This window comes from Haemaphysalis longicornis, unplaced genomic scaffold (genome assembly GCF_048455015.1).
Source record: "Haemaphysalis longicornis isolate Haplotype H1 unplaced genomic scaffold, Haemaphysalis longicornis Haplotype H1 scaffold_7, whole genome shotgun sequence".
Taxonomy (NCBI): domain Eukaryota; kingdom Metazoa; phylum Arthropoda; class Arachnida; order Ixodida; family Ixodidae; genus Haemaphysalis; species Haemaphysalis longicornis.
The window spans coordinates 194,859,356-194,923,903 of NW_027526422.1; the positions used below are offsets into that span (position 1 = coordinate 194,859,356).

At 47.7% G+C, this 64,548-nt stretch overlaps 1 protein-coding gene and 1 long non-coding RNA gene across 2 annotated transcripts; both read right to left on the reverse strand.

Annotated features, from left to right (window-relative positions):
* Positions 1–24,403: 24,403 nt before the first annotated feature.
* Positions 24,404–59,563, reverse strand: LOC144145675 (tetraspanin-33-like; the record flags this gene model as incomplete). The annotated part of the gene is given in 4 exon segments (XM_077677338.1): positions 24,404–25,160; positions 52,025–52,168; positions 56,311–56,593; positions 59,341–59,563. Coding segments are annotated over 4 exon segments (944 nt in total), but the record flags the coding sequence as incomplete, so codon positions are not given.
* On the reverse strand, positions 37,778–43,733 carry LOC144145674 (uncharacterized). Its single transcript, XR_013317568.1, has 3 exons — positions 43,496–43,733; positions 42,804–42,890; positions 37,778–38,621 (listed from the first exon to the last, which is right to left on the reverse strand). It is a non-coding gene; the product is annotated as an uncharacterized LOC144145674 (long non-coding RNA).
* Positions 59,564–64,548: the final 4,985 nt, after the last annotated feature.

Below are 64,548 nucleotides of genomic sequence, written 5' to 3' on the forward strand. Positions count from 1 at the left end.
GAGAGAGAGAGACAGACAGACAGACAGACAGAGAGAGAGAGAGAGAGAGAAACTTTAATTTAGCTATTTTATCTGTAAGAGAGGCTTGTCAGTACAGAAGTCGAAGCGTCGTCTTTCCACGTTCTTCCCTCTGCGTCAGTATGTCCATATCGCCGAGGTGTGCGCTGGACATGGTTGTCTTCCACTGATAGAGCTTGGAACTACAGAAATGAGGTTGAACGTCGGGGTTGGGAGTAAGTTTTCATGCTGTGTGTTACAGTGAGCGTGACTGTCCACAGAACATGCATTGCGGTGAATGCTGGTTAGGGTGGTACATATGAAGTCTGACCGGCAGATGTAACGTGTTGGTTCGTAATAATCGAAGTGTAGATCCTTGGTCTTTACTTAATTTGGGGTGTTGTGGTGAATAGACTCTTGGTTATAGCCAGTAATTCTCAGTGATGTCCCGGTAGGACAAAACAAGTGTGGGGCCAGGCCTGATTGGCGAGTGCGTAGACCGTCGCATGGGCGAAATCGTTGCTCGAGAGGTAGGAGCCTGTCGGGGCCCAAACTGTCATGCCCTTCCGGATTTGGGAGATGAGAACTCAGGACGCGGTACGCTGCTGGAGTCCACACTCCCGCAATGAATCTTCTGGAGGCCTGCTGCGAGTTGGAGATGATCATTGTTGCCGTGGTTTGAGTAATAGCCAGCGCTACGGCCCCTTCTTCCGCTTCTTGTGTCGTAGTGGAACCCTATTCTCGGGTCCCATATGCGTCTACCAGCTCCTGGCCCCTGGCTGCCAGCGCGAGCTGGATTGTCAGATCGGGGCTAGACAACAAGGTCTCCCATCGCTCTCGGGGATAGGGTGTGGGAATAGGGGTGTGGGGCGGGCGGATCTCAAGAGACGCGCACTCGGCTAGGACGTGTGCTAGAGTGCCTTGTCTCTCCTTGCTGAATGGGCAAGTACTCTCGTACCTGTCCGGGTACATCTTGTTTTGAAGTGTGGGATGCGCTAGCGACCCCGCCTGTATTCTTCGGATCACGGTCTGCTGTTTTCGGCTCAATTGCGGGTGAGGCCTGGGAAATCTGCGTCTACGCTCTCTGTAAATTTCAGTAATTTCTCTATAGCTCGTGACTGGGCGCAGCTGCGGCGGCTCGTCCTCGGCCCGGACGGATAACTCTCGGGCGTGGTGGTCGGCGAGTTCGTTTCTTTTCACCTTCGAGTGAGCCGGCATCCACACGAGCTCTAAGGCTCGCCTCGGGGGCCTTCGCTGGGACAATATCGCATGTGCCGCGGGGGACACCCTCCCTTATCGGAAGCTGGCGTACGCCTTCTTGGAGTCCGTTATTATAGTGCCGGCCGGTGCCTGCGTGCGCTAGCCAATACCTCATTGGGCTCAATAAAAGTTGATTCTCTCTCTCTCTCTCTTGAATCGTAGTGTTGGGAATGGTTGCGATGGTTAGGCACTTGTCTGTTGTCGTCACCACCACCACCGCAGATTGCTGCGTCTGTATACACCGTTCTCTCGTTGCCGTACGTCTTATCCAGGGCTTTGTACCTGGCCTGTCGTCCTCCTACGGGATATTCATTATGCATGTTCCGAGGGATTGACCTAATATTTATGCACTGCCTGTAATTCTACGTAAGAGCTCGGGGTTGTAGAAGACACTGGGGGCCAACTGAAGTTCCCCCATGAGCATTCTGCCATGGGTGTCATTTCAAGCCTTAATTTGTGGCTTGAAATGTGAAATTCGATTAGATCGGATGGAGTGTTGCGAAGGCCTAACTTTAGAAATTCCGAAGGCCTGTTTTCAGGCTTTATGTGTGATGACCTCGAGTTGCTCATCCTCTCTATTGGTCCGAACTACGTATGGGGGTGTAGGTAATGCGCGAGAAGAGGATGGTTGCCTGAACCAATCCAGTCGTGTCCGGCTTTGTCCGACTTTTTCACTCCTGTCCGTCTGTTGGCCACCTGCGGAGCATCTGAATGACTTGTTTTGTGGTGTTTGGTTTTTATAACAGACCGGTGTTCATTGTGTACGCTTGAATGTCTTATCTAAATATTTGCGTTGTCTTTATAAGCTGAATGGGATGGCCTTTAAGCAAAATTTTGCAATCATCCTTTTCCTTCTTTCCGCCTCACCTGCGTGCGACCAGAAGTTCCGATTTTCGAGGCTCACATGTTAGTGCGCACTCCTTAGCGTACTCTTTGGTACAACCGGTTTCTTGCTGGAGCGCGTCTTAGAGTCCGCCAATCGATAATCTGCTCGTCAGGGTAGTAATATCGTCGGCATTGATGCCGTGTCTTATGTTGGGAATCTGGTCTATTCCATTCAGCTGCTCAAGAAGGGCTGTGTTGAAGAGAATGAGAGATAGGACAAACTCCAGCGCGGTGCCCTTGTCTCCGAGGGTAATTGTGGTGCGAGGAGACATGCCTTATCTTTATGATGGCTTCGCTGTAGGAGCAAGTCATCAATGTAACTCTAAATTCTTTCCCCGACGCCTGTTTTTGCCTTGTTATATAGTAGGCCCTTGTGTTACACGTTATTAAACGCCCTTTTTTAGGTAAAGAGCAGTATGTCCCGGACGAGTGTCTGGTGGCAGGGGAGACCATGTCCTCGTTGATTTGAACGATGATATCCTGGGTGCACAGGTGCCTTCTGAACCCAAAATAGAGTCGCGCATTTGCTGTGTGCCATCTAGATGTTGCTGAAGCGGCAGAAAAATAATCTCCTCCGTTATTTTCCCAGTCAGGAGGTTAACGATGCAGGCCGGAGATTCTCTATCTGGACCGAGTTTCCTGGTTTCGGGATAATCTGCACACCACAAGATGGCAAGTTTGCCTGTGCACCAAAAGACCTTAAAATGCTCCATAAGATTATCCAGAGCCTTGTCGTTCCCCTTTTTCAGCGTCAAGTGAGGCTGCGCCCGGCATTCCAGATGTGCAGGAGTTCTGAATCAACGTTGGGTGCTTGTTATGTCATGGCAATCGTTTTCGTTTTGGATTTTCGGATTAATGAACTTTCCGTCCACCGGTCATAGGATTACTCTTGCGAAGGGTCCCGATCACTCCTTTTTTTCTGAACTTGTTCAAATAACTATATTTGTGCGTACACCCTTGATAAGGACCTGTACAATATCGAGATCAGATCGTGTTGGTCCACGTGATATATTGTTGGCCTCGGTGGGGCCTCACAAGTCTAGTGACGCTATTTCCTGTGCGCTCTGGAAACTGCCGGCCATGAAGGAGTGTGAGGCTGTCGTTCTATAACGTAGATCAGATCTTTGCCTCTCTTGCTGTGTTACGTCTAGCCCTGAAGTTGGTGAGCTACATTTAAGTCTCCCAGTACGAAGAGAGGGGAGCTGCCGGCGATTTGGAGGGCTTGCCGTACAGTTTCTTCCATGCCTGGTCGCTTTTCAGATGACTTAAAATAAACCTAACAATAAAGGTTTGATTTTTGCAGTTCGATATGCGTGTGATGAGTTCTACCATTGTGTGCTGGCAACTCCTTTGTGGGCTGAGATGCTGCAGGGCTGCTCTTCTGCTCTCAACCAAGGATTCAGGGATCCGTATAAGTATCATGGGGGCTTGGTTGGTCTATTCGTCTTTTGAACTGCAATGAGGTACTGTTGTCGCGCTGATAGTTTCTTTTTTTCCACGGCAATTATACCACATCAGCGCAGTGATGTCTTGCTTATATCGTTGTGTGGTGATTAGGAAAGGAGACGGGATCCTTTCTTTTACCCGTTGATGGGCGGGAGTATCTTGCTTGCTTTCTTGACTACGTTCTGTAAATTATCTGTTCATACCAGCCGTGGTGGCTCATTGACTAAGGCGTTACTCTGCTGCGCACGAGGTCGCGGGTTCGATTCCCGGTGGTGACGGCCGCTTTTCTGATGGAGGATAAAAGCAAAAACGCCCTTGCGTACGATATTTCGGTGCACGTCGAAGATGCCCAGGCTTTATTGAGATATTTTCGTTGCAATATTGGGCCACAATTGCTTTTTATTTTTAACCACGGCTCTAAATTTACACTAATGCAACGTTTGCAAGAATTGGCTTCACTAATTTTGGTTTTTTACTCAGAGGCGAGGTGCAACACGGTGGAAGCTCCTGGTTATGTTTTGTTTGGTTGCTTTTTTGTTCCTCGAGTGCTGCGGCTTAGCGATAGACCTTTGGGATTTTGTTAGGTCAGTTTCTTTTTGTTTTTATTATCTTTGCCCACCAAATTTACATCTGCAGTATGATAATAATTAACCTTTCGGACCTGGCGGTGTCAATTGACGAGAAAATATAAAAGTTCCTATGGCGCACTGAGTACAAAACCGAAAATGCTCGTTTTCTAGAGGATTGTTCTTCACGGATGCCTATAGCAATAGACATCACCGTTGTGTCGTTTAGCGCGATCTGGATTGATTGATTGATTGTAGGGTTTAACGCGCCGACGCAACGCAGGCGATGAGGCGCGCCGTAGTGGAGGGCTCCGGATTAATTTTGACCACCTGGGGATCTTTAACGTGCGCCGAAATCTCGTACACACGGGCGTTTTTGCTTTTCGCCTCCATTAGAAAAGCGGCCGCAGCGGCCGGGAATCGAACCCACGACCTCGTGCTCAGCAACTCAACGCCTTAGCCACTGAGCCACCGCTGCGGGTACGCGATCTGGATACGTAATCAATAAGCGTAAGACAGCTGACATGCGGAAGTATAATATGTAGAGGATCGAATACGCTGGAAAGAACGGAGGTAGCCTGAAAGCAGTGAAGAGGCGTCTTGGCGTGGAGAGAAATCAGATGTATGCACGAGAAGACAAGCAAGGCAATGTCATAACAAATAGGGATAAAATATTCACAGTAGCCGAGGAATTCTATAGGGATCTGTACTGCAGCCGGGACATCCAGGATAATGCCGAACGAGAAAGTAGTTCAGAGGAGATAGACATCCCACCAGTAATGACTGAAGAAGTAAGGAAGGATTTGAAAGAAATGAAAGGGGGCAAAGCTCGTGGTGAGGATCAGATAACAGCAGACATCTTGAAGCATGTCCGAGAAATTGTACTTGAAAAACTCGCAAACTTTTATACGCAATGCCTAATGACAACAAGTGTAAAGGAATCTTGGAAGAACGCGAACATCATCCTAATCCATAAGACAGGGGATATGAGGACTGAAATATTACAGGCCGATCAGCTTACCATCAGTCGTCTAGAAGATACTTACCAAGGTAATCGCTAACAGAATTTCTGCAACCTTAGATCTTAGTCAACCTAAACAACAAGCAGGGTTCCGTAACGGCTATTCAACAATGTACCATATTCACACGATCAATCAGGTGAGAGAGAAGTGTGCTGAGTATACTGAAATACTAGATGATATTTAAACTGGGTCCTCAGCTACCATCATCCCACATATGGAGAGCAGTAAAATACCTATAAGGAGTGGTCCGTCAGGCAAGGAGGCACAATCTCTCCAAAGTTATTCAGAGCATGTTTACAAGAAGTATTCAGAACATTAGATTCGGAACAGGTGGGTGTAAGGGTTAATGGCGAATACCTCAGTAACTTCACATTGGCTGATGATGTTGCTGTGCTAAGTAACTCGGGGGACGAATAGCATGCTTTCCGCACTGCACCGACACAGTAGAACCATAGGCCTGAAAATTAATATTCAGAAAACCAAAGTAATGATCAATAACTTCGGGACAGCACAGCGGTTTCATATAGGTGACGAGGCACTGGAAGTGGTAAGCGAATATATCTACTTAGGCAAAGTAGTTACCCCGGATCCCAGCCTTGAAACAGAGATAATTAGAAGGATAAGAATGGGGTAGAGTGCATACGGCAGACATTCTCAGATAATGAATGGCAGCCTACCATTGTCACTGAAGAAGAAAGTGTATGACAGCTCAGTATTACTGGTACTCACTTACGGGGCACAAGCTTGAAGGCTCACTAAGAGGGTATAACTTAAATTTAAAACGACTCAGCGGGCAATGGAGCGGAAGATGATAGGTGTAACATTAAGGGACAAGAAGAGAGCGGAGTGGGTCAGGGAACAAACGCGTGTTAAGGACATATTAGTAGAAATTAAGAAGAAATGGACGTGGGCAGAGCATGCAATGCGAAGGCAAGAGAGCCGTTGGTCATTGAGGGTAACAGATTGGATCCCTAGAGAAGGCAAGTGTTGCAGGGGGCGCCAGAAAGTTAGATGGCCAGATGACATCAAGAAGTTTGTGGGATCAATTGGTCGCATTTAGCACAGGGCCGGTGTAATTAGAGTTAATGGGAGAGGCCTTTTCCCTGCAGCGGGCGTAGATAGGCTCGTGATGATGATGATGATGCTTCGAAAAAGAAGGAGATCGGGCGAAGGCAAAATTGCGACATTGAGGCGAAAAAGTCGTATGTCCTTGAAGTTGGATATATCCAGAATCGCATGTGTACGCATGCGTACTAAAGGACCAACTCTGCAGTAGGCCTTCCATTTTCCGGGGAAAAAAATAAGTAGCATGTAAACGCACTTCATCGCTATAAGGGTTGATATTTATATCATTGCCGGAAAGAAACAAAAATCTTTAAAAATGAAATAATCCAATGTCTTTCGCTACTCAGACATATGTGGCTGCAAAAATCTCACTCTAGACAAGTGGATTATTCTCTGAATTTTTTGCTGATTTTTGTTTTGTACGTCCTATCTCTTGTAACGTAATACCGACATGTAAACCTTTCGCCTTCAGACTCTCAAGGCTCTGTTCGATGGATTTCAGAAGCGGATCATGTGGAAAGGCATAATAGAAATTTTTAGTGTCTACTGATTAAGAAAATAGCTGTTTTGTCAGGAAACACTGAACCTTTGAACCGTTCATGGTTAGGAATTCATAACAAGTATTCGATTTTTAAAAGCGTAGGGCCTTTCAGCTTTCTACTCCACAGGCACCCGCCCAGGTAGCTGTGGGGTTTTTGCGCTGCTGCGACCAAAGACGCGGGTTTCATCCCAACGGTGCTGACTGGTTTTTTAATAAAGCGAAAACAGGAAACGCCTGCGTGTCGAGATTTCGACGAATGTTAAATTTCTCTCCCTCCACGCCATTGGTACGATTAATGGGTCAGTACCGGCAGTTATGCAGTATAGAGGAAACTCATGGCGTTACATTGTTGGCTCATTTTTGCTTTTTTCATTAGTATTGTAAACCTTCTTTTCTGGGTATATCTTATTCTTCATTTTTGGAAAATATGTAAAGGATTCACCTTTTTATATTTTTTCAGTTTATTTTTGGAAATTTTCATTTCCTACTTTTCGTTGTTTATTCTATTTTCTAGCATTCCGTTCGACCAATTAACTCCACTTCTGCTATTACAACGCTTGAATATTTTACTTTCACCGGTTATTCATTTTTGCGCCAAAGAAGGGCATTACACAATCCTGGCTAGGGGGGAGCGTACTCGGCAAGGAATGCTACGCACTAAAGCACGCAAACGTACTCGCCGCGCGAAATTCGAAGGAGCAAGCAGCGCCGTTGCACAATCAAGCTTTCCTACTGCCAAATCACGAAAAGTGCTGAGGCACGCTGGGAATTTTGGTCGTCTATGAGTGGCTTCTCCTCTGTACAAGTCTGAAGCTGCCCTGTGTTTTTTGTTCTTTTTGTTAATGGGTAGAGGGGGCAACGGCTGAAGGAAAGGGCCAACGCTGAAGAAAAAACTATACGGAATAAACGTTTCCTGGAATTATCTGACATAAATGGGCTTTTCTTTCTTTGTCCAGAGAGGCCGCAGTAGTTCGGTTCACTATGGTATCGAAAACTTCTGGAAAATTAAAAAAAAGCAAGTGTTATCCCGTATTTGTACATACGCCAATTGTTTTCAGACACGCTACGTTCTTCTTGCAGGTAAACTGTACCAAGTCTACTGTTACAAGCGCACTGTGACAAAGCGTGACTCATCAGAAAAAATTTATCACAGATATCTTGTTTCATGCACGACGATTTTCAGTATAGGGATTTTATGTTAAATAAAGGCAATGGATCTCTTATTTCTTTTATATTCAGACGATCTCACTTTTTAGACCCGAGGAGGTTCAATTGGTGACCAGCAAGATGGCCTCTAAAAAGCCATTGACACCGCGCACAGCTGCTTCAAGCCCGTGCTTTTAGTTGTGCACCAGAGAAATCTGACTTTCTTGTTCTAAAAAAAAAAAAAAAACGCGCGCGAGGCCGTAAATGGCAATTCCTCCCAGATCCAAACTGAAGCCTACTTGACACTCGCATCCTCACCACCCTTAAAACGCGCTTTTGTCGGCACACTATACAATCGGAGAGAGAGAGAGAGAGAGCTCTTTATTAGATGAAAGCAGAGAGGTTTGCCGGCATGTTCCCGCCTGCATGCTACTTTGCGGGGATGGGGTGAAGGGAGTAAAGGCCCTAAAAGAAGTAGGGCAGAAGAAAGATTGGCAAAGAAGAGATTAAAAGAAAAAGTGAACACGAAGCTTTGCGGGTGACTTAAAAGTCCACACGATCTCACACGTAAAGTTCTAAATTGTCTCTGCGAGGCCGATTCCGTGTAAATAGTCAAATAAAGCAACCAACACTTTTCTCTGGGACGATGGAGAGGGCCAGGGTCCAAGGAGACCTTTCAAAGATATAGATGCGTTGCTGAGGCACTCAATCTTTTCTGCAAGGTCAGTTCTTTCTTGGATGTATGCCGGACACTCTAGAAGGACGTGCTCTACTGTTTCGGGCAATCCACAATTATCGCAATAGGGGTTTGCAGTTAGACCGAGGCGATGGCGGTAAGAGTTCGTGAGCGCTCAGGCATTTCTACCACCCATCACGTACAAGGTACGCTTTCACAAATCAATCAACTCATCAGACGCATTGCTAATCGTTGACAAGGACCGAAAAAAAACGGCCACGTGCGTATCATTCAAGTCCTGCTAACTTGCCGCACCATTTCGGAACCCCATACTTGGCTGTCAAATCTAGCGAAATAAAAAAACGACGTAATCATCCGCCAAGCCTATACATTTGCACTAGGGCGCAACTGGACAATCTTAAGTACCACATTGGTTCAGATTTGAATTCAGAACACCTGTGATGAACTTAGTGGGGCTAATAATGTTATTGAAGGTCATGTTGAATCATGTCAATTTAATCATGTTACTTGAACTAGATTGAGCCACTCAAGCTCACACACACTGGCTGTCACGTCCTCCGCTACCTCGGCTACCAACTTCCTTACCCCTGCAACCTCCGCCAACGCATTCCCTTTGGAACTAAGGACTTATATCTCTGTCGCCCGAATCCTCAAGAATATGCTACCCGTTCACAACCAGGGTCGCCAACAAGCACCTATCCGAATGCTTCGCCAGATGTTTCGCGTTTTGCCCCTGGACAACCCCCCCGTTTACACAGCCAAATATGACGCTATACGAGCCTTCGGAGTTGCCACTGTAGACCACCAACCAACTGAACTGACTTCTGCAATAGTAATCGGTAAGGACTCCATGTTCACAATTGCAGAAGAAATAGGAACAGCCCTCGCAGCACCTGTAGCTCAAGACTGACACCATTGTTACGAATTCTCGAGCCACCTGTCGCCATTACGCATCCGGTCACATTACGTCCTTAGCCCTCCGCATACTACAATTCATCCCTAACCCCCTTGACTCTACATTCTCTCTACCCTGGAACATTAGTCTCTGGAGGGGAATGAGACGGCTCGTGCTGCTGCCCGCACGCACATCTACCAGGCGATCGCCTCAAGCACCCCGTGGTCCCATTCGGAAGAATACCATTCTGTGCCACAAAATACAAAGATATCCTCGAACACTACCGCCTCGAAAGCTGCACGTTACCTTGCTCCAAGACAAGTTGAGTCAGGAATAATCCAACACCTACCGCTGCCTTCAAACCAATACCTACCCACACGGCACCCACCTCCACGCCATCCGCCCCTTCTCCTACTTCGCGACCTGCAAGTACAGTCCCCAACACTGCAAACTCTACCACATAATTTGGTGTGGTTCCACACTCCTTCCTTCATCCCCATACCCTCCTGAAGCCGTTAGCAGCGTGTAAGCTTGATAGCCACGCTGACTCCTGGCGATCAGGTCGGTAAGGTCGAAAGGGCCCGCCAGGCAGCGACCGGCGGCAGACTTCTGTACTAAAAAGACCCCTTCCCCCTAATTCCATTACCAGAGAAAAAGAGAAAAATAAATGTTATTCTTCCTCCTCCCTAACCGTTAGCGTTATAATTAGACTTAATTACCTGACACCCTCAACGCATGTGTAAATATTTTTATGGTATCTTCGGGGTGAATACGAATCCGCCCTCTAATTCCAAATACATTTCAGGTATATTTTCCTCATCCAATGGAAACCTGGTGGTTTTGCAGCGAAAGTGCCGTACTACCCTCCTATAAGTCAGCTGCATCGACATAGGAAATCTGCCTGACGACAACCTGAGCAACCTTTCACACATGCCTGAAAGGTTGCTTAACTAATGGGGCCCCGGGTCACCACTTGATAGGTACCACGTTTCCTTGATGTTGTTTGTGTACTTACAAAATTATACTCCGCAGTTTTAGAATCAAATCAAATCAAAGTTCATTTCAGCCATGGTTACAATGTTGTGGACTCTCTGGCCAAAAGCTGTAACAACAGCTCGACGAGCCCAGAATGCCGAGATACTTTAGCAAACAAGAGCGCATGACCGTACTTTGAACTTCTCGAAAATAGTGAAAGAAATCTTGTTCCGGCAGCAACATCATATAAATAAGTATCAAACATAGAAAAGCAATTGCCACTAAATACAAATAAAGCAATGCAATATAACCAGTATATGTACAACAAGGTATATGGAACGGAATTACGATAACATACTGGGAATTACCCCGCTCACTCTTGCCAGCTTTTGTCGCCGTGAGCTTCTCAATAATTTGGGAGTATTCCTCCAATAGTCTAGGACAGCTAAGCGTTTACACAGATTTCAGGGCCTATTTGTAACATGGAAGCTGTTTAGCAAATCGTAATTTTTCGTGTCCGCAGTTGAAAATGCCGATAACTTGCCGAGCGCGCCCACGTGAGCGCGGGCTTCGCAGCGACAGCCAAGCCGTTCTAAAAAAAATTGCGCCCATCTCCCCACGAGGGGGGGCTCGAGTAAATGCGTCGCGTAGGGGGTGGGTGTATTGCGTTAACGTTAGTGTCTGGGGGGTGGTGGTGGGGTTGTAGTGAATGTGTTAACTATTATTGCTTATTACTATTAATTATTATTATTTCTTTCATATATTAATTATTACTTTCGTGATTTTGCGACTCGAGTCCACCCTCGTGGATAGATATGGGCCCAAATTTTCTTTTTTGCGTGTGACGCAAGAAGTGAAGGCAAGGAGTAGGTTGCTGTAAGTCGTTATTTATTTATTTGTTGCTGTTGTCGTTGTATTGGACGCTGAGAACGACGGCTTCGTGGTCGCTAAAGTGTACTGTTAAAGGGTCTTTAAGCAGTGGTCGTGCGTTGCAGCAACTGGTGAAGGCGAGATCGATGCAACTGCTGCAGTGTATCAGCAGCTTCTTGACGTAGTTTGAATGAGTCAAGGATATAAGGCGCGTTCGTACCCTTTGATTCTGTGTCGCGTTTGTGGCGCAGTGGGAAGAGCACCCTGTACCTCGCATTCCGCCCACAGGGTCGTGGATCGAAACCAGCCAGGCGCTCATAACCATTATTTTTTTTATATAGTGTAGGGGGAGGGGTGGTAGCGTGATAAGGGAGAGGAAGATGAGGGGAGAGGGCGCACCTGCGCGCTCAGCTGTTGCGGACGGACACCGGACGCTATATTTAAGTTAAAGAAATGATCTGCATTTAAAACGAGTAAAATGCCTAGCGCTCGGGCATGTGCGCCTCGCGACGGCCGCACAGCCCCCCTGCGCACGTTTCCAAGCCAAGCATACACCCGTAGGGAGGTTGGCCAAGGTTGCGGCGACCTCTCGCCCGTTAGAAAACCAAGAAAATATGGAGCGCTAGGGTATGCTTGCCTCGCGGCGACCGCCCAGAACACCCGAGGCAAGTTTGACACGCAAAGCATGCCCACTAGCGAATATTATGTAAGATAGGCAAAAAATGCCAGTGCTCACCGTTATCGCGGCAACACTTGCTCGGAAAGAGAAAGTGTCCTGCGTTCGCCCTAATCGTGGCAACAGTTGCTAGGAACGAGAAAGACACGTCATAGCGTAGAACCTCCAAGATCATGTTCAATGACTAATTGTGGCAACACTTGCTAGGAACGAGAAAGACGCGTCGTAGCGTAGAACCTCCAAGTTCATGTCGAATGATTATCACTTAAAAAAAATAAAAGAAGCTCACACTTGTAGTAACAATGATGGAGTAAAGCTAGTTGCGGCAGCGAAGAACAAGCAAATTGGCTACAATCGTGGACTTAAAACGTCGTGATAGTCGTGAAGGTTGTGTACAGCTTCGTTACCTTCAAGACTTACGCATTAGTGTGAGCGTCCTTTATTTTTTGCTAATTTTAAGGATGAGGCTCTCATGCATGATTAACACACACTAATGGAGGTCACGACTACTTTTAAATACGGATATGGTACTGATCGTTTTTGTTAGAACGAAACCCAAAGGTGTTCAAGACGTTCTGGCAAAGTAAAGTGCTGAGGTAAAAGCAACAAGAGAAATAAGAGGTGATTGATTCCTTTTTATTTAACAACACGATGGTTACTATCTGACGTTGGGAAGACAGAGTCCTGTTATTACACGGAAAGGGCATAGATAGATAATTTTGCTGTGTCCACGCAAACTGGACTCTTGAACCGTCGGACCCTTTGCACAAAATATATGTCAATTGCGTTGGCTACTCAGCACTATCTCAGCGATGAAGATTCAGAACGAGGCACTTTAGTGTCTTGCTGGAGGTCACAACTGATGTATCAAGCTTCGAAAACGCAATTGGTGGGTGCAAGCTCCGTTTCTTCGCGGCGCGGGCATCCTCCCTTAATTGGCCACCTTTTACGGCGAGGAAGTTCTGGAATGCTCTCAACGCACGAACCAGGGCATCACGTGGGCTCCACGGCAAAGGAAATATGCGGATCATGAGCCGTGTACTCGATTTAGAGTTCGTGTTTTCATCGTCAACTACCGAGAGGAGCTGGTTGAAAACAGCTGGGACGGCTTCTATAATGTCCAGGTTAGCGTAGGCTAGATTGGGGAACCGGCAGAGCACTTCAAGCGTCAAACTGGCACTACGTAATCCAGACAGAGATGCTGCGAAGGTTAGTGGAAACCGACAGTGCTTCCAGTGGTGAGTCTTCTATCCTGTAGACACTGAAAACGACTTTGCGGAGCGCACGACAATTTTCGATTAAAATTTTCATTTGCTCTTTGTCTATGCTTAGCTCTGGCGCGTCAAAGGACTCCAGAGACGTTGGAGTAGGAATATCGGGATGGAACCAGCCTTGCTCGCAACAGGCCCTCACTTTCAGGGCGCGGAGTTTACGCAACCCTTGAAGAGCCTGGGCGGCGCAGATATGGTTTTTGTTCCACATAAGTTTTATCTCGAGAGACTGCAGGTTGGGGCAGCTGGTAGCTATATGAAGGAGGCCATTGGTGTTGAGCACGGTCACTGACACACTTGTAAGGTGTTGGAGTCTACCCAAAATGTTCCAGGCGCCATCATTGAGAATGGAAGTGGAACACAGCTCCAGCTTTTCTAGAACGGGGCAACTTACGCATATTTGCTCCAGAACTTCTTCGGGAACTCTAAGATAGGACGAAAGAAGCAGTGACTTCAAGGCTGACAACTCCTGTAGCACTGTGACACCCTTTCTGGTCAGTACGTGCTCACCTCGGAGAACAATTGATGCAAGAGATCGGCAGCGGCACAGAAGTCTTGGCATTGCTGGATTCAGGAGCATTGCACCCATGATTGTCAGCTCTTCCAGATGTTCCAATGTAATTGGCGCTGTAGCAAGCGCTTCCAGGTCGATGTCGTCGCCGGATATGTCGAGCTTCCTCATGAGCGTTGCGCGGTTAAAGACCTCTAACCACAGTTCCGGGCAAGTGCCGAAGCTTGAGTCAATTATTACCTCAGTCCAAAGGAAAGGGTCGAGGGCAATCCGCTTCATCCCAGCCGATACTTGTGCGAGAGCAAGCAGTGATCGCTGAGGAAGATAAGAGAATATCTTCAGAACCAGCTCCGTTGGCAGCTCTTCGAGTTCCATCGCGAAATATGTGTTTTCTTTCGTTGGCACACACCCGTACGGGGGACTGCGAGGCAAAGGTTAATACAGTGAATTCAGGTATGAACAATGTCCTCTGTTGCATAAATGCTCTTATTAGGGCATAAGAAAAATTGGCGTCCGTTGCTAGTACCGGGTAGCCGCGATACTGAAAGCAGCATAAATCCCGTCATTTAGTTCAGGGATAACGGGAGGAGTGCTAATGATGTTGATTGTTGGATGTTTATGACGCAAGGCCAACTAGGGAAAACAGCGCCAAAACAGTGGTTAGATATGAAGGATGTAATCATAAGCTCTAAAATCGTTCAACAAAAACAAAAGTAAGATCAGTAAGACAATGAGGATGGCTGGTGTAAAAGGCTGCGTGTTGATGGTGCGTGGCATGAAATAAGGTTTTAAAAACTACGCGTGATAGGAAATAAGGTGTAAAACTTGGTATCCCTAACAAACTTAAAGTGCGTTGTAGAGGAATCTTAGGATCATCCGCTAAAACAATGCTGGGTGTAGCGGAATGTGTTGTTTGTAGAGGTCGGCGAAGTGCTCGTGTCGTGTTGTGTGGAGTCGGTATAAATGACAGACTTAGGGATGTATGTTCAATTATATGATTTGCAATAAGAAAAATGGCATACGCGTGCGCCGTAAAGATACTGGTGTTTATATTCATGGTTATACTTGCAGTAAAATTGGGACCGTGCGCAGCACAGGATACGGTAAAGACGTTTTGGACGCATCGCTGTAACACTCTGCAAAGCGATATGTATCATGTAAACACAAGAAGTGCTGCAGAATTTGCTTCTTGGAACTCCATATTCTTTTTCAATTTTTACAAACGACAAGTCCCATAGCACAGGGGAAACTTGCCATAAGGGTCAAAGCATGCTACAGGACGTTTTACAGGTATCTTGAAAGGAGGCAGTCGGTTTAGGCACCTGCTCTTTGACTCTGAGTGAGAATGGCGCAGAAAGGTATCATTAAAAACGGGTTGAAAAGAATGGTTACCCAAGGATAAAATTTTAAAAGCGCATAACAAGTCAACATAGGCTTGCTGGTGTGATAATAACCATTTGTCACACTCTGCGTAAAGACTCTGGACATAGCTAAGACGGAATGCGCCACACGAAAGGCGAATCCCCAGGGGCCGTCCTGGGTCGAGCACTTTGAGTGCTGTTTTTATTGCTCACCCATAGACGACAGTCCCAGAGTCCAAGCGAGATCCAACCAAACTGGAGAAAAACACACAAGAAAAGTTGTTTTTCCGCACCATAGGAATGCTGTGACAGGATTTTAAGAATGATGATTGTTTTCAGACATTTATGTTTGAGCAGTTTGATGTGGGGAATGGGGGGGAGGAGTGGGGAAGGATGTGGGAATATGTTAAATAGGCTCGATACGGACTCAAAGGGAATGAGCATCTTGGCTAAAGTTGCGGTCTGTAGTTATGACACACATTTTTGCGAAGTTGCATTCACTGGTGCTGAAGGTGGTCAGCGCGGCTGGACCGACCCGCAGTTGTGCGGGCTTGCCACGGCTGGCGCTGCGTTTGCCCGGCAAACTGGTCTGTCCTGAGCCCATACCGACGCCAGTACTTAAGACACTGATTGTCACTGCCGTTGATTGCACTAACCATCCAGTTCTCAGCACGACGTCCAGATGTAAGGTCCCGAACCCCCAGCTTCGTAGTGTAGCCATTAGATGGACTCTGCTCACTGTAACCGAAATCACTTTGCAGACCGGGGAACGCAGCGTATTTCTAACTGATGGCCTTCAAGCAGTCCGCGCTTACTGCGGTTAGTCGTACCTCTATGCTGGCCCAGGATGTTCATCCGCTGGCACCACGAATTTGACACGAGATTCATGTTGAGTAGGTTCCGCGTGACCGAATGACAGTCCATTTCAATTGCAATTCACACGTAGCAAACCGGCTAGCAGCATCCGTTCCATCTCCAAGTGTCCCGTTCGACCTGGATGATGCCTCTCTTCTACTGACGAGAAAGGAGCACCTCCGGGGCTGCACACGTGCTCTCACCACCCTGTGCTTTCACCCTTCCCCGAGTCTTACCTTTGCCAAGGAGGTCGCGCTTTGGAGGATTCGGGTTTAAGTGGCCTTAAATCCCGCCGTGACCCGCCAATAGCCTCACTTTCAACACTCGTTTGTAAACCTCGGTTGCCCAGTTTGCTGACATTCCCCGCTTGTGGTCGTGCCTCGCCTTGCGTATGACGAGGATGCGGCAACTTGCGATCACGGCACTCCGCGTAGACGACGCCACCACATACACCGCGTGCAAACATGGGCCTCATCACCATTCTCTCCTGGTCTTCTACCGCGAAGCGAAAATTCTCATGTTCGTTTAATCAACTGTAGTCATCGTCTAATACCCCTTCATCTATGCCCCGTTGCAGAATAAACGCTACAAAAAAGAGACTACCTCCCCGACCAGCCCCAAAAGGCGCTTCTCTCTCTTTTAGATGCGACTGCATCTCATTCACTCGCCTTGTCCCTCCATACGGCGTTGTTGCTGTACGTCCACACCCCTCCCGCATTCTCCTCGCCGCGCGAGCTGCGCTCTCCGCCGCTCACCCCCTCTCCTCTCCGATAGCGAACTCTCTCGCGAGGGGCATTGGATTGGATTCCATTCGATTGGCTTGGATTGGCTTGGATTGGATTGGATTGGATTTGGCTTGGATTGGATTAAAGTGGATTGTGTTTGATTGTGTTGCGTCATAGCCGCGCCACGTTGCGTCATAGCCGCGGCAGGGGTTCACGGCACGTTTCACGCGATGGGAGAATCAACCTAACGGAAACAATAACGGAACCCCCTATCTATGGCATCTACACAGGGGTTCCCGTGAGGGGAGGTGGGAGATTTTTTGTACACCATCTCCACATTTCCGTGCCGGACAAGGACTAATTCCTAACGCGGCATTGATAGCAGAAGGCTCCAAACGTGCTGGAGCAGTGTGGCGCTGAAAAAATTCCCCGCATTTCCCCGAGGGGAAGAATGTGAAAGTGCGAATGCACGAGTTGAATTTGCGCGGTTAGGTAATGTTCGCGAAAGAGACATCACACACACACACAACTACAAAGAAAGAAAGATGCATTTATTCACACACACCTATTTGTGTTGTCGTTGTACTTGATTGCTAGAGCGGATCTCAGCTTTGAAATTTCGTGTAAGTACTCCCTTAAGCGGGTGCATTAGCCCTTCTCACGCCCGATTCCTGGCCAATCCCCCACGTTGGTATGTGCCATGTCAGCGGCCAGGCAGCGCGCGCCCATCTCCCCCCGTTGCCAAGGAAGACGAGGAGATTCCTGGCCAATCCCCCACGTGGGTATGCTATGCGGACATCGCCGGTGGACGCAGGTTCAGGGTCGCTTAAGAAGTGCATTCGCACTTAAAAGCAAACATCGCCAGAATTCGGCTGACAAACTTGTTCGACTTATGCGTATTCGAGTTCTTCATCACCCTTCACTACGGCACCTCCGCCGCCAGTACCCTCCACCACATCCCCAACTCACCCTAGACGCAGCTCACTGCTTGCACACCCTCCAGACCCATACCTTCCCCCACCGCACTCAGCTAATTCCCACCCACCCACACCTTTTTGACTCCCCAACATGCCTTGCGTGCGGGGCCCTCGAGATGCACCATTATTCTTTTTGCGAGTGCCCAGCAGACCTCTTTCCCCCTTTCCTTCCCCCTCCCTCTGGGAGCAGGCGCTGCGCGACCCGGAGACATCGAGTCAAGACTTGGTGACCACCCAGGCCCTGGCGGTCGCAGCGGCCCTCTGGACCGCTCCCTCCCCCCCCCTTACCGGATCCCTGAGTACCCATAACGTTGTTTTTCTCCCTCTCTCTCTCGCCGTGCTCAGCGCATGCACTCACGTGGTTCCGTATCGGCGTCCCTGCGGTATTCTCTCTGCAACAAGACACGAGTTTGGGCAAGCCAGGAATGTCACCCGCCACCCGCCCCGTTGGAGTCAACACTGACGCATGTCATGGGGTCGTCGTTTAACTACTCCCGCATCGGCATAGACGTCAACAAGGCACCTACCCTTTATAAAAGCCGGGAATCATCGACAACAGTTCAGTTGGCATGGGAACGTCACTAGAATGCGGCTAGCGAATTCGCTCAACTTCTACAAATTTTGGTTAGTTACTCATCTTCAAAACACTCAGATGACTTTTTTTGGTTGTATTCCCATGCCCACATGCTGCTCATAGAAAATGTGCACGGGTGGAGGGGCGTGATAAAGTGTTGGCGGGATATGTTGAACTAAATTCAGGCCCTCCTAAAACACCCAGCAACTCGCAGACCTTTACAAAAACGGACATTGTTTTGGCAAGTGGGACGCTCAAGTACAGCGCGCCTGCTGAACGTTATGACCGCTTGTTGTCACCCTAGTTTGCAAGCGAGCCGGCCTGGCAGCGTGCCGAAAATTCAGATGTCCCTGAAGTTCGCAACGGGTCTCGCTATAGTGTGGAGACGGTTCGATTTGAGTGGGTTACCAAGGGCCGTGCAACAACTATCGCCGTGCTTTACTTTGTGCATGGTCAAAATAAATACTATCGTGACCATCATGAACAGCCGCAGTCTAGTATTCTTAGGATCAATTTTTCCTGTTTTCTTTCACAGCATTCCTCCAACACTTCTCTAGTACTGGGAATCCCTAAAGACAAGTGACTAACAATATACTTATAAGGAAATTTCCACAGGTGTAAGATAGTTACGGAAGTGAACATCTTCATTTGGCACAAAAACGCGGAGGATCCTCCCAGATGTGGCCATGTGCAAGTAGGAGACGAACCGATGGCAAAGCAGCCAGTCCCTGGGGAACTCGGTTGGGTTGTCTTAACCACCACCTGCCTGGTCGCCCTTGGCGGTGGTATTCCCATTACTCAGCAAATGCCCGCCTTGTACTAAATCTTGCCGTCGGCGCCTGAGGACTGACTCCAGCAAACACCTGTGGAGGCCGACCCGAAGGCTCACCCAGACACATTGCCCATGTCGCTCGTGGCTCACATAAAGCCGTTCGTGGCTCACATCAAGCCGCACAAGAAGCTGTGCGGCTTGACGTGAGCCACGAGCGGATCTTCTTGAGTCCGGTGCACAAGTTTGATCGTGGATTGTGCCGAAGACGGGACCCCGTGGAGTGGCGAGGACGAAGCAAAGTGGCTGCTGCTCGAGCGTGAGCCGTCCCTGTCGCTGAATCTTCCATGCTGCCCACTCGATCCACTGCAGCAGCTGCGGCTGACGTCTGAAGAACCGCGACCGCAGCTGCCGCCACCGTAGCTTGGCAATGCTATACAGAGAAAGTAGGCGCTAAGCAGTGACAGCGGGCTAGACGTGTTATGGATGTTGATCCGCTGGTCGGGCTCGTCCCCGATGCCTGCCATGAGGCACTCCTCTTCGTTGGGAAGGGGAAAGGGTGAAGTGTTGGAGCACTGCGGCCTATTGTGGCTCGTCCGGGAAATCTCCACCGGTTGCTTCTCGTTGGAGAAAACCTCTAGTGTAGAACTGCCTCGCCAACACTCTGCAGAAAGCTGCTCGCTCTGGAAGTCTTCCAGAGTCATGTCGAACAGGTCCAGCCAGAAGAACCAGCTGTCGCGCGTCAAGTGCTCAGTCGTGGTGGTGGTGGACTCGATACGCGAGTCGTCGCCGTACATCGCCACCCAGAAACCGCATTCACGCGGTGAACAAGACCGCAGTGCTACGCGCAGAAATACCCTTACAAATTGAGAGGCATCCATCTCAGCGTATGGCGTGAGGTTTCTGCTGCAGGTCCCGGTGCTGTGGCAGGTCTCTAAAGGTCGACACGAGCTCCATGTCCTCGAAGGCCACAGTGTGTTATGAGGCCACGATGGGTTAAAAAGATGTATGAACAGTATTTACACTATTTACAAGAGAAACGGCTGGGCCGGCTGTAGCCTACAGAACAAATACGCAAGCTTCGTCTTCTTCCATCAGAACCCTTCATTCTCTTCAACTTGTGCCAAGGCCGGCATAAACACATTACCGGTCCCTTGACTTTTCGGATGCCCCATTGCAATATCTTTCGTGTCTCTCATGGGCGATTTTTAATAGTAGAGCGGTTTAGGCGCTTTGTTGCGCAGTCCTTACTCTGAAATAATACCAAGAAAATGCCGACCGCACCTGAGCGTGCGTCTTGTGATGTTTGTTGCAACACAGCAGGGATCCACGTCGGGAATTGGCTTGGAATCGCGCGCAAGGAGGGCTAATTCCCTCTCGACACAAAACTGTAAATTATAACTTACAGCACTTGAATGAAAAAAAGAGCATGTAATCACAAGCGCGAATTGCTTCCGCCGTCAGAACACCGAAATGCAAGCGCCATATGTCGCCTTCTCCTGACCTGACATGCCATACTAATAATGCCGACACTTCGGTAGTCGGTACCGATGCCAAGCGGATCTTTAAATTGCGGCCGGCTCGGCCTGCTCAGCTGTGTTGATATGACGGCGGTAGAACTCTCTCCGATGCTGTGACGCTCATACGGAGATCCCCGGAGGAACAAGTAGTGCAGACCTTAAAATTCTAATAAATTCCGTTTCTGGTTGCGAGTGGTTACTCTCGCTTTGACTTTTAGTTTTTCTTCTCTGTTATGTATGTAACCAAAACTCTTTCCAACCCGTCTAAATTATATTTTCTAAGCACCTCGGAATTAAATAAGAATTCTATTTTCACTGTCTTCTGTTGATTGGCCGATCTCCTGATTGGGTATGTGCCATACCTAAAGGCGCAACAACAGTAACAAAAAAACAACAACTACTACAAATGCGCGTGAGCACTCGACGAAGACTTTGCCACAGCGCGGAACATGACGCATACGAAGACTGAAGTTGGCACTGTACAAATAAAGTACTTATATACGTGACTTTGCGTATGATTCGATTTTCTGCTGATGAGCCCCATATATATACACAGGGTAAATGGTTCTCAGTGGCTATAAGCCGCTAGTCCAGTTTAGCTTATATAGTGAGACGAAAACAGCTGTACTGTGACATCACGGTTGGACCGTTATGCAAGCTGGCTTAGTTTTATTACCCAGGTGATCCTGCAGTTGTCAGGAGTCCGCATTCCTAGTTTTACCCACAATAACTTCTTTCTGTCAATGCTGGCTAAGATATATTTCACCCGAGTTAGTTCGCTAACGCAAGACACCTGTTTTTTTATTGTGCGTAACTCCTACCATCTCTCTCTCCATGGCTCGTTGAGATGAGATAAATTTTGTTCCGAGGTGTTTAGTGCGAGCACCCCAAGGGCGCAGTGAGTGTCAGCGTGTAGTTTTATAGGCGGAGATAGTCCACTGTGTAACACTTCATAGGTCTTGAACGTAAGCCGGCAATAATTTCATACCTGATACGTTATCCGTGATTTACATGAGCACCGCCAACTTGTCCGAGATAGCTTCAGTCATCCTTTCTTCCAATACCTGATACCTGGCTTTAAAGTGAAGTCGCTCTTGGTATCGTACAGTATTTCGTATTTAGTATATCTGTATTTTATACCTTACTACAAATCTTTGCGAGTCCACTTTATAAAGAAACATTCGCTCGCCTCTTTTCAAATCAGGTGATAGTGCAATGGGACGATGTCGCACAAAAATCTCAAGTGAGCCAGACATCCATCAATCCCCCTTCTAGACAGGATGCTACTTCTGAGTGGGGGTGTCTCCTTGTCCGACGCCTTTCCCACTGTTTTGAGGATGAATTATCGCGCCCTTACATTTCAGGAAAATATTCGCCAAGAGCCACAAAGCAGCTCTCTCCTATTTCTCATTCGGGATGTTTTTTCCCAGTTTGAGGGGGTATGATTGGAAAAAAAAGGCCCATCTCCCCGCGAGGGGGACTCGAGTAAATGCGTCGCATAGGGGTTGGGTGTATTGCGTTAACGTTTAGTGTTTGGGGAGTTGGTGGTAGTGAATGCGTTGTATCAGCAGCTTCTTGACGTAGTTTGAATGAGTCAAGGATATAAGGCGCGTTCGTAGCCTTTGATTCTGTGTCGGTTTTGTGGCGCAGTGGGAAGAGCACCATGTACATCGCGTTCCGCCCACAGGTAGTGAATGGGTTGTATCAGCAGCTTCTTGACGTAGTTTGAAGAAGTCAAGGATAGAAGTCGCGTTCGTAGCCTTTCATTCTGCGTCGGCTTTGTGGCGCAGTGGGTAGAGCACCATGTACCTTGCGTTCCGGCCGCAGGATCATGGGATCGAAACCAGGCGCCGGTATGTATTATTTTTTATATAGGGTAGGGGGAGGGTTGCGGACCTGTTGTTGAGAGCGGGGAGGGTAGCGTGATGCGGGAGAGGAGGAGTGAGGGAGAGGGCGCACCTGCGCGCTGATCTGTTGCGGACGGACGGCGGACGCTACATGTGAGTTAAAGAAATGCTGTGCATTTAAAAAGACCGCCAAAATAGTCAGGTTGGAATTAAGAGGGAAGAACAAATCAAACTGGACGACCACCTATCTCCTACCCTCAAACGCCCCCTCTTCCTGGCACTGACCAGAAAACGCGAGTTCAAGTGGCAGTTTGTGCGATCTAACTTCTATCTCCTGTCTGGACCACCCATGTATATACCCTTCTCCTTCTGGCGAGGGATGCATCTCCAAAACATTAACCAGCCGTTACGGGACCTCCATTCCTTACGCTCGTAACATAGCATCACCCCTTCCCCACCTGTCTGTCCACGATGACCACTGTTGGGCGATTTCCTAAAAGTCGCGTCTCAACGCCCTAGTACTGATATACTGGACTTGAAACCAGCACTCATAATTTTTATTCTGTTGGCCTTTGTTTGCGATGCAATTTCACCTGTCGTCCATGCGAATCCCAGAGAGACTGCAAGCACACACTCGGGAAACTAGCTCCTGTCCACAAGTACTAAATCACAATCCAGTATTCTTGCACACAACCGCTTCTGCTGACGAACCCAAACAAGCCGCCCGGCTTCTTTGTAGAAGGTACAAACAGACACCCATCTTACTCGTGCGACTATACCGCCACGGCCACAGTTGCTGTAAAAAAAAAATCTCGTGCGGCCTGTGGCTCCCTTGCCCTTGTCATACATGACTTCAATCTCTTTCTCCTCAATCACACCATCTCACATAAAGAAACGAGCCCAGAATTACTAGAAATACTGCCCTACATCTCTAGTGGACACAATTGACGTCTGGTGGGGCTTCGACAAAGAAAACCTTCGGCTACAGAAATTGTGAGAACAGCGCCAAAACCGGATCTCCCCCTCAATAATTGGGATGTTCTCCGAAAGTTCGTAACCTTCCACCGTCTGGATCTTCATCGAACACTGGATTGATGAACTCGATGAGACTGCGCCGGCAACACTGAAAAGGTTGAAGTTCTCCCCCTCGATCTCTGGAGAAACAGGACAGCGGAATTTTGAGCATTTCGGACGACATAACCCTCTGCACAAACTTCAAATAGCGGATTTGAAGTCTCTCAACACACATTTTATACCGCGAGGTCACCCTGGTGGCCAGGGCAATGGCCTCCTCCCCCTGAATTTACGTTCGGGATTTGATAGCCGTGTTGAAACGGGTTAAATCGCCCTTTTGATTAGTTAAAGCAAAGGTAATGGCGTCGTGATTGTCGTAATTGGCATCATCCACATTGATCGCATCCTGGAATATTTGGAATGGTTTCCATGTGGACTTTCCTCGCGCATCTGTGCTCCGCGCTGTACACAGGTGCGTGTTTCTCAGCAGCAGCGGGGCATAAAATCGCGTCCTGACCTCGGTTGGAATTAACAAGCGACGACGTAGGTCATGACAACTCGCGGTTTTGTCAGACGAGGTCTTGCCCACAGGAAGGCATATCGCATATTCAGTGGTAAACTGCACTCCCGCATAACTTCTGGGTGTTTTCTTCATTCTTGAGGAAACCGGGTCCCTCGAACTTTTACTCAGTTGTAGGTCAAATATGCAGCACATCATCAATATAGACATCTCCATGGCACCATGGATGCAGCCGAATTGCGATGTAAAGCCAACGGAAGTGGCGAAGGCTCAAACCAGTATCAAATGCACTGCAAGAACTTTCTCGGGCGTGTCCAATGCAAACATTAGAGAGGCTGATCAGGTTCCGGGGCAAGAAGCATATCCCAAATTTATTGCGCTTAAAATGTGGACAAGAATTGTATACGTGACAGTTTGTGCATCGCGTAATTCGCGGTAATTGGAGCTATAAAAATGTCCGCTTCTTGCTCGAAGCTTGGTAGCATGCTCCCCAAAGCCCCCTGCCTCCCGCACTCCTTCGAATAGAGTGCCACACATCACGGGCACATTTCAACTCAGCCTCCGCACAGCAGTGTATCACACGCATGCTCTTCGAGGTCGCAGGGGCCAGCAGTGTTTTCTTTCACTTTATTTCTACCCATTTTTCAATCCCAGAGATGAACAGCACGATCAAACGGAAAACCATCCACGCCACGTATAATCGCACTAGCCGATTGGGCGCCGCATTTCAGTCAGCAAAAAATGTTTCATCTAAAAGTGACGTGGACTGAAAGTGTCGCATAATCGCTGCAGTATACAGTCTGTTTTCGTCCCGCGAAGGAGCAGCTCGCAAACTTGCGCACGGTGTGTTCTTCCCAGTGCCTGTGGCCAGAGGCACGAAGCTAGTTGGCCGAGGGCTCGGTGTCCGGCTGAGTCGCCGCGCGCAAGAAGGATGCTCGCTCGTAGTACTTGTCGTAGATGCGCCGGATGGTGAGTATCTCGTCGACGAGCGCCTGCGTCACCATCTGCACGAAGGCCAGCAGGATGACGAAGACGAGGCAGACGCCCGTGATGATGGTGACGTTCTCGCGGACGAAGCGGTGCGCCGCGTCCAGGCAGTTGCCCGTGTACACCTGGAACCAGGCGTCGTAGTCGGTCATGTTCAGCACGTTGCTGCCGCATGACAGGCTCACCACCTGCGCCAAGGGAGTAGAAGGGCCCATGAAAAAAATTCCCCCGCATTTCCCCGAGGGGGAGAATGTGAAAGTGCGAATGCACGGTTATCGGCCCGCTTGCGGCGCTTGCGCTCGGCCCCCGCAGCCCACCGCCTCGCCGCCTTCTCTTCCATCTCTTCCATCGGGTTTGTAGTATCACGTGTACACCACGCAGTTATCAAGCCGCTATAACGCCGCTGAGTCGCCAACGCACGCCGCTGACGACGTAGTTTGAATGCGTTAAAGATATAAGGCGCGTCTAAACACTGATATCAGCGTCGCGTCCGTGGCTTGGTCGGTAGAGCGTCTCGCTGCGGCCGCAAAGTCCTCGGATAGAAACCTGGCGCCGTATGCTGTTTCTTTTTTAAATATAGAGGAGCACTGCGGACGCCGCCGCCGCCGCCGCCGCCGGCGGTGGATGGTTTGGGGTCGCTTATAAAGTGCATTCACACTTAAAAGGCATACAACGTTTTAACGGCTCTGCTAAAATCTGGAATAAACTTCCAAGGAGTTTTCACATGGTCGGAGCCTGGAGCCTTGCCGTTATCATCCAGAGTGACCAGTGTTAGTATGGAACGCATGTCATCTATTTCGACGACGTCATGAAACACAGTATCAGCCCACAATCAGCGTGCCAATCTTTTGGTGAGCTGGTAAGCCCTCCCCGCGACGCTGCAGGGCATAGGCAATGGCATCTGCTTTGACCATCGCTTTCTGCCACGAAACAACGCATGCATATCTAGATAGGTGTAATACCAGTTGGAGTATAGTCGAATGACAATCGAGGGAACGCAAGTTACCGTAACCAGCCAGCAAAGGGCATATGGTTATTTCGCTAGTTGCGTGCAGCATTATAAATGCTACAAACAGTCAACCGCCCAAAACCCGAACTTAGCGGAGCTGGCACCGTACTCTTCGGCGATGCCTGCCTCTCCGTCTTAACCAGTAGTTTGAAAAGGAACATGGCCGGTTGTGGACCCGCACGAGAGATTCAATGTGCCTTCTTCTTGAGAGGAATCTCCTACCCCGTACACCATAACTTACAAATAGTCCATAACGTTATATGGAAATCTACATGGGGCCTCTCGTACACACCATTGAACAAATTATTGCGTTCAAGGGCGCAGTGTTATGTCCTGCGTAAGCACCTGTTTCAAAGGGCGATCCAGTTTTGTCTCTTTAGACAAATTACAAAGGCCTGTAATGACTCGCATTTAATCATTCCAGATCGCAGATGCGTCGTGCATCGAATGGGAGATACCGTCACACCCGGTTATAGCGAACGGCAATACGCGCTCCGATTAGTTGGATATATCCAATAGTTCGATATAGCCGAACCCGCCTATAATGAGTATTGTTACCAGTTCGTAATCCGCGGGAACCGCCCCTCCTTCCCACCTCCGCCATCCCCGCATGCAGAAACGAACGCAGTAAAATAGCCAGTAAAACCCAAAAACAATTCCCTAATTGCAAGTAATAAACCTACTTTCAGCGTTAACTCTCTACTTCGCAAAAATGAGGTCATTTTTGTTTTCACTTTTGTTTTGCGGCGTCAACTAACACAGCATTCTCTACACGAAACATTGTTTGCACCAGTTCGGCCCCGTGTCCTTCAATATCGAAGAAGTATTGGCGGAGCACAATGACTGCCGAAAGTGCTTCATTAAGCGTCGCACGGCTTTCACTCGCTACATACTACCCCTCTTCGGTATTTTTCAGCAGGACCAGCTGCCATGACATCGGCGACAGTGTCAGCGTCCGAGGGGCTGACAGTGACCGAAACGTTGTCGTCGACACCCAGAAAATCCTCTAGGAACAGTTCTTTCGGCACAGCATCGGGAACGCTGGCGAGCCCTTCCCACACACTAAACTTTTTTACACCTTTTTTGGCCGAAAAGGGTGTAAAAACCTTGTCCCATGGCTAACACCTTTAAAAGGTGTTTTCGCAAAAAAAGGGTGTACGGACGAAAAAAAGGGTGTAAGAACAAAAAAAAGGTGTTGAGGATGCTCAACACCCTTAAAGGGTGGTGAGGACGCTCAACACCCTTAAAGGGTGGTGAGGACGCTCAACACCCTAAATAAAGGGTGTTGAGCATCCTCACACCGTTATTTAAAGGTGATGGCATGCGCAGTACCATGGTGTTGCGCATGTCATCTCCATAGCCTTGGAGGCTTGCGACCTATCACCAAGGTGTCCTAATGCAATTCATGGCGACAGGTGTATGTCTGGAGGCTCTGTAACTAAATGAAATGCAACAATTTATGACTAATGCCACAATTTTAAGTTATATATACAGTGATCCCTCGTGGCATCAAACTCGGATATCTTGAAATATCGGTTAACTTGACATGACACGCAAAAAAAACGTAGTAGTCTGAACCAAAAAAGAAGAAATAATAGAACTTCACAATTTCATGCACGCGACGATCACAACATTGGTGCACTAGAGGGACCACTGAAAACCGTTATCAGTGTGCTCACTACACATTAGCATTCAAGTGATACAACTAGACAGAACTGGACCCCCACTACAATTGCAATCATGTTTTCTGGTGGTAGCTTCCAAAAACAATATCCCATGTGATGTGCACCCGTAGAGAACTTGTATTGGTATTTGTCGTCACAACTTTTATAAAAGGCAGACAATCACATTTATAAGTTCTATTGACCATAAATTGCAAAATTTCTTTTGTGTCAAAAATCATGAGACTCAAGCCGAATGAAACCACGTTTTCCGAACAAACTTTTACAATCGACAGTAAATGTTGCAACACAAAAAAAGAAACAAGAATGTTTGCAAAATTTTGTGCATGAATCCTGAGACTAAAACTAATTCACAACCATAAACATATATGATTGAGGTGTCTATTAATAAACATTTTGGCAACTTCCCTTAAAACTTTACAGCCAAGCACATACCAAATATTAAGATACAAGCAATTATGAACTTCCTTCCCTCCGAATGCAATGAGGTGGACACAGCAGTCTGAACTATAAAGAACATTTATCTTTGACCCATCCTATAGCCGGTATTCATTGAAAAGTTTAGCTGTCAATTTCTTCGTTTGGCAACACTGAAATAGCCACGAACATGGCTGATCGCGCGGCTCGTGCCACTGCGGCCGCACGCCGAAGAAAAATATAACACCGACGTGCGTCGCCTGCTCCGTTTCAACCGATTCTCAACAGTGGTGTCATCAAAGTTGTTATTAAAAGCACTCGCGTTGGAGTCAAGGCATTACTTTGTGTTCGGCGGGCTAGAGCTTGGAATGTCCAAACCATATCATGCGCTTAGCACGGACAAGTACCGCCAGAATCCAAGCACACCCTTTAGGGTGCTTGGATTCTTTCGCCGCAGGAGCACCCTTTTCTGCCCAAAATATCATAGGTAGGAGCTTTTCCTGCAAAAGCACCCACCTAAAGGGGTACACAAAGGGTGCATCATCCTCGGTTCACAAATGGCGCTGCAGGTGTGCAGCCACATATGGCACAGTATGACACACAATTACGGTATGAAACATTCGTGCTTTCCAAGCTCCGTTCTATGAGACATTCCATTAAAGCTCAATGTCAGCTGATAATTTACTTGAACTTTTTGACCCACCGATTTTTGAAACATCCATTTATAAAGTCTAATATTACAGCCAAATCGCAGTACAGAAGTTGTATCATTAGAGGATGTTGATTATTCGAAACGGTGTTAAAAATTCAATTTTATGTTCATTTTGCTAAACTGCAGCGCACATCCTTCGAGCTTCACTGCACAGCATAAACGTGTTATGCAGTGAAAGCAAGTAGGCGTGCAACAGATCAACTGCACAAAAGTTCTTCGAACCTTAAAACCCTTGGCTTCTCAGCATTTCATCAAACTTCCAATCACGGTAGCTACTCGCAATGTTTAGTGCCTTATTCTTGAGCTGAGCAGAAAAGCTCAATATTAAGGCAGACCAAATACAATATGTATACTTCCCTACGTACTGTGGCTTTATTCTACCCATAAAAGTTGGGTCGCCACTGCCACTTATTTTATTTTACATTATTCTTTTTGCTTCATGAAAAATGACCCCACATAGCAATACCAAGAACTGTAAACATCACAGAACAATGCATATGAGTTCCCTGGTTGAAATGTGATGACATTGTTGTTATAGCAGTATTTTATCATGAGTCTAGCTTGTGCATGGTGCCTTGCATTATGTCCCTGCTGGTGGATGTGGGGTCATTTTTCGATGTTGCAAATGAAAAGCCAACAGCCAGTGCCCATTAGTTTCGTCTAGTATTACGAGGTGCGTCATGGGAACCATCAAACCCGTCTATAGCCCTTTTTAGAGTTGACTAGAAATAAAATCAGCAATATTATCGATAAAACGTTTAGCATCTTTTTTATTAGCAGCTTTAGTGTTGCTACTTTCCATATTTAGGTTTTTTCTGCTTTTCTTAATGACATTTTTGTTTCGCTGAGAAGGTGCATAACCAATGAAAGCTTTTCTGTAAACCTTTGGTAGCTATGTAATTGTTAGAAAATATTTTACTAAATAAGGCAGCTTAAACTTAGAATACTTGCATTTAGAAACATTAAAATCAATTTAAATTGATCATACATTTCTGGCTGTTTTTACACAAAGCTGCACATGGGATATTAAGTGCACCGCGAGGAGGGCTCTGGATTAGCTTTGGCAACTTTGGGATATTTATTGTGGACTTAAATCTCCACACATGGGCATTTTCACTTTCTGCCTCCACCAGGAAAATAGCCACCAATTTAGAGAGCTATTCTTACTAGTATTTGATGTACATTTTATAATAATCTCAAGTATTATAGCCACAAAATTATTCTCTACAACAGCACCCAGCAGGTGCTGTTATAGAGAGATTGTGCACTACACCAGACAATGTACTACACTGTCGAGAGCTTTGACATCTACAAAGCAAGCTAATACTGGTAAAATGTTTCATACCATAATTACTGCGTGTTCAAAGCTCACGTGTGAAGTACAGATACTGGTGCTTCAGCAAGAACCGAGGATGAGCACCCTTCCTGGTTCTGAAAAAAAATAAACATGGAAAAATGCTTTAAGCAGGATTAAGAAACAGGGTTGAAAGAAAGTGAGCAAGCAATTCTTTCAAAATATGCAAAGCAATGCAAACAAATATTTATTTCAACTTCATGTCTACAAAAGACAATCTCATTAAGGCTGGTAATGGGGTCTTGGGTAAAAAAAGAGCAGAGAGCACTTATATAAATGCTACAGGGAACCTTCAAGCCAAAAATTGCTTGAGCATTTAAACTAATCACTGTTCAACAAATTCATGAAAATTGAATGGATGAAAAACCAGCGGTAAACACAGGACACAGTTAAAAGAGAACAACGGGACAAGCTTATCCTGTCGTTCTCTTCCGTACCCTGTGTTTTCCGCTGGTTTTTCATCCATTCAAACATGTACCAACTAGCACAGTCCGATGCCTTGGTATCATAAAAAGACGAATTGTCACTCCTTACAGACAGTTGAAAAAAAAGAAAGTATAAAGCAGGTGACAAAATTAAAATGACAGCAGATTGGTTAACTTTTAATTTTAAGTGATAATATAAAAAATAATGGCATGAATGAAAGTGAGCAGCAACCACAGGACCATGATGCTAGGCCAACATTCCACTTTGAAGCAAAATATCCGCTTTCAACGCTACATAGGCCAAACATGCAATGCGGCAACCCTTTAGGCCCACAAAACCTTCCATAATCTTTAAAAAAGCTACAGTTTAGTTGAGAAAAACTGACCACAACAAATTGGAATTGACAACTAGATACAGTTGTCACACCCAAGCAAGCCGGCGAAAGATGAACAGATATCTAGCTGTCCTACCCCCTATTTGTGCCCTAGCCTCTGATCCGCTGCAGCAAACAAAAAAATTGTTTATATGTAGAACTATTGCTCTTGGTCAAACATAGACAGTTCTAATGAAGGAGCCAAGTAGGTTCCGAAACGTTGGGAACGCTTCGGATAAAGTCCTTGGTTAGAGTATTATATTTGTTTCCATCAAACACACAAAGAAAATGCATGGTAAAGCGCTAACATTAACTTTGTCTACTGCGGTTCCTTCATGGTGACATCACTACAGGAACCAAAAATACAATACAGTGCATTAAAGGGGCCATTCGGACAACATAGAAGTTCGCTTCGTTCGAAATATTTCCTGTTTTATAGTGCCCCACCGCTTCATTCACTGAGAAATTAATTTAGGTTAAAAGTCTGATTCTCCCACCATATCGTGTGTTTTTGGGATGTCAGCAATGAAGCCATAAGTGCATGTAATCAAACAAACTACTGCGTCACTCAGGTCTGCAGCCTTGCTAGCCATCAGTCCTCCCAGGTGGAGCTACCATACTCATCCACAAACCGTTGTTTGCCATTGCTTTGTTTTTGACCGCGTCTGCACCTGGCTTGTTTTCGTTACTGTAGAAAGTAATGGTTTTGTGAAACATGAGGTATCCTCGACAAACAGGGTCACGTAAGACAACATCGCCTATGCCAATCGGCCAGGGCCGTGCAAGCCAACTCCAAAGCGGCGGAGTGCTGTGCAGCTAAAACAAGCATAGTGCACGCCGTACCAACAGCAGTGCGCATCGGTACTTGTATGTGTGCGCGTATTTTCGTAACTTTCATTGTTTACTGCCCCATTTTTACTGCTGTAAAATGAATATGCATTACATTTAAGCGCAAATAGCTCGTTCGGCATGCTTATAAGGCCTGCCCAATTTGCGTTTGCTTTTGCCGGCCTCAGCCAATCGCACAGCTGGGGACATATGACATCATAGGTACTGCTGTGGGAAATGAGCTAGTGGGTCGCATGGCCATTCCCTTTTTCCTAATTATATAGCTTATTCGAGTGAAGTGCGCGTTAAAAATGGTGTCAGTATGATTCTAACGAGGCAATCTGTCGAATGAACCGAACTTGTGGGTTGTCTGCATGGCCGCTCTAAGCAAAGGCAAGGCAGCCAATTTTTCTGTTTAGACTGCCTTCATGCACACAGTAGTGCTCTATTACTGCCAGAAACTCATTACGGGACTCCTGACATATTTACAGTTGCAATAAAAATCAGAAATAGAACAAATAATCATTGAACACTCCACAATGTCCAAAAACAAAGGAATAATGTGCGAGTGAGCTACCTAAAACACTGCGACAGAAGATCATATACATCAAGGCAACTAATAAAAACCATGGCTAGTGCATAGCCACTATACAGCTCATTTGTTAAGGGCTTATGTGCGTCCCCACAAGTTGGCTGTGTAAACCCACTGACACCTAACAGAGTCCAAGGTTCGACGAAAACACGTCAGGGGAGGGTGATTCATTGATGAAATACAAGCAGGCACTCACCTGGTCAAAAACAAATAAATAAAGATGCCTTGGGGCCCCTACTGGCCCCTTGTTCACAATGAAGAGGGGGTGAAAGGTCGCGACTATCTATAGGTTCGGTGGCGCAGATTGCACATGTATATCTCGGGGAGATTACCCCGCTACCGGTTAATCGTGTTTTTAGTTGGTTGAATATGCTCTGATCCTAAAAGTAGTCGTGTCGACAGGCGCTTCTCTGATGCGATTATGCTTGCGGAATCCTAATCGATGCGGTGGTCAGTAGCCAGGTGATGATCCGCCAAGGCAATTCAACTTGCATTGCCTTTTTTGACATCGTTCTGGTGCTATTGAATTCTTTTAAAAATTTCCAGTTTCACCTATGTACGATTAGGAACGAAAAAGAGACGCCGACCAGTCCAAACAAAACGTACTGACGTTTAGGCTTCCAGCACGGAAGCCTTGTTCACAATAAATGCATCACCAGAAGTGGGTCGTTTAAGTGGGCTTAAATAATCGCTGCAAAGAGAGTGCGTAGATCGGGTTTAGATTTCCGTCGTTACGTTTGACTGTGTTAGATGTGGTCTGAATGATTAGTGATTCCAGATGTAGCCGTGATGCTGTCACTTTTTCTGTAGCGACGATTCTTGCATTGTCCCAATCAATCTTGTGGTCATTCACGACGGCGTGTTCGGCTAAAGCATTGTTGCGGACGCTTTTATTCTTTACGTCACGTGCGTACTGCTGCAGACGATTCTTATAATTTCCTGATTCCCCGATATACACGCCACTGCAGTCTGCACAAGGTATCTCGTATACCACACCGGAGAAGCGCTCCTTGGGCAAGCGGTCCTCGACTCTCACGAGCTCATGGCGCATCTTTTTGGCTGGAACGTGGGCCACCTGCACGTCATATTCCCGTAGGATACGTGCCAAACATTCACTTGTTCCTGGAAGGTAGGGCACAGGAGCTCGCTTCATCGCGGCAGGAGGCACGTCCATTGTCCCCGTCGGGTCAGTTGGCGTTCCGTTGCGTTTTTAAAGTGCCTAGGGTAACCGCAGCTAGCCAGGTCGTCCCGTACCTTTGCCGTGTCCACCGCCGCATCCTCGGGCTTCGAGCACAATCTTTTCACACGCTGCAGTAGCGTGCTAACAACAGCCGTCTTGCGGGAAGCGGGGTGCACGGAGTTGAAGTTCAGGTAGCGGCCTGTGTGCGTTTCCTTACGGTACACGCTGAAACATAGCCTCTGGCCCTGCCGAGACACGAGGACGTCCAGGAAGGGAAGTTTGCCATCGGCCCCCTCTTCTGACGTGAACTGAATGGCACGTTCCATACTGTTGAGGTGGGCCAGCAAGCTGTTCGCCGCGTCTTTCTGAACGACGCCAAAACAATCGTCGACATAACGCAAGAACACTTTTGGTTGAGGGGCAAAGAAGGCTAGCGCGCGTGCTTCCAGCGCTTCCATAGTCAGGTTCGCCGCCGTGACCGAAATAGCGGCACCCATTGGAGTCTCCTGCCTTTGCTTGTAAAAATGGCTTATAAAGACGAAGTACGTATTGTTGAGGCAAAAATCTAGAAGCCTGCGTAGTTCTGGCACATCCATCGGTGATCTCTTGGGCAACGTCTGATCAGCCTCGAGAGCAGCGGTGCATAGGTTGACAGCCAGGTCAATCGTAATGCTCGTGAAAAGGGACTTCACGTCTAAGGACACCATCAAGTCGTCTTTCTCCATCACGGTGTTGCAAGTCTTCTCGACAAAATCGAAAGAATTACGAATGTGAGTGGTCCCTTTACCGACGAGCGGAGCCAGAACTTGGTGCAGGGCCACCTGTCGAAGTTCCTGCACCAAGTTCTGGCTCCGCTCGTCGGTAAAGGGACCACTCACATTCGTAATTCTTTCGATTTTGTCGAGAAGACTCGCAACACCGTGATCGAGAAAGACGACTTGATGGTGTCCTTCGACGTGAAGTCCCTTTTCACGAGCATTCCGATTGACCTGGCTGTCAACCTATGCACCGCTGCTCTCGAGGCTGATCAGACGTTGCCCAAGAGATCACCGATGGATGAGCCAGAACTACGCAGGCTTCTAGATTTTTGCCTGAACAATACGTACTTCGTCTTTATAGGCCATTTTTACAAGCAATGGCAGGAAACTCCAATGGGTGCCGCTATTTCGGTCACGGCGGCAAACCCGACCATGGAAGCGCTGGAAGCACGCGCGCTAGCCTCCTTTGTCCCTCAACCAAAAGTGTTCTTGCGTTATGTCGACGATCGTTTCGGCGTCGTTCAGAAAGACGCGGCGAACAGCTTGCTGGCCCACCTCAACAGTATGGAACGTGCCATTCAGTTCACGTCAGAAGGGGGGGCCGATGGCAAACTTCCCTTCCTGGACGTCCTCGAGTCTCGGCAGGGCCAGAGGCTACGTTTCAGCGTGTACCGCAAGGAAACGCACACAGACTGCTACCTGAACTTCAACTCCGTGCACCCCGCTTCCCGCAAGACGGCTGTTGTTAGCACGCTACTGCAGCGTGCGAAAAGATCGTGCTCAAAGCCCGAGGATGCGGCGGTGGACACGGCAAAGGTACAGGACAACCTGGCTAGCTGCGGTTACCCGAGGCACTTTATAAACGCAACAGAACGCCAACTGACCCGACGGGGACAACTGGACGTGCCTCCTGCCCCGATGAAGCGAGCTCCTGTGCATTACCTTCCAGGAACAAGTGAATGTTTGGCACGTATCCTACGGGAATATGACGTGCAGGTGGCCCACGTTCCAGCCCAAAAGATGCGCCATGAGCTCGTGAGAGTCGAGGACCGCTTGCCCAAGGAGCGCTTCTCCGGTGTGGTATACGAGATACCTTGTGCAGACTGCAGTGGCGTGTATATCGGGGAATCAGGAAATTATAAGAATCATCTGCAGCAGCACGCACGTGAAGTAAAGAATAAAAGCGTCCGCAACAATGCTTTAGCCAAACACGCCGTCGTGAATGACCACAAGATTGATTGGGACAATGCAAGAATCGTCGCTACAGAAAAAGTGACCATCACGGCTACATCTGGAATAACTAATCATTCAGACCACATCTAACACAGTCAATTGTAACGACGGAAATCTAAACCCGATCTACTCACGCTCTTTGCAGCGATTATAGAAGCCCACTTAAACGACCCACTTCTGGTGATGCATTTATTGTGAACAAGGCTTCGGTGCTGGAAGCCCAAACGTCAGTACGTTTTGTTTGGACTGGTCGGCGTCTCTTTTTCGTTCCTAATGTACCCTCCCGGCCAGACGGGATTCCATCATGCTCTCGATTTCACCTATGTAGGATGCGTCGCAATCCTTGCATGGAATTTTGTAGGCAACACCGGGGAATCTTGATTTTTCTAAAGGGTCCTTCACGCGTACCAGCTTCTGATTAAGCCTGTTCGTTGGCACGTGTGCAATTTTAACGCCATATGTGCCAAACACCCTTGCAAGAGCTTCACTGATGCCTTGCGTGTAGAGGACGGCAGCGCGGTTTTGCCTGTATTTTTCAGGAACCCTTTCGGGGGAGGCAACTGAAGCCCGCAATTGTTGCGTCCTCACAAGCTTTGAAGGGTAGCCATTGCTGCGAAGGTCCTTCCTTACCACGGCTAGCTCTTGCTTGCGCAGACCAGGCTCAGAGCAGATTCGTGATGCGCGTGAGAAGAGTGCAGTGGCGACGGAGCATTTTTGGCCTATAGGATGCGCAGAGTTGAACCCCAGGTATCTACTCGTGTGGGTCGGCTTTCGATACACACTGGTTGTAAATCCTTGGGCCGACCGTCTCACAAGTACGTCGAGGAAGGCGATCTGTCCATTATTTTCCTGTTGCATGGTGAACTGGATGCTTGGAACACAAGAGTTTAGATGCTCAAATAAATGCATTACGTCTCGGCGGTGGATCACACAAAAACAGTCGTCTACGTAGCAGACAAACATCTTGGGGCCGCCTTTTACGAGTATAGCGCAGAATTTTCTAGAGCCTCTAGGGCAATATTCGCACAGACTACTGAAACGGAAGCTCCCATCCCTGTTCGAAACCGCTGGTCCGTTGAAAACAAAACATGTGCGTTCTGCAGGCCAAATTCCAGGAGACAATACAAGTCTTGCGTCTCAATTGGCGAATGTGAAGGCAGAGATGCATCGTTCTCGAGTAGATCCTTGCAACTCCGGACCGCGTAATTTTGCCTGGAATTTGGCCTGCAGAACACGTTTTGTTTTCAACGTATAATGTTACAAGCAGCGGTTTGGAACAGCGATGGGAGCTTCCGTTTCAGCAGCCTGTGCAAATATTGCCTCAGAGGCTCTAAAAAATTCTGCGCTATGCTCGTACAAGACGGCCCCAAGATTTTTGTCAGCTACGTAGACTGCTTTTGTGTGATCCACCGCCGAGACGTAATGCCTTTAATTGAGCATCTAAACTCTTGTGTTCCAAGTATCCAGTTCACCATGGCAAAGGAAAATAATGGACAGATCGCCTTCCTCGACGTACTTGTGAGACGGTCGACCAAAGGATTTACAACCAGTGTGTATCGAAAGCCGACCCACACGGGTAGATACCTGGGGTTCGACTCTGCGCATCCTATAGGCCAAAAACGCTCCGTCGCCACTGCACTCTTCTCACGCGCATCACGAATCTGCTCTGAGCCTGGTCTGCGCAAGCAAGAGCTAGCCGTGGTAAGGAAGGACCTTCGCAGTAACGGCTACCCTTCAAAGCTTGTGAGGACGCAACAATTGCGGGCTTCAGTTGCCTCCTCCGAAAGGGTTCCTGAAGAAGACAGGCAAAAACGCGCTGCCGTCCCCTACACGCAAGGCATCAGTGAAGCTCTTGCAAGGGTGTTTGGCACATATGGCGTTAAAACTGCACACGTGCCAACGAACAGGCTTAAGCAGAAGCTGGTACGCATGAAGGACCCTTTAGAAAAATCAAGATTCCTCGGAGTTGCCTACAAAATTCCATGCAAGGATAGCGATGCATCCTACATAGTTCACTGGGAATTTTTAAAAGAAGAATTCAATAGCACCAGAATGATGTCAAAAAGGGCAATGTAAGCTGAAATGCCTTGGCGGATCATCACCTGGCTACTGACCACGTCATCGATTGGGATTCCGCAAGCATAATCGCATCAGAGAAGCGCCTGTCGACACAACTACTTTTAGAATCAGTGCATAATCAACCAACTAAAAACACGATTAACCGGTCGCGGGGTAATCTCCCCGAGATACACATGCGCACTCTGCGCCACCGAACCTATAAATAATCGAGACCTTTCACCCCCCTTTCATTGTGATCAAGGGACCAGTAGGGGCCCCAAAACGTCTTTATTTGTTTATTTGTTTTTGACCAGGCGAGTGCCTGCTTGTATTTCATCAACACCGAACTAACCCGCCTGAATCACCACTTCATAGACATTGAGCAATTCTTTGAATTGGTTTATTATAGCAAGCTGTCTTGTTTATTTCCTTTTTTTTGGCATTTCCTGTCTCATTTGAAATTGGGAGACCAGATAGCTTTTACTACGGGTCATGCACTGGTGACAACAAATATTTGATTTCACTTTAAACAATTTTGAGTTCTGTTTTATTGCTCACCAGCCAATGACCTGAAATATAAGAGGCTCTTAAAACATGTGCTGGCATTTCTTTCCTGCACTGTAGTACAACTAATCATGAGTTTTATCATATTTTGTTCACAAATTGTAATATTTAGAAAGTATTCAGCTGAATGAAAACGTTATTTCAGAAGCATGCGCAATCAACAAGGCCTCAATGACTCTCACCACGTGGTTCACTTGTTTCCGTCACAAATAACCTGATTGCAGCCACATTCCACCCAAGACGAAGGTAACATACCCTCTGGGATGATGAATATTTAAAATGCCTTACGAGTAAGTGCTCAGCACATGAAATTGTGGCATTAAAACAGAAGATCCGTCTGCGGCATCCTTCACTTGGGGCAGCGCTTGATCACAAACTTCGAGAAGCTGAAAAATGCTCCATGCGCCGCTCCAGCCAGCAGAAACAATGCAGGACGCAAGTTGGTAGGTGGACCGTTGGCATCCTGCGATTGTGAACATTTTTATTTAGTAGATGCTCTTTTTTTTGTACCGTTGTTCATTTTTCCTTTAACAAGCAGCTGAACTCCTGCAGGTTCTACGAATCATACAAGCATAATAAAATGCAGCAATGCAGAACAATTGGCAGGATTACCTCAATTTTTCTTTTCTAGGAATGAAAACAATGTAGGTAATCTATACACAACTACAATCAAACCTTTCAATTTTTACCTACTTCACTCCTAACAAGCCCGCATACAGGTTAGACATGTGAGAAAGCTGCTAAATTTATGCCCACAAACTTAATCAGGCATCAGAAATCGGCAGGGAACGACGTGTTACCTTTAAATGGCACTTTTTTTTGTTCAAAACACGTAAATGGGCGAGAAAGGCCCATAACTATGATTTCGTACCCTTATCTGGAATGGTTTTCAGGCAATGCTTACATCTCACTTCAGTACCTTCAGGTGGTGGAGATCTTTGAAAACTCATTGCGGGCAAGTGGGTTGTGTTCCAGCTCTCGTATCTTGCCAGCATATGCTGGATTCCAGCATTCCCAATTCAACGTGACGACTTGAATGTGGTGGATGCAAGAAAAAATAAGCACACGCCACGGGCGTCGCCGGGGGGGGGTCCAGGTGCTCAGGTGCTCCCCCCCCCCCTTCATAATGTTTTATGCCAAGGCTGGGGTGCGGTTTAGGCAGCCTGAAAAACCGCCTGAAGTCACCTGCAGTTTTAAGGACATTCTTGCTCACATAAAGCTGAAAACAAGGGCTATGTCAACGTCTGATCCCTGCGCCCGCTCCAGATGCTGTACCTGTCAATATATACAGCCCGGCTGCATTTCGCGCCGGATACACCGACAAGCACCGGGAACCTGCCGCGAGCCGATCAAAACAGCCCTACTGTTTCAATGGCGGAACAGCACGGCCGGGGAATGGCAGAACAGCAGGAAAAGCCTCATATAGGCTTACATGTGGTCGGGAGCGTGTCATTCCTTGTCTTTACACTGGTACAAAGTATAATCACATGACAGAGCATGTCGCTGTATTTTGTTCAGTCAACTATCAATCCTTGATATGTTTATTTTTCTACCGACATCGCATTTCATTGACTATTGCAGATCCATAATTTCTGCTGCATAAAAAGCATTGCTCTGCCCATGTTGTATTTCCTCCACATCAACAAAACTACACAATTCTCCTTATTGCGGAGCTTTATTTTTTTGGCACTATTCCACTGTTTCCTTGACCTCCCTCTTGGTTAGAATCAGCTTTCTGTATTTGCTTAACCGGAATTTTACTGAAGCCATGTCTGTTTCGATTTAACAGATAGAAATATAATGAAAATTAAGAAACGTGCAACAAGCTCAACATTCAACAGCAGTGCAATAAGGTGTTCTGCTTAGCGCAAGTTTACTACTCACGTTACTTGCACAAAAAATAACAAAAGGCGATTACTTAAGGACGAAGACGCACGTTTGCTAGCTTCACCGCCATAATATACGAATGCGCCACATGTACAGTCCACTGCGATTCGATGGTTGTCGCGGGAAAGCTACTCTTTCAAACGAAGCAGAAAGAACACCAGCTTTAGCAAATATTCCATGCAAGTTTCGTTATCGTCGGCGTAATAAAGAGCAACCAAGTCCAAGTCTGCGCTTGATAACAACGAATGTACGGCTTGAAACCCAAAGGGTGGCAAGTCAGTCGTGCGGGCCATTGTTGTATCATGGAACAGCCAACAAGGGAGCGAAGAGTGCGAAATCTCGATTTTCATGGTTCCGAAACGAAACCGTGGGCTGGTGGCACGCTTGGCCGCTCGATGCTGGCGCGATAACCTTCAAATCGTGCTCGACTGTACTTCATAGCTGACAAGAAAACTTAATAGTCCCTTTTCTAAAGGAAAATCTAAAACACGAGAATCTTGATAGCAAACATTCAGTGTTGGCCTCCACTTCCTCCCGACGAACTTCGGGGACCGCGCGCCACTCACGAGCGCACTCATGATCACGCTCACGAGCGTGGGTCCGCCTAACCACCTGCTCTGCGGACGAATGATTCGCCCGTGGTCTGCCTATAGACCAGCGAACGGGAATTTAGGTGATCATAATTATCATCACCATCTAAGCTCCTTAAAGGAGCCATGAAGAGAAAACACAAGTTTGGTTCATTCAAAAGATTGTCTCGTTAGAATCATACTGACACCACTTCTAACGTAAACTTCGCTCAAATAAGCTACATAATTAGGAAAAACGGGAATGGTCATGCGACCCACCAGCTCATTTCCCGCAACAGAACCTATGATGTCACATGAGCTAAGCTCTGCGATTGGCGGAGGCTGGCAGAAGCAGACGCCAATTAGGTAGAGCTTATAAACTAGACGAATGAGCGATTTGCGCTTAAATTTAGGGCACATTCTTTACAAAGCAATAAGAATGATGGGACAAACAGTGGAAGTTACGAAAGCACATGTAAACATAGAAGTACTGATGTGTTCTGCTGTTCGTACTGCGCACAGCATGCTTGGTTTAGCTGCACAGCACTGCGGGGCTTGGGGTTGTCTCAGACGACACTGGCCGATTGACGCAAGCAACGGTGTCTTACGTGACCCCATTTGTCGAGCGAGCACTGTTTCAGGGAACGAATATTTTCTCCCAGAACAAAAACAAGCCAGATTTAAATGCGGGCAAAAACAAACCAAACGCTTGCCACGGTATGGTGGCGCCATCTAGGTTACAGAACGTAAAAAAACGCGGGAACAAACCAACACCGCTGTACAGGGTGGAGACAACCTTTGAACGGTCCCGTGCCGCCGCAATTGGGCCAACGGGCTCAACGCGTTATTTTTTTCGTTTCCCACGAGACCTAGCAACGCGAAACAGACAATATGATTCAAACTTCTTCAGTAAACCGCGTTGCGGCGATAATTTTAGCGCGGTTTTGACACAATGACTTGCTTCGGCGGCGAGCGAGCAACCAAAAATGGCGCCGCCAGCGTATACGTGTCTCTGCCCTGTACGGCGGATGCGTGAATGAAGGTACTCTAGGCTGCAGAGCGCTTGGTTCCTGTGATGTCATTTGGGACCACGAAAACGCACAATTGAGCGGGAAAATCAAAATTGTAACCTAAATTGTTTAATTTCTCAGTGAATAAAGCACCGTTTGTATCCGGACAAGCGCTGGGGGCACTATAAAACACGAAATCTTTCGAATAAAACCAACTTGCATTTTCTCTTCATGGCTCCTTTAAGGTGGGCTTTACAGTTAGCGTTGAGCATACACAAATCGCATGTTAAAGTCAGTTATTTCAAGCTTCGTTTGCAAAACAACGCGCAAGATGCCTTGCCTACATATTTCCCCGTCCCATCTTTTGGTCGACCACGGTTCCCCCCCCCCCCCCCCCCCGAAAAAAAATTCCTTGCTACGCGCCTGGCAAACGCCCAATCAGGAGTACGTTCAGCATGCACGTCGGTTGTTTAAAAAAAGGGTGTAATGTATTGCTCAGAAGACTCAATGCTTGCACGCATCTTGGAGCAGCAACGGCCTTGGCAGATGTGTTTGAGTGGTTTTTCCTCTCTCATAACATCCACACTGCTTTCAGGAAAAGCCCCAGGCCTAGCAATTAGCATGTTCCAGTTAAGAATGCTGCTGCTGATACTTTACACTTTCAAATCTTTTTCTTTGTGGAAGGATGTTTCTTTATTGGCGGTACAGCACTAGCGTGCGTAAATCGCAGCCTTCAGAACCCCAATCAGGCCTGTTTAAATGGTACAGGCAGTTACATAACTATTTGAAAAAGTGGACTGCAAGGACTGTCAATTCACATGATAAACATCCAAAAAATAGCTGGAAACAGAACTGGTAAGGCTTTATCGAAGACTAAACTACAAAGGTAATAACATTTTTGTGTCACCACCTAAGGAATATGGCTTCACCGTAAACATGACTAACACCAGGAAGTTCGTATACATGGTGATTAACTGCTACGCCCACATTATGATTTTGGGTGAAACTTTTGAGTTTTCCGAAATTAACAATAAAGGTTGCCATTGAGCGCCTACATGTTAGGTTATGCATGAAACACCAATAATTGTTAAGGGGGAGAGAACTTGTACATTCAAGTGATCGAACCTTATTCAAGTATGATAGCCCACTGTGCTACCAAAACTGTGTTTGAAAACTTACGTTCTTGCAGCCAAACACTGTTGACAATGCTTGTGGCTCTTGTCCGGTTGAATGGAGGGACGTGATGCGCTCAGACCGTCCAGAGGTCTAAAACGGGATGACACATGATTACCACACATGCAAGAATGGAAATGATTAGGTGCACGAATGTTACGTCTCGGGCAACACAACATTCAGCCAAAATCACTGCCCGCGTACCGCCGCACCGTACACATGGTGAGGTGGCTCGCCGCAAACGCAACGAAGCTTGCGAGGCGCGCACATTCGCTCGCAAACGATTCTCCCTCGCAATTCCCAACACGGCACAAACGACTGCGGTGATCAACGAAGCCGAAAACGCTGCGCAGCACAGTTTAGAAGAGTAGCCGCCCGTGTTCTGATAAACTACGCGTAAGACGTGGTTCGCAGTGGTGAACTCTGAAGCTGTTCAATATAGTGCTCCGGAATGGGAAACGTTACTGAGTTACTGAGCGCCACGGCGTTACTGAGCGCCAGTGCGTTTAGCGCTCAATGCAAGCACCACAATCTTTCGCACATCGCCTTTCTAGAGACGAGCCCTCTAGGTTCAACCTCGCCAGTTCAGTTAAACAATTCACACACGCGTGCTCCTGTTAACGAATCCTTAAAGCGGCGATGACAGCTACAAACGACATCCAGTGACAAGAAAGGCGGCAAATGTGACGACAGCTTACCGAGAGGAGCCGACGCAGAAGAGCGAGCGACGTTCAGAGGCAAGCGCCAAGCAAAATTAGCCGTCTTCAGGTGGCAAAGTTGTTCTCAAATACTTCATCGCGAAGTCGAACACGACAGACACAACCGAAGACGACGAGGTGCCCAATTAATCATAATAACTGCGCTTGTTTAACCGCACACCACAGTAAACACGTAAACAATCCGATGAAAGACGGGTCACGGGGTATCTGTTCCGGAATCCGGCCACGCCGCCGCGCGCCGTACTTAAGATATCGGCCGTTGGCAGGGAGTTGCGTAAACAAATTAAAACGACAACAATAAATAATTACCTCTTTTACTGAATATAACATAATCTTTAGGTTTATTATTTACTGTGTGTATTATAATAAAGAAGCTTAGATATTTAAAGTTTACAAACACAAAACGCGAACTGAAGCTTATGGCGCTCGATTTGAACGTTAAAAAAAGCAGCAGATAGTAAGATAACACTGCGCAATGAAATTTGGCAGTGTTCTAGTGTAAGTAATCGTATTATTATTTGGCGTCTGTTTATTTAGCGCCCGATTTCATGCCCCTACCTCCCCAACTTTTGTTTTCTTTTGATATCTGCCTTGTTCTCCAACGTTGTTTCTGCAGGAGAAACTAGGTGGTCTGTTTATTGCATTTGTACACAATATTTACGGTCGCTAACAATAAGAATGGAATAAAATTGTGATTGCTAGTACGTTATAACTCCACTGAGTGACGAGAATGACTGTAGTCAGAGAGGGCTATGATTGTGCTGGTGGGGCAGGAGAGGAACAGGGAACGACGGAATGATGATACAGATGTCACAGTTCAAGGCTGTGCTGTGCTCCGTGCAAGGCTGTAGGAAACAAAAAGTGGGAGGGGGAGTGTTATTCTGTCGATGTCGTAATAAGCAAGGGCTGATATTTTTCCTGTTTCAACGTCGGTGCTGCCGCTGCTTTTTATTGAATTTGGCAGCTTTTTTTTTTTGCTTTTGAACATTTTTGACGAGGTTGGGTGGATGGTACAATGGGATGTCTTTTTGAAATTATATTGCATGCATGACCTCAATCAATGATGATCTGAACACCTTTTCCCCACCCTTTCAACACCCTTAAAAAAAAGGGGCGTTGAGGTTGGTCAACACCCTTTTTTTCACGCAAAAAGGGTGGAAAGCTACATAAAAGGGTGTTGAGATTCAAGAAAAAGGGCGTAAGGGCCTCCCAACACCCTTTTTTCAATTATTTTACGCCCTTTTTGGCCAAAAGGGTGTAAAAAAGTTTAGTGTGCACAGTTCACCAATGCTGCCGTCTTGGTCCGTACTCCCTGACTCGGCGGATTCCGCCGTGAGTCCCGTGCGTCGGAAACAGTAACGGGAAGTGTTGGGCGTCACATCGCTCCGTGCGAGGCGCAACGTCTTTGTCGCGGCTCTTGCTCCATGGTCGCGGCCAACCCACATCTCAATCGCTGCTCCGAGACCATGCATTTCGGCGGCCCTTCTAGGCATGCCGAGTTCGATATATCACATGTGAACTTCGTTATAAGGAATATGTTTCGCAGGTATTTCCGTAACAGGTATGTTTTTGTTCGATATATAGCATAATTCGCTATATCCGGGTTCGTTATTTCTGGGTTTGACTGTACGCTAACCTCTGAACCTTATGCCACTTTTTAAAAATGTACACACACCAGACTTTCCTATCTTGCCTGCTGAGCTCATTGGGGCTGCCCTGCCCACCTTTCAGTCCTCACGATTTCCTTTGCGTAAATTCACAGCAGGTCCTACCATTTAACAAGTGCTTAACGTTTTAATTTCAGGTTCTCTTTAAATCTATGTTTAACAACTCGTTTCCCTCAATAGACCTACGCAGGCATCAAAGATGGGAATATATTCGTTCCCTGCTATGACAATAGTTGTTCTTAACACGTCCTCTACGACTCGCCACAAGTTAGTTATATACGCATGAACTCTCTGCATGCATTCAGATATGTCTATGATTTATTGATTGATTTTAGGGTTTAATGCGCCGACGCAACGCACGCGATGAGGTGTGCCGTGGTGGAGGGCTGCGAATTAATTTCGACCAACTGGTGGTCTTTAACGTGCGCCAAAATGTCGTACACACGGGCGTTTTTGCTTTTCGCCTCCACCAGAAAAGCGGCCGCCGCGGCCGGGAATCGAACCCGCGACCTTGTACTCAGCAGCCCAACACCTAAAAAGAGACAAACACGCCTGCTAGGCTACTGCATATTAAACCACAGCTCTGTGATGGCGCTAGCTGTTGGCGATTGACATGGTGATGATGATAGCTACTGCACTCGGGGAATACCCAGAGAAACCACGGTTTCTGTATCGCGTGAGAGTTACGGTGCTGTTGCTTTTAATCAAATTCGTAAAACTGGTGTTCCTCACTTATATCGGGGAAAATGAATTACGTGCGTTACTTTCAATTATGCGCTACATTGAAATTCGTCGTTCTGAAATATTTTTACTTTGAAAATATAAGCAACCTGGCGGGGATTCCGAAAATATTCGTAAATTAGAGAAATTCGCCAAACTGGGTGTCGTAGTAACGGGATTTCGTAGTAACGAGTAACGTAGTAACGAGTTCGTAGTAACGAAATAGTTGCGGTCTACGAAAACGGGGCAAAGAGATGGCAGGGAGCTCAAATGTAGAACCTGAGTCTAGGCCATCAGATGCAGCAGCTCCTCCCCTTGGCCTTTAAATCAGCCCGCGCTCATCTTGAGGTAACGAGCTGGTCATATCTGTCTCCCATGCTTCGATAAAGTGGAATATGTCATGTTGGAGTTTTCTCCTGGCCATACCCTCGGACATGGCTAGGCTGCCGCCAAGAGGGCGCATGTTTCCCTTATTTTAGCAGAGTTCTAAGTTGATGTCTGATGTTCACGAACTTAACGCACATGGATTTTCCGATAACTGTGTTGGTTTCATCAACAGAGTTTTTTATTCTTCGGCATTAAGACCTCGTTGTAGCTAGGGGAAAGAATGTGTTCCTAGATATAGGATGAAGGTTCGTTCTTCACGTTTTTCGAATAGGCCAGTGTGGTAGTCGTGGTCACAAGGAGCACGGTATGTGAGTATGTGTGCCGCTTGCTAATGCGTCGTTCGCTTACAGACAATTGGATCCGGCTGACCAGTTGACGTTGTTAACTGTCTGCTTTATGAATGGGAATGTCTCACCGATGCGCTTGGTATTCTGCCTCCAGAAAACTGTATAATCTTCTCTGCGAGTCTGTAATGATGTTATGCTTTTATTTGATACTTCCACAATTCGGATTGCCAGAAATATCGCTCCAAATTCCCTTTCTTTGTTCATGTATGCTTGAGGGTAATGCAGTCACAAAGATTGTCAAAGTAGGCAATTACGACAATTTGGCCTGGTGATTTCGTACATGCAGGAGTCGGTGTATACTGTCGTGTCATGATATTGAAACACTCACCGAATGAACTTGAGCCTGCCATATCGTCCATTCTTGTGTAGTGTTCTATCCATATGTTTCGCACAGGAGAGTTTTTATGCGGGGTCAGTGGATCGGTGCCATGTCTATCATGGCGTGCAGTGGTTTCCTTTCAAAGGGGTGGGAGTGCCTGTGTTTTATTCTCAATTCAAGGTGCCCCTTTCTTTTCAAAGGAGGTACGATGGCCCCTCCTGATTTTGTTTTTAGATCCGCTCTATGGGTGCCAGGAGAGACCATTGTTTCTCCAATTTCTTGAAATGCGTCGGTAAAACACAAGTTGGGGACCTATTTATTCATGCCATTATCACCAACACCCTATTTAGGACGACTTCAGCGTGAAGGCCTCTCTCATTGACCTTCAGCTGCCGTTGTCCTGCGCTTCCCGAGTCTATTATTTGCTCCGAATACTGTTGTTTCACCCTTCCATCGAGTAAATTGCCGTCCCCATCTTGTAGACCCGTCTATGCATGTTTATTCTGTTGCTGTGGTCGTTTCACCCCTTGTTAGTTCGTCTCGTGGTCAATATTGTGTGGCTGAGAACTGCCTAATATGCCGTCCTAATTATGGTGTTCTTTTGACTTGATTTGGTGCGGGTAAACCTGTGATACGGCAGGCTCTGCAATATTCTGGTCATGATCAGTGGTTGCATGAGTCTTGTCGTTTCTTTTCTCTTTTTTTGCTCTTTCTTGTTTTGACGTGTTTCTTGTGGGCAATAATTGGTTAAAGTTGTTCTGTTTTTGGTGATTGTGCATTGGAAACTACCCGCTAGTCTAGAACCCCGCAGAGCATTTTTACGTGGCTGTTCGCTGGGACTGGGAGGATATTGGTACCTATTTTAGGGCGCTTTTTAACTTGACCGGGTGGCGCCATTTGTCGTTTACCAAACGAGCTTTCAGCGGAGACATAACCGTGGGATTATTGAAAAGTATTTTGAAAACTTCTGTGATTTGACGCTATATATAGGGATTTATTTCCTTTGGGTTCGTAGTGCGGGCGTTGGCTTTGTATTTTGACTGAGTTGAAGTGGGCTTTAGATTCGGACTTTGGCACTTCCTATTTTGATCTTTAGGAGGATGGATTGTAGACTTTCAGTTGAGTCCGTTCTAGCTTCGCTTTTTGACCATGTCCCTCTGTAGAACGTGACAGACCTACGTTAAAGCAACTGAAGACCACCAGCTCCGTTATTTCCGCAGTTGTCGCATCTCAATTGCGAAGGTGGCTGAATTAAGTTTAATTTTGTAACGAGAGCTACAATGGCGTATTCTCACCGTTTAAGTGTGGCAGGTGGCCGCACCGCCAGCTGAGCGGTGTCCTGGCAACCGCCGCAGCTGACAGCGCCTCTCGCCGAGCCATCTGGCAAGGCGTCAAAGAAGGAGCCGGTGAAACCGAGTTGCAAGAACAGAGTAGGAACCGGCGTTGCCTGTTATTTATAGGAGGGTGGCTTGGTGGGATTCATCGTTAGATATGGAAAGTGAGTCGGTGGGAGTGAAAGAAGCCAGGCTTTGTCATTGGAACGAAAGTCAGAGGACGGAGCGAGCCGAGGAGACGGAGGAAGAACGAGGCGCACGTCTGGAGAAGCATCGTAAGTACGAAGCGGCCAGGCGAGCGGATTAGAACGAGGATGGTTCGTCGTCTATATCGGCATTTCGTGCCATGGCCGCGGATCAACGACGCAAGAAAACCAGGAAGAGGCAACGAGCCGCAGGGACAGAATAAGAACGTGCTCAGCGTATCGAACAGTCCCTTAACGAGAGCTAACAACCAAACCTACACTCAGATGTGCGAAGCTGAACGATAAAGATGTAACCATACCGAAAACCAAGCTAAACAATAACACTAACCGTGCCTATCGCTGCGCACACCCAGGCTTAACTGAGTTCAGCCACAGCCACTTTTTCCCACATAGAATCCACACTACAGACGGCCGTCGACGACATCGAAGAAAGCCTGAAAGGCATGGGAGTACGTTGCTCCCCAAGCAAGTCTAGGCTCCTTGTCTACCAACCGACCAACCGATCAAATCGCACAGAATCAAGCAGCGATGGGAGCATTAAAAGATTAAGATCCGAACCAGGGATGGTAACGCAATGCCGACGGTCAGCAAGATCCGAGCCCTGAAGATTAAGATCGAAGCGCTCGGCAGGAATGGAGAAACCGTCACCCGGATCATGGAAAAGGCGGCGAACACGGTAAGATTGTTCAAGCGCGCTACCAACAAGAAGGGAGGCATGAAGGAGAAGAACCTCACCAGACTCATACACTCCTTCGTACTCTGTCACATAGCGTATGTGGCAGCCTTCCACAAGTGGATAAAAAGAGACAAGAACAAGCTAGACACCCTAATCAGGAGGGCCTACAAGACAGCCCTCGGACTACCCGAAACTACCAACATGAAGCGTCTCCTCCAGCTGGGCATACACAACACGCTCGAAGAGATCGCCGAAGCGCAAGGAACCACTCAGCTGGAATGACCGTCGTGGACCAAAGGCGGCAGAAAGATTCTGTGCAAACTAGGCATCGGCTATCACGAATAGCTGGGACCAAAATTCCCCGTCCCCGACCACATACGGTGGAACGTCCGGGTCGACCCCTTACCGGGGAACATGCACCCGCAATTCAACGAAGGCATAAGATGCGCTAGAGCCAAGGCACTAACGGACCTGCACGCGGAAGACCACGGAGCCAGATACGTAGACGCAGCCGAATAGGCCTGCCGCAACGGCTTTGCGATCGCGGTGGTTGACTGCGAAGGCAACATGCGGGCGTCCGCCAGCACTTCCAGCAAGGAAGTTGAGGAAGCAGGAGAAATAGCCATCGCCCTGGCCATCGTAGACCGGGGATGCCACACGATCCTCAGCGATTCCCTGACAGGAGGTGAGGAACTTCGCCAAAGGAAGAATTCCCGCAACCGCGGTAGGCATCATGTTCTGATAGGCAGACCGCGACTAGAGGATTCGTATCAAGTGGTTCCCGGCGCACGCATGTGCAGCGTCCGAGAAGAATGCGAACCGCAGCGGAACGGCACACGCCCGAGCACGAGGAATAACCGACCACACCGAAGGCGATGGCCACCCGGTGTGGTTTAGCGTTAAAGACAGGATGACCAGCTATAACGAGTTGACCAATGCCTTTCGGGTGGGCCGTAGACTTTTTCCACCGTCATGCAAAGGGCTGAGCAGGTCACAGGCCATCCTGTTCAGGCAATTGCAAGCAAGAATGCTTCCGAGCCCAGCGCTACAGCACAAAATGTATCCAGAATGACACCCCGACGACAAGTGCAGGGCGTGCCACCGGAAGACGGAAACATTCGAGAACATGCGATGGGACTGCTCAAAACATCCAACCGAAGTTAGCTAAGGATTAGGCGCTGGCTAGGCAGAGACCTCGCCAGCCGGCAACGGCGAGGATCCTCGCAGAGCACCCGCCAAGAAGACGGCGTAGGCGATGTCCTAAGCGCGCTTCAGCGCTTTACTGCAGGATTAATAAATGTTTCTCCAATCCAATGTCTCCTATCTGCGTGGGCGGTGTATACCATACATATAATTGTCTTCGGTAATGCATTTTTACCTGGTTGGTAGTTTTCGTATGTGTTGCTTTTTTATATTTCCCAGTCTGCTGATGTCCACAGCAGGGCGAAGGTTGCCCGAAGAGTTCTAGCTGCTCCCGTTTCTCGTCATCCGTATCCATCCCTCGCCTAAAAACGTTTCAACTCCACCCTGTAGTCTTCACGGCCATTTTAAGGGCAGAGCACTTCAGTGCCCGCCTTGTCGCCGTATCTCGTTCACTGTCACGCTGTCTAGCCACCACCTCAATCTTGTGGAGTAGCGACGTAGCAGACCCAAAGAGAGCCCCACAACGAAGCGGCGGAAAGGACCCGAACAGAGGCTTCGGAAAACAAGCGGTTTATACAGCCATAACCGCTCGAAACTCCTGAACCGCAGACGCTTGTCATACATCTCCCGGTCGTTTAGCACAAAGAGAACTGCAGGTACATTTGAGGCAAAACCTGTGTATATAACCTGCCGCCCCCGCATTCATTTAGTTAGAACCCCCGTTGTGATAGTGTTACTACAGTGAAGTATAATTCTGGTTCACTGTAGATTTTGCGACAGAAAGCGAAAGAAGTGGCCGCAAAAATGACGCGTTCCAAACATCGCAGCAACGCGCCGACCCGTGCGAGATCTCGCTCGCACTCTCCCAGTTACAGGGTGTACCAGCACTGCGAAGGTGGGAAATTTGAATTGCATTGAACAAGCCTCCGTTCAATTAATCAAGGGAGGATTGAGACGAGGAGGCGAAGAGCGTTATGGGTGGTACCCGTGAGAGGATAACGGCTCCAGAGCCCATTATGGCGAATCACTGCTCTGGAGTTTCCACCGCTTTCACGTTGAGCGGAACGGCTCTAATTTTATTATTCCCGCCCAGCTCATTCCGTCACTCGAGTAGTGCTGTAGATGCGTATACTTCCCCATCCACTGCGCTCGCTTTTTGTTCTCGAGTTCTGTACCTATATTTGCGTTTCTGCTGTTGCCCAAGCTGATCAATGTTTTCTTTCAGGGAACTTTATGAGGCCTCTTGTTTCTGCCACAGTAGTTAGCACCCCGATCTCGCATTGATGGAGTGTCTAGTGTTTAGATGACAGCGGCGTCTATTTTCAAGGGTCTTCAGGTGTAGACGAAAACCAAAAGAAAAAAACGCCATGTGTCCAGATTTCGGCTCAGATCAGAGGTTCACACAGGCTATTAAACTATACGTCGATTCTCTTGCGCCCTCTCTTATTGCCGAGTATTACCTGCGGTGAGTGGACCTCTCCGTGACCGGAGAAATTTACTGTTCGTGACTTGAAGGCGCTTTTCGAACGTGCACCGTCTCAAACTCTTCTACTAGTTTCTTCCCTGTTTACAAGGGCGCATAAACTTTAACAGGACGCCATTCAGGCAAGGAAGCACGGTGGACACGTGAACTCAGACAACCCGCCCGACGTAGTGATATCTTGTTTGCATCTCCTGACTATATGACGAGAAACATGATTAATGTTCACCTGATCGGAGCTGTTCCGCTTACAGCAAGAGAAAGGCACCGAACAGCGTTCGCTGCTCGGGTTCGTGCGGGAACAGTTGAAGTACATGTTGGCGTTCCAGTCGCGGAAGCTGAGCCTGGAAATGCCACAGCATCGCATTCCCACCTGCATGGTTTTGAAAAGCGAGGCCATGATTGCACGGGAGTCTCGAGGTAACTTTAGTTCACACCGACTTTTTCACCATGCTGCAATTTTAAGACAACTAATTTTAAGTCGGTGCACTTATTTTTTGATCATAAAACGCTGGTGATAACGAATAATTCAACGCTGCTAAAAATGTTTACCGATTAAATTACACATCCCGTGCTCTGTATGCAGTGCCTTTTCCAAGAATTGGTGGTTATACATTTACACGAAACCATTTCCAGTTCTGTCCGCATTGCTTCGGTTACGTTTTTACAACAGTATAAAAAATTTAACGAAGGTGATTACTTTCTTTTAAAATACACCAAGTTCCCTTAAGCTGCAAACACTTGAAAAGAAGGCTCACGATTCCTATCAAGATATCCGCATCTATCGCAGTCGAAAACAATCAATATTAGTCGCTACTTCGTTCACACGATTTAGCAATTATGCTGCAAATAACCTTTTATTATGCTTTAAAGCAACGAAAGTTTGCTTTAAAGCAATACCGCTAACTTGACTTAAATGTGCGACGGCGATGATGATCATATACCTCTTAGTAACTCGATTCATTGGGCGGTTTGTAATTTACTACGCGTAAAATAGTTTGCTTATTACACAGGAATTTGCTTTAAAAGAACTTTCCCTCCTCCTTAATAGTGTGGTGGCTCATTAAAAGTCGTCATTACGTGCTTGGCACGGCAGAAAGAAAACATGGGATACCTGAGCATTTCCAATTCATTTCTTCTACCAGATATTTGTGGTCAAGTTTCAACTGGGAGACGGACAGCCTAATAGAACTGCGAATGTACAAGTGACAAAACCATCTCGCTGAGTTCTTGTCATTTCTCGTATAGTTTCTCAGCCCACAGACAGCCACAAGTCATGGGCGCTTACATAGTAGCCCTGTTACACTGATGTCGTGATGTCTTTGTACTTTTGCTGTTTTTAACACACGGAACGAATATTGCCGCGAACCATGTATGGGCTTTCTTATTTATTGTTTGTTTTTGTTGTTTGTTCGGACTGTCTTTTATTTTAGCATCGGGATGATGCACTCTTATAGAGGGGGTAATGCCGCGAACCATGTATGGGATTGCTTATTTATTGTTTGTTTTTGCTGCCGGGCCACGCCCGGCTGTGTTATCTGCGTTACAAGCAAAGCGCGTCTTCCATTCTTTATTTTTATGCCGCACGGGCTATCACATTCAGATAAGCAAACTGTTTCAGCCTAATGTCGCTAGCCCAGAATAATCGTCTGTGATCTACAATGTTCTGGATGTGAATCGACGGGTCCAGAATCACTCGCGCCGAAAGATAAAAAGCCTACAGAGCAGACGCCTCGGCATTCGATTCTGGGACGCTCGCCGACGCAAGTCACTTTGTTGACCGCTGCTTCGCCGCCTCTGTATTCTTTTGAGTTGTTAGGGGAGCACAAGTTCGCTCCAATAAACTTGTTTCTCCTTCAAGACAACTGCATCGTCCTTGGCTTCGTGACTATATGGACAGTCGAGTTGCTGACGTCACCAGAGGAAATCGAGTAGCGAACTCGGTGCAGGCCTACGAGGCAGCCATCGCACGAACAGAGAAAGAAAAAAGACAGCAATGTTGGTTTTATAGCTGCGAAAGGATAAAACGCCTAGTATACAGATATTCCTCATTATACAAATTTTTGATGTTTGCATTAATCTTGACGTATCGGTTATTAGCCATACCTACTGATACCCGAAGCAAAGGTGCACGCTGCGCTAATTTCCCCTTTTAGGCCCCATGCCACAGTCAGAATTTTTTAGGCATTGGTATTGAGGTATCAGGTACACTCGCTTCTTGCTGAAACGCAAGGAGTAGTAAAAATGTCTGCGCATTGTAGAGAGTTCTACTACAAGCTTGTTGGCATGCATTCTGCTTTGGCTGCAAAAAATCTTCCTGCTCTTTGACCCACACGAAACGTAAAATAGTTTCTGCTATGGAGCCCAGGGGAAACATTGCATTGCTTACGTCGTATACACAGTAAAGAACCGACGAAGTCCCCAACAACAACGACTCATCTCTTTGTTTTGTGATAAATTCCTCTTTCATGACAGCCTCTGTTTCAAGAGTGAAGAAAGTAGGACAACTAACTAGCGATTCTGTGAGTCATGCGCTAAAGAACAGGCTAAACGAGAGTTTGTGGTGACGAACGCGGTGTCAATGCTGGCGTACTTTTGACGTATAATCCGCTGAAAAACAAGAGCTCAATTTTGGGCGTAATGCGATTATTTCAAAGTGAAAAATGAAATGCTGACAAATAGATGGCGGCGTCGTAACGAACAAGGGGCGTGTAGCATTTGATATTTCAAAGTTCCCCCAAAAGGCATCCGCCGTAACCAAGCTCTGAGTATACGCCTCGAGCGCGGCCTGTAGGGGCGCCACTGAAATCCCCCTAGCGGCCTGTTTTGAAAGCAGCCGCGGAAGTCCCGAGTACCGCTCCCGCTGTCGCCGCTGCTTTTGCGGCACGTTCATGACCGAGATATACCGTTTCCGGGCATTTGAAATCCATGGTTATGTGGAGAAGTCACTCTGTTCGCACATTGGGTGTGTTTAGGAGAGTGTAAATGTTTCTGACACGATTGTAGGGTGGTATATTCCGTCTGTATAAGCGCCAGGTGTGTGTCACAGGCCAGTGTCGCGGAACCGGCGCATGATGGAGCCGATTGCAGTTACACTGCCTTGAATTTACTAGCAGTGTCTCCGTAACCACTGGTCCCTCAGATGTTTATGCTATGGCAATACACTACGCTGTAAATCAGTTTTATGCGCTTACATAATCAGCGGAGCACTCATACACGCCAGTTACGTTTGCCAATATTATACCTCAGATTTTAATCACCACCATTCACAAGCCAGTCTACGTTAATTTCGGGAATATTTAACAAAAGTACGATGGCCAATGCATAATTATACTTGGGTATCAGCACACGAAAGCGTCGTCATGTCGTAAGGTGAGCGCCGGCAGACCATCTGCTACATATATCCTCTGCGAGCAGGGCGGAGACGGGCTTAGAATACAATCCGCGTCCGCGACTAAATGCTTCTTCGCAATATCGTCATATGGCACATGGACCCTGCAGAATAAAGCAGAAACTGAAATCAGAGGGCCTTATCACATGCCACAGTCTTCCAACGACACGTTTCATCGCTTGTTGAACTGCCTACCCTGTATACTTCCAAAAACGCGTCCGCCGTACGATCAGTTGTTCGTTCAAGTCGAAAAACAAAAGGAAAGTGAACGTGACATTTGTGTGTGTGATTACTAAAACGTTCATTGCTTGATTCCTCTCCTCTCCCCCCCACCGATGTCTCGTGAAATAGCAGTGCATTTCGCGTACAGTTTGTCTGGTGAACCTTACCTGGCTTAAGTTTCGACGAACGGCTTTAGCATATTTTAAGCTGAACTTTTTTTTATTTCCGTTAGAGCCATTATGTAAATTCTTCTCCACTTGCACAGCATTCATTTTTCCGTGGTTTCATTAAGTTGCCTTGGTTCTTGCTATAAGGCATGTGTGGGAAATATTTAACGACGCACAGACCTGGAATATACTTAAAATTTTCGCATGGTTTATACTCTTATAAAAGGCATAAGTTATTGTCCGAAATTTAGTAATCACATCCCCGAAAGATAATTTTCTGCGACGTATATATATTCGAAACAAAGCTGCATTCGTTGTTCACGCTGCAAAATGAAGCCAACCTCTCACTGTGCCAGTATCAGGTCTAAACGAGGCGACAGTAGAATTCATTTGTGCTTGACTTATTTGGACGTGACAGTGGTGATATGCTGCTACCGTCGCCGGCGCCCTGAAGAGCGGCGACGAAGCGCGTAGAAACGCGACCCCGGGCAGCTCTTGCAGGCGATCGCGTACTCTACGAAGACGCAGCTGCTTTTTAAGTGACCTAGGTATACTCTTTGCTTTAAACGTCACCATGAAAAGTTTTTTTAGGGCGCGAAAGGTGAAAAGAACCAAAGCCGTACCAAAACACTCCACGAGCCCCTATCAGCCACGCAGCGCAAATCCCGTCAACGTCGCGGAGAAGCGGCGGCAGATGGCGCAGCGATCGCGAAGCTCGAAGTGCATATGGCCAACCTGGATGCTATCCATGAGACTCTGGAAGTCCGACGAGTCACGGTAGTGGACGATGACATCGATGGAGAAGGTCTCGGCGAGGAGCTTCTTGATCTGCGACGGCAGGAAGAATACGACGAGGCCCGCGATCAGGTTGAGCAGCAGCAGGGCGGTGATGAAGGACGAGTACACGTTCAGCAGGCACGTGTTCTCGCGCAGCGCCCCCACGCAGCCGCAGAAGGTCAGCGACATGGTGACCAGCCCGAACAGCATCACCGTCAGCTCCATCTTGATAAGGAACGTACTGGCGAAAGAAAGAAAACGGAAAGATACAGTAATGGGCGCAGCCTTAATCGCGTCAATATACACAAACAATATTTATGAGATGTCTCCAGCTTTGAGGAACAGTATAAACAAAAATGCACCCATAATACCTTCAATGCGATATAGTTGACCAGCCACGTATGTCTCTACATCCACAAAATGCACCGATAGGGGATCTGCTCAGTTCATTCTGTATAAGCGGACCGGTCCACGTTTGCGCCAGCTAGGAATGCGTGCGGGGTTTTGTTAGAGAAAATTGTAAGTAACCTTACCCACAATTTTAGAAGATTAATACTGAAAAATTTTGGTTAGTCTCCCTATACCACGCTCGGCCAAAAATCAGAAGGAATAACTGATGAACATGAACCACATGTACACTCAAGACCGTTAGAAAGTTCTAAAACTGCTGCCGCATCTGATTCATGTTCACATTTTCTAGCGCAAAGAAAACGTCTGGAATATTTGAGACAAAAAATTGCCGTAGATTAAATTAGACGTGAAAGCTGCGCCTTGCACTACTCGTCAATACGTTTATTAAAAAGCGGTACCGCCGACGTCAGCCACGGCTCCACAACAATACCAAAACAACTTTATTGTTGGTTGATTAATTGTGGGGTCAACGCACCGACGCTTCACGGCCGATGAGGGGCGCCGTAGTGGAGGGAGAAGATTAATTTTGACCACTTGCGGACCTTTAACGTGCGCCGAAATGTCAAACACACGGTTGTTTAGCTTTTAGCCTAGATCAAAAAAGCGGTCGCCGCTGCCCGGAATCGAACCCGCGTCCTCGTGCTCAGCCGTACAACGCCTGCGCTTGCGCCTACCGGCCTTCTGTGTCCGCGTTTGTTTTTTGTGCGCCAAGAGGAACGTTATGGAATACCAACTAACCCGATCGTATGCTCTTCTTTGTGTCCGCACATGATCACCTACAAGAGCTTCGCCATTCGAGTCTGGCGCGCGAGTGCGGATTCCCTGAATTTTGTTTCTTAACGCCAACGGACCAAGCTCAAGCTTAAACAGCCCTGGTTTTAAAAATGGGTCAGGCGTAATACGTCTAGACCTGGTTATCATGAGCGAAAGTCTGTTTGGCAGGGACACAGAGTTTCATGTATATTAGGTTCGTAAATGTGACCGTGCGTTCTCTGCACACTGTGGTGTCTGTGAAGCGAAAGCGGGCGCAGAGACGACGACGCTGAGGGACAAAGCACTGGCGACCACGTTAAACGTTGCCTAGTGACGTGCTACCCCAACGACAGGCACCGAGCAAGCGGAGATGCGACGCCTCTCCGCAGAGGATCAGGTGGCGTGACGTCCCACCAGCCACTTTTGCGCTTCGGTGGCTAAAGGTCATTGTGACCCGATGGATGACCTGCGGAGACATGCCGTTGTAGAGTTATCGCTCTAAAACAATAAAGTTCCCTCGTCCTGAACCTTTTACTCGCCCTGCCGTGACTCACGAGAGGATTCCATGGCAGCTGCCGTTTTGGGGGAAGCTGTTGCGTTTTCTGTCCGTCTCGATCCAACCGATTGCCCCGCAGAGAGGGTGGAGTGCAAACAATGGCAATAAATAACACGTTACGTACTTACGTCTCTCTCTCTCTCTCTCTCTCTCTCTCTCTCGTCTCGCAATCCAACTACCCAACCCCTACGACAACAACTACAACTACCACCGCCAACTACCACAACCTACGCCACGTGACCACCCCCAATGCTCTGCATTTACTCGTGTCGCTCGCGCGGGGGCATGCGACGGAGGATTTTTTCTCTTCTGTCAGCAAGTGAGCCGCAATAAACGTGGCGTCTTCGGCGCCCGGCGTCGACTTTCTGCGTCGGCCTGGAGCCCAGCTCGGCCAAACCGTAACAATAGGCAGAACGCCTACTCTGCAGAAGAACGTTACCTTCATTTAGTTTCTGCGGCACCTCTATACCGGACTCGAGCACTACCAGCGATGTCAAATATTTCGAGTTTTTCCGGACGGGTATACCCTCTGTTTGAAAGTGCCGCGCTACGATTATCCATTGACAAGGGATGATGATTTCGAGTAATGGTTAATAGCGGCACAATTTACGTTACGAGCTCCTACTTCCCTTTAAAATTCTCCGTTACCTCAGCTTTGCTCGTCATACTGGTTGAAACCGCAGAATAAACCATTACTTTTGTTAAATTCTAGGCTAAAGCACATAATGTAAAAGGCGGAAGCTTTAGGTCATTTCTTGTGCACTACAATTGCGTTTGTAATGTAGCGTTTCAAGCTGTGACGATGCTTCTGCACGGAAGTCTATGTTAGTGGGAGAATGAATGCTGCTGTCAAAATCTTGTCAAAGACAAGCGATGGGACACCCGCTGGGGCTGTCTCAAAAGGTTGAGAACCTTGAATCTTCACAGACCTTTCGCTGTTCTGAGTTCGGGCCTCTCATATCTCACAGGATGGGTTTTTACACCTTCTTGCATCTCCACTATGTTTCTAAAAGCGCAGCCGCACCTACGTTCAGAAGAGCAAGCTAGGCAGCGCAAATTTTCGGCGCAGTAAACTTTGGTTCACCACCCGCAGTCCACATACATTGACGCCTGCTCTTCTTGCAGCATTACGATTGTCCTACCGGTGTTTGCCCTTACAACACAAGATAAACTATACTAGTAAGCATTTCGAAGGCCCTCAACCTATTAGAATGTTGCACAGCGGCAACAGACCAAAATCCGCGCACTAAGATGCCGAGGCTGCATACCTGTAGAAGCTGTAAGAGGGTGCTGCGGGCGTGGCATTTCCTCCTCCTGCCCAGGTGTCCAGGTAGGCGTAGGTGCCCACGAGAAGGATGACGAGGCCCACGACCCAGATGAGCAGGTTCATCACCAGGAGGGGGTAGCGCACGTACGGGTGCACGTCCAGCATCACCGTCGGCTCTGAAGTCACCCCGCCTGCTTCGGTGGTCCCCATCGTCGCCTTCCGGCCTGACGGTACACCCGCTACGCAGGGCAAATATTTCTTTTCGGCGAAGCAGTCTTAATACACCTCCTGCATTTTTTCTCTGGGGCACCGTCATAAAAGAAAATGATTGAAGGTTCGTTATTGTATGTAATGAGTCAGGGGTCAACTTGCGAGTTGAATAACGACCCCGAATCGATAAAGCAAAGCTTTCTACCTCTACCAGCCAACGGTTCTTGCGTGGTGTGCGGGACAAGAAGTTTTCAATGCGGCTGCGTAGCGAAGGGCCGTTTTCACTCACGGGGCACAGTGTAAATGGCGCGGCTAATTTACCCAGCGTTCCCCGCGCGCTCACGCCGGTGGGCGCATCGGCACCACCCGGCTTTGTCGTTTGCTTTAGCGACGGTTATTTTGGGCTTGTTCAGGCACAGCTTCGCTTACATTGCTTGCTTCCTTCGCACGGTTTGATTAATGGTTTGACAGCACCCCCTCGGTAACCCGTACACGATGCAATTAAGTGGCGAAATGGCAAAGATACGCTTAAGATTGCTTTGCAGGGCACGAAAACAAAATCTACAGACCACATACAGACATCTGGCTGCTAAACAAGCACTACAGTTTCCTACCTGCTTGCGACGAATGGGACTTCGTCTTCTCAATTAGTGAATACCCATTCGGTTGTGTTTTAATAGGTATTACAAAAGGTCACAGGAGCAACTGGATCTCCAAAATAGCGATTATAAGAGCTCCCCCATCTTTTTGGCAATTCTCAAACTCTCTGAACTAACTACTTTAAATCAGTATAAATGGGAACCACTAAGCTCACATGCCGAATTCTTTTGGTGTCCACGCTTCTGTCGCGCGGTGATGTAGCCCCAGGCAAGCACACCAGAATGGCTCGGTTCCGTTGTATCACCCTTCTGATAGGGAGGCGAAGCTAAAGTTTGCCGGCCGAGGGCAGCGCTGCACTCTCGCCTCCGCGGGAGTACGCGGTGGCTGCCGCCGCTTCCGTACGTGCTTTTTTCGCTGCACGCGTGCTGCATTTTTCGCGCTAGGAAGAGGGCTGGGTAAAATTTCTTTTGACTTATGAAACCATACGCGTCAGCACGTCTCGAGCAATTTGTTAGCAAGTAGTTACTGCAAGTAGTTACTGAGGAAGTAGTTACTCCAGCAAGTAGTTACTGAGTTCATTTTTGTCGACGTTTGTCTTGTCGTCTGGTACAGACCTGCCGCTCGACCGGCAGACTGCCCCGACGATTTTAAGGTAGGAAACGCGTTCTTCGGCGGTCGCCGGCTGCTGTTCTTTCGTCTGCAAGGCGACAACTGTTCAGCTTGTCACAGAGTACTTTTCTCTTGTTTGTTACTCCCTTCGCGTGCTCGCACTTCGGACATCCGGATTTTCTGGACTTTTTAGAACACTAATGTAAACTGAAAGCACACAGATACAAACAAAAATGTGCCAACTTATTTAACCTTTCGAACCGCACTGATCCATGCTTACCGTCTATCCTTTTGGTGCGCTTTCGCGGGGAATATGCAGAATTTAACGAATGGATACTCTTCTTTCGCCTTGTTACTGTCGTGGCAGCTGCCCATGCAACAATAATGGGGGGTTTGCTTCGCTTTCAGTTTCATCTTTGCGTTTCGGGGGAGTGAGGAGTGTTCCCGCCGCCCTTTGTACGTGCTGGCTTAAGTGGCTCATACAGCCGGCGGTCGCTTTGTTCGCATTCGTGAGTAGGGGGCTGGATGCCTCAGGCGGTGCGGGAGACAGCGTCCACCCCGAGCTGCACGTACACTTGCCAGACGCGGAGGAGTGGGCCGGGGGGCGTCTGCTTAGGGCGTTGAAAAACCGTTCACCCGGCTTAGTCGTTTCGCGATGACTGAGGTGGTTAGACCAGCCAAGGGTAGCCCACAAGAGCACTCTTTATCCCGTGAAACTGCGGGGCGTTTGGCAGTCCGACTGGCGCGTAGCAGACGACGCGTCTCTAGCAGACGACAAGACAAGCACCGGCAAAAATGGCCCCAGTAGCAACTCTACGTGTAAACGTCATGAATGGGCCTAGGACCAGCTAGAAAGTCACGAGTCGGTAATGCGTGCGCAAGTAGGGATAGCTTTATGCGTGGAAAATGAGAGCAGAAGGTAAGAGAGTAGCGGAAACACAGAGCGGAAACGAGACTACAGGAAAGAGCGTTAAATGCGGTAGCAGGCTAACGAAAACTGTTCGCTAAAGAGAGTAAGGGAGGAAACGTCCTACATGGTCAGGATGCGCAGCAGTCCAACGAGGTCTCCTCACGAAGTGCGTGGGATCGGCCGATGCACCACGGCGCGGCTTGCTCGCTGAGGAGTCGCACGTCACGTCGGGTCCGGACACGGGACAGCGGCCGGACGTCAGGGGCCCTGCACTGTGGTTGACGGCTCGATGGCCCAGCGGCGGTTGTGAGCCGGTGTTTCCCGGAACCGCGCTCTCTGGCCCAGCGTGTCACCAGATCCAGGCACGGGCCAGCAGACAGACTTCGGTAACAGGCCCAGCGGCCGACGGCTCTTCGGCGACAGCAGCGGTTGAGACCCTGGCTTCTAGCTCCAAGCGATCACAGGGCCGCGCTCACTCGCCCAGCGCGTCAAATACGTCCGATGAACCCTTGCTGATTCGTTGTTGTTGTTGTTGTTGTTGTTCCTTTCTGATTGTGGCGCGTACCCACTTGGGGGATTGGCCAGGATCGGGCGATATATTGGGGCTAATGTGCCCAATTTAGGAGACTAAATTTTGGAGAAAAAGAAAAGAAAAAATAAATAAAAATTGTTGATCATAATAATTGCACAACAAATACAGGAATTTGTAGAATGAAAGTGTGCACTATGCAGGAATTTGCAAGAGAAGACTATGCGGGATTTTGCAATAGGCTCTTATTTCGTCTGTGTACTAGAAGAGCGGCTAACAGGGTAGGCGCCTAGTCTCTGAGACGTAGGTGTGGACGGCCGTAACCAAATTCCTGTGGGGAGACCCAAGCGAAATGGCACCGAATGACAGTAAGACCGGCATTGAAAGGGTAAGTCCAAGGTGGTGAATTGGCTCCACCAGGTATTTTCTTCTCATTGAAGAGAAGCCGCGGCAATGTAAGAAAAAATGCTCTAGGGTTTCGGGTTCATCACAAAGAGCACAATGACGAGAGGAGGTGAGCCCAGCGCGGTGCATGTAGAAGTTGAGCTGCGGAACTCTACAACGTAAGCTAGTTAAAGTAACCTCGCATTGGCGAGATTCGCAACATCGGGAGTCCCACGCATATGCCAAATGGGCGTAATCATCGAGGGAGGTGATGGCATCCTCCTGCCTCCTCGCCAGATGTTGATGCCGTCGGATCCGTGCTCCGGCCAATATAGAGGGAAATGGACAGATGTCGAACGGAGGGCCGTCTAGTGCTGACCTCGCTAAAGAGTCTGCTTCTTCATTCAGATATAAACCCTTATGCCCAGGCACCCATATCAAGCGGATTTCTCTTAAGTGGGAAGGAACTAAATAACCAAATGTGCGAAGAAGAGCAGAATTTTTGGGGGATATCAAAGAGGAGCAAACAGATAATGAATCAGACACAATTACGACATTTAATATCTGGGGAGGTAGTTTTTTTAATGCTATGACTATTGCCATAAACTCAGCATAGAATATTGGGGTGAAGTCCGGTAGGCGAATCGAAAACGACCAGTTGAGTTGTGGACTGAAAATCCCCACACCCGCTCTCTCCTCAAGTTGGGACGCATCAGTCGCTACAACCACGTATGTATCCAAGCTAGACAGATAGTCGTTCAACAAACCGGTTAGTAGACGTGTAGGTAGCCTTTTCGCATTGTTAGGAAAAATGTTATTAAAGGTTAGGGGAACAGGGAGAGCTTCCCAGGACATCTGCATAACGGACGGAATGTTAATATTAAGAGGTGAAAGTAAAGTCTGGGCATACACACATTGAGGGCGGTATTGGTGGGGCCACCACGAGTTAAAAAATAAAGCCGGTCGAGCCACCATCAGCGACAAATCTCTGCTGAGGGGCGATTCGAAAATCCTAAGCATCGTCAGAGCAGTTAAAAGCTTAAACCGAGATTCTAGTGCAGGCAGCCGGGACTCTAAGTACAGGATGTTATTAGCTGTGTATTTCGGAAGGCCGAGACACAATCTCAGGGCACGTCGCTCTAGCAGTATAAGCGGATTGAGTTTGTACATTGGAGATCCTGAAAAGAGAGCACAGCCAAATTCTAAGATAGGGCGCATGTACCCGCGGTAAATGAATATTAAGGTGTCTCTTCTCATCCCAAAATTCCGGTTGCTAATTCTTCGCAACAGGCCAAGTGCCCGTTCCCCCTTCGTCGAAATGTGCTTTATATGATGCCGCCAATCAAGCTTACTCTCATAAATAATACCCAAGTATTTTAGAGTTGTCACTTGCGGAATAAAATCCTCCCGGTATCTAAGGCAGAGGGTAACAGGCACTGATACGGGGAATACCAGGACCGCGCACTTGGCAACGTTCATCGATAAATTCAGATTTGACAGCCACCTTTCGAGAGAATCCAAATAATTTTGTGACGCCTGATAAAGCTCATGTATGTCCCGTGCTGCTGCGAAAAAGGCTATATCATCCGCATAAACGTAACTGCAGACTTCATTGCTGGTAGGAATGGATCTCATCAGTATGTTAAACAAAACCGGAGAAAGCACTGACCCTTGTGGAACGCCCCTTGTCTGATGTAGTGTGGAAGTCTTCAAACCATTTTTCGAGCAAAAGAATTTGCGGCCAGATAGAAACTGCTGAATCCATGAAATAATGTAATTGGGTATCCCGCATTCTTTAAGTTTCGCCATAAGGACGCTGTATTCTACACTGTCGTATGCTTTCGCAATGTCCAGTGTGACAAGCGTGCAGATTAGTTTGTTTCTACGGGCAAACTGGATACGACTCTCCAGGTCCACATGGGCGGACCAAATGGAGCAGCCTGGACGGAAGCCAATCTGATGTGCAC